The 61,424-nt window shown below is 40.4% G+C and overlaps 3 protein-coding genes and 1 pseudogene across 6 annotated transcripts; 3 read left to right on the forward strand and 1 right to left on the reverse strand.

Annotated features, from left to right (window-relative positions):
- Positions 1-40,758: 40,758 nt before the first annotated feature.
- LOC110225313 lies at positions 40,759-43,291 on the forward strand (annotated as a pseudogene).
- A 497-nt stretch (positions 43,292-43,788) lies between these two features.
- LOC110225314 lies at positions 43,789-44,534 on the forward strand. Of its 3 annotated transcripts, XM_021014739.1 has the most exons (3): positions 43,858-44,041; positions 44,111-44,165; positions 44,406-44,534. In XM_021014739.1, exons 1-3 carry the CDS (start codon positions 43,892-43,894, stop codon positions 44,492-44,494), a joined length of 294 nt encoding a protein of 97 aa, XP_020870398.1. In that variant the 5' UTR covers positions 43,858-43,891; the 3' UTR covers positions 44,495-44,534. The 3 variants fall into 3 exon arrangements, with proteins under 3 accessions (XP_020870400.1, XP_020870398.1, XP_020870397.1); XM_021014741.1 differs by having other exon boundaries at positions 43,789-44,041; positions 44,111-44,534; XM_021014738.1 differs by having other exon boundaries at positions 44,150-44,534.
- An 8,994-nt stretch (positions 44,535-53,528) lies between these two features.
- On the reverse strand, positions 53,529-54,625 carry LOC110224483 (protein FAR1-RELATED SEQUENCE 5-like). Its single transcript, XM_021010580.1, has 2 exons — positions 54,371-54,625; positions 53,529-54,176 (listed from the first exon to the last, which is right to left on the reverse strand). Exons 1-2 carry the CDS (start codon positions 54,623-54,625, stop codon positions 53,529-53,531), a joined length of 903 nt encoding a protein of 300 aa, XP_020866239.1.
- A 1,950-nt stretch (positions 54,626-56,575) lies between these two features.
- Positions 56,576-59,472, forward strand: LOC9330643. Of its 2 annotated transcripts, XM_021012304.1 has the most exons (5): positions 56,576-57,224; positions 57,320-57,384; positions 57,497-58,049; positions 58,143-58,820; positions 59,034-59,472. In XM_021012304.1, exons 1-5 carry the CDS (start codon positions 56,675-56,677, stop codon positions 59,156-59,158), a joined length of 1,971 nt encoding a protein of 656 aa, XP_020867963.1. In that variant the 5' UTR covers positions 56,576-56,674; the 3' UTR covers positions 59,159-59,472. The 2 variants fall into 2 exon arrangements, with proteins under 2 accessions (XP_020867963.1, XP_020867962.1); XM_021012303.1 differs by having other exon boundaries at positions 56,577-57,224; positions 57,497-58,820.
- Positions 59,473-61,424: the final 1,952 nt, after the last annotated feature.

Genomic DNA, 61,424 nt, shown 5'->3' on the forward strand with positions numbered 1-61,424 from the left:
CGGGCGTTGGTCGAGTGGTATGGAGTGAACTCGAGTGGTCTGTTCGAGTAGTGAAGTGGTGGATCGATTGGTCGCACAGAGGATGCGTAAAGCCTCTGATATACCGTCTGAACCTTCTCTGGATATGACACACCAAAGAAAGAACAGGATTTCTCCAGGATATTACACACCTAAGAGAGATGATCTAACTTAAAAGGTTTTTGATTGAAAAGATAGATGAAATGTCTCAGAGAGATACAAAGAGTTTAAGTAGAGAAAGAAGGGGAAAAGATCAGAAGAGAAACACAAGTTACAATGCAATCTCGAAAATGAAAAGAGAATAAGTGAAGGTTTGAATTCGAAAATGAGGCTCCTCCTCTTGGTTTGGACGTGGTCTTGAGACATAAGAGGAGTTGGGCCTCGAATTCAACATATGGGCCATGATGCAGTGACACAATTGCCTCATTAAAAACCTTGTTGAGAAAACCCATTGGGACAAAACTCAACAAGGGAAAAAGAGTACAATTGAGTCACTCTCCCATTGTTGAACTCAATTGACATAGCTCTTTCTCCAATCCAAGGTGGTTTGATAAGCTTCTACAAGAGAACATTCGCAGCTACAAGCTCATCCTCGGGTTCATGCTGCTCCTCTGGTTCAAGCTGATTCCTTGCTTCGTGCTGCTCTACGGGTTCAAGCTCATTTCTACATTCCATGTCCTTGGTGCTTTCCAGGATCACATCATCCTCTCCCACTTGAAAAGGATTTGACCTCAAATCCGATTTTTCTGCATTTGAAAGAACCAAGTCAGAAATTTCAAAACTTGAACTCAAATTTTGCTTACCTTGGAGATCAATTGGATAATCTTGGTTTTGGATAAGTCTGAATGCTTTGAAAGGTCTATGCATCGTTGGCTTCAGCTTTGACTTGAATATTTCATTTGGCGGTCCTTCGTTGATCAGTATGAAGCTGCTGATGTCTTGATGTTGAACTTGGTCTAAATCAGGGGGCTTAAACCGATTGTCTTTCTCTCTCCTTTCAATACTTCTCATGTGCTCCAAGGCTGCTTTAAAACCTACATTTGACTCTTTTGACAAAGACAAGCGAATCATATCTGTGTGATCTGGATTAAAAGCATTTTTCAGAACATAGGCACTTACCTTGGGAATGCTCCTCTGCTTAGGTAATGCATCTGGTGGGTTCTCCTTGATTTGAATAGAACACATGAGTCTTTCTCCAACTTCAAAGATCATCTTATTGGCTCTGGACCAAGTCATAAGACTTGTTTGTATGATCAATGCTTCATCCGGTCCAAGCTCGAGCTCCTTTTCCAAGTTGATTCTATGTGTAGTACCAAGCTCGATCGACTTGAATGGTGTGTGGTCGAGCTCATTTTCAAGTTCTTCTTTTGCTCCTTGCTCGTGCTTGATCATATCATCCCCCTCCACCTGAAAGGGATTTGACCTCAAATCCAAGTCTCCTACATCAAAAGGAAATTGTGTAGACACAAAGAACAGGGTAGAACAAAAGTAAGCATTAGCAAAGTAATATTTTAGAGTAGAGCATCCTTTTGCAATGACAGTTGTTTTCCTTAGGTACTTCTAGTTCCAAACTCCAAAGAGATCAGTCCTTGCTTTTCTCTCTTTGCTTGCTTTCATTTTTGACCAAGGTGGATCCAAGTACTCCTTTGATCCATAACCAAATGGATTAGCAAAAGCATAACTCTTCCTAGTGTTTGAAGGGGCATCCTTAACCTGTTTTTCATGAGCTTATGAGCTTTCACAAACACTAGAGAAAACACATCAAATGTGCGTGAAGAATCAAATAGCTCTTTATGATGATGCTTAAACACATTTTTGCAGCCTAAAACGTTTAATTCAGATTCCAAATAATTTCTACTCTTAGTAAACGACTTATGCAACATAGGTTCAATTCTAGCTCTAATCAGCTCAGGTATGTCACTAAACTTAGAAACATTCAGAGAAGAATGTATTTCATGCCATTGCTCAATTGAAAGACTTTTTGGTTTTAAAAACGTTTCAGGTGTAAGTCTTTCAAAACTATTAAGCATGCTGCTAAGAAAAGAATCTGAAACTCTAAATTCTTTCACTTTTTCTAAACCAAAACGTTTTTCTTCTTCAGCAGAAACCAACACAAATAAATTAGGTTCTTTTCTCACTAAACCAATTTTCTTACAGTGCTTTCTTGAGTAGTAAGAAGGAATAGGCATAAGGACTGGTTCTGGTACAAAGTCAGGCAGCTGCTCCATATCATTAGCCACTTGCAAACTCCATTGTTCTTCTCTTGTTGAATTTTCTTCAAGGATCTGTGAAAAAGAAACAATACTACTCGGCTGCACCGGTTCTAATTGGGTTAGTTTTTCACAAGCCTGTTTATTTTCAGACATAAGAGAAGATTTAATAATAGAAAAAGCAAAGTTAGCTTCCAATGACTCCCTGGGAAAGGTAGGATGTTTCACAGTTTCGTTCTTAGATTGCTCTTGAACTAATGTGTCTGGTTGAGTTTGCACATCCTCTCTAACGTTGTTCTCAGCTTTTTCTTTCAGCACCTTTGGTTCTTCGCAGACTGGTAAAGGTTGAGCTGATTCTGGCTCTTCAATAGCTAATTCCTCCTCAGGACAACTTGGTCTCTTCTTCGTTTCTTCAGTACCAATAGGTTGGCGATTAACTGGACTCTTCTTTTGGCCATTTGTAAAGGCATTAAGTGTTTCGAGCATCTCCTCTTCCAACTCCTCAATACGCCTTTGTCTTTGTAACTTGTCCTGAAGATGCTTAGTTTGCTTGGGCTTGTTGTAAGCATTGAGAATCTCCAAGAGTTCTTCCTTCAAAGTTTCTTCAACTATGAGGTTGTTTTTAACAGTGTCCTTCTGATCCTTGGGAGCTTTCTTTTGCCTTGGCTTCACAGCTTTTTCTTCTTTCAGGTCATGACGTTGTTGTCTAGGTTGCTCAAAACGTTTCTGTTCACCACGACCATAATACTCAGACTTTGATTCATCTTTGGCTGTTCTGCTTCTCCAATTAGGCTTCTCATCAGGCCTCCTTGGTTTTGCCTCTTTTGGACGCGAAATCTGCTTATGCTGCTCTTTGTTTTTCCTTGGAGACCTTGACACCTGATGAAGATCATTGAAGAAAGCATTCAGTTTGGTGTCCATCAGCTCTGTCATAGCTTCCATCAAAATCTTGTTGTTTTGTTGATTCGACATGTTCCTGCAATTTAAAAAAAAAAACACAACAGTATTAAATTCCTTTTAAACAGATCAAAACAGACCCTAAAACATAGAAAACATGAACCCTAGAATCTGAAAAGTTCAAACAGGTCTAAGAAGATGAAAATTTCACGTTTTCCAAATCGCACGATTAAGTACAAAATCTTATAGTTCAGAAAGCGATTAAAACGATTTAACAAGTTTCGTTATGATCCGATAAGTATTCAAGCGTGAATCGACGAACGAATTTTGACGAACAGAGGATACCAAGAGTTTAGAATAACACAACCTGATACAAAGTTGCTCTGATACCACGTGATACGATCTTGGGTGAGAAGATCCAGTCCCTTGAAGTCTCTTTGTATGGATTGTGATAGGTGAAGTGAATGATGCTCGAGTAGTGATCTCAGATGGTCGTACCGGGTTCTGTTCGAGTGACCTACTCGAGTAGGGATCTGAGACAGTCGAGTGAAGTGAATCGGTGGAACGGATGGTGCTCGGGCGTTGGTCGAGTGATGAATCCGAGCTGGTCGAGTGGTATGGAGTGAACTCGAGTGGTCTGTTCGAGTAGTGAAGTGGTGGATCGATTGGTCGCACAGAGGATGCGGAAAGCCTCTGATATACCGTCTGAACCTTCTCTGGATATGACACACCAAAGAAAGAACAGGATTTCTCCAGGATATTACACACCTAAGAGAGATGATCTAACTTAAAAGTTTTTTGATTGAAAAGATAGATGAAATGTCTCAGAGAGATACAGAGAGTTTAAGTAGAGAAAGAAGGGGAAAAGATCAGAAGAGAAACACAAGTTACAATGCAATCTCGAAAATGAAAAGAGAATAAGTGAAGGTTTGAATTCGAAAATGAGGCTCCTCCTCTTGGTTTGGACGTGGGCTTGAGACATAAGAGGAGTTATAGTAAGATTTCGTCTCTCTAACAAGTATCAATCCCTAATACATATGCCATTGTAGTATATTAGGTTATCAATCCAATCTCAGTGTGACTGCAAGCATTCAAGATATGAAACAGAAAGCGAGTAAGTCAAGCCAATTATGAAACGGTTTTGTGTGTTTCTACTGATCCTAAGCAACCAATTTAACATGCAATTACCGAATTTAAAAGCATAAAAAGAGAACTAAACAGCAAGTAAACAAGAACAAGAAGTAAACTAAAGACCAAAAACTATCATGCAAAAGCTTTGGAAAAGAAACTAACAACCTAACAATGCAGAGAAACGCTCTAGGCCTAACAGGTCGAGATGGTCACAAAAGCTAACAGAAACGAGATTTAAACAATCAATAGAGATAAAAGGTCCTGAGGAATGGGGTAATCGATTATGGCAGTCTCCTTAGTCTACCTAGGTGGTTAACAAACTCAATCAAGCTATCCCTAGACAATAGATTCGAATACAAATCAATCCACTCTCATGACAGAGATTCTCAAGCTAAATCACTTTCATACTCAATTCTCATTGAAAAAATATAACCTAGCAGGCATTAAGATTCAATCTAATAAAGTCAATAAGCATTCTAAACATCCAATCTCTTGGGCTAGAGTATGCAAATCTCTGCAATAGTTGGTTCAGACATTTCATCAAACACCTTTTGGGTGTGGAAATATCTGAGATCAACTTCCAATTGATCAGAGAGGAAATAGCATTAAGATCTACTAAACCAGAAGGGAAATCAAGCAATTCTACACTTAACCACCTAAATATACTAAGGATTCCACACCTAATCTATCCCATCCTCAAGAACCCTAATCCACTACTCAAGAACACTGAAGAACATCATGCAAAAAAACCCAGAAAACGTTTCAAACCCAGAAATCATTGAAAAGCAAGTATGTTATAGATAAGAGACAGATCTACAACTTTGATGAAGAAAAGAAATGCAAAAACTCAAAGGATCAACAGGAAAAACGATTACAAAAACTAGGGTTTATGAGAGAACAAAGGAATATCTGCTGGGTAAAAGGAATATCCCCTGGGTAATAGCATGTACCCCTATTTATAGGAAATACTAGGTTGCCCTAATTGGCTACAAGACAAAATAGAGAGTCGGTGGAGACCAACTCGATGTGACGTCGAGCCTGCCACGTCGAGACCATGTGATTCTCAAAGGTGGCGCCTTGATGTCCATCTCGACGTGACGTCGAGCCTGCGTGGTCGAGTCTGCTCCCAGTCGGCTTCCTGGCGGCCTACTCGACGTGACGTCGAGCCTGCGTGGTCGAGTCTGCTCCCAGTCGGCTTCCTGGCGTCCAACTCGACGTGTCATCGAGCCATGACGTCGAGTCTGCTCCTGGGTGATCTTGAACGACTTCATTCCTCTCCAATTCGATCCCAAGTCTAGCTCCAAGGTCGTGTTGGTTTCTCCTTGCTCCATTAAGTCCTAAATAAGCTCCAAAGTACCTGAAACTCATCCAATATGCAACATGCTATGCTATGCAATGCAAATCGTACTAAGTGATGAAAATCTTATGAAAAAGGACTATTAATGCAATGAAACAGAGAGGAAACTAAGCTAAATGTATAAGAAATGTGTGCTAAAAAGAGGTAAAATACAGAGATATCAACTCCCCCAAACTTAGCTCTTGCTTGCCCTCAAGCAAACAAATAGAACCAAGCTGGAGAAGAGGTTTGAAAGTGGAGACTCAGAACCAAAACATGCATATAGAGTAAGTGAATTCAATGTCCAGGTTGCTAATTCTAGAATGCAAGGTTGACTGATCCCTACTTAAAAACATTAGCCATCTCCTTCGCATCTCAACCTAACCTCTGCCTTAATCAAAACAAGCATTCAAATCTGCACATTCCCTTTAACATTTATTAAGTAGGAACCGTGAATCATACTATGCAATGGATATGAACACATTTGGCTAAAGGGTAAAGGTTTTAGAGACAAAGATGGTCCCTTAAAGATCTGGTTTAAATCACAACAAGGGATCTCTCAAGAATGATTGAGCTTTAGTAGAATGCTAAAGGTGAGTATCAAGTTATGCATACAAGGATAAGACCCCATCTACCCAGAATGTAACCAATATCAACCCATATGGAGGTCCTATTTCTAATCCCAGAATCATGAACTTAACTCTACCCTTTTGCACTCAAAGCATTTACAGACTTTTACTCACACCATTCCTTTCTTTTCTTTGCTTTTCTATCCTAGGAGAAGCTTTCTTACTTTGCTCTGTCTAGCGGATTAGGATTCTTTAACAACTAGGGTTCCCTTTTCTTTCTTCTTATAAACACAAGGCTTTTGCCCAATCTCTTTAAGCTATTTACAGAACCCTTTTTCCTTTACTTTAGCACACCCAAATCCTTTACTAGACTTCTCTTACTTTAGCTACTTCTCCTTAGGACTCTTTTCCCTTTTCTTTTCTTTCAATGATGAACACAACCTTTTCTTTCTTTTAAACACAACCCAAACCCAGAATTAAGCACCCACCTAGTCCTATCTGGTCCAGATAACGTGAACCAGAACTACATGAGATACTATCCTTGTCGTTACAAACCTAACACTTTCTACCAAGCTCAATCGGAATAAGGCCTCACATTCACACACAAATGATAAATGGCTTGAAAGAAGGTTAAGGCTAAGGGTGGGGAATAACTGCTCCAAAGATGGGAGTCAGCTACTTGGACTAGCAAGAGTGATCAAAAGGTAAAAGAAAGTCCAAGTATTTTAAGGTATCCATGAGTTCATAGCACAATGCACAGCATGATAATTATAAGTCAAAATTCAAGTTCAAATAGATAGGGAATGGCATCAGATCAAAGCGAGATTCGACTAAAAACAAGAAAGTCAAGCGTTGAATTCAAAAGATGGTGCAGTCTTACTTCAAGTTCAGTCGATTGTGCATTAGAGAACTAACAACCAGGACACTGAGTTCTACTTAGTGAATAGGCATATTTACAAGGTTATAATCATCATAATCTCCGATGCAAATGCATGATGCAACAGCCCTAAGTGAAAGCATACTAAAACAATCCTAAAATGACAATGCAAGCTATATGAACACTCTGTTTTTGTGAAATCATTTTCGAAAAATTTTAAATTTTTATGGTTTTTCTATGCCTTAGATGCAATGATGCAAAATTTGAAATAAGAAAACAAAACGCAATGTCAAATACTCCCTGAGCCCTCCCCCAAACTTAAATTACACAGTCCTCTGTGTAACAAGCATTTGGAAGAGAGTACTCAGGGCAAACCAACAGAGAAACAAAATGAAATATCGTATATACAATGGTGAATTGGAGTTGTTACCGCATGGATGGGTGAAGAAGGAGGTGATTGACCTGGTACTGGTGGGCTTCATGGGCTAACTCGACGTCTCATCGAGCAGGTACGTCGAGTAGGCTTCATTTTTCTGCTTGGAGTCATTCCGTTGGGCTAGCTCGACTTGTAGTCGAGTAGGGCACATCGAGTCTGCTCCTTCTCTATTCCTCTGACTCCAATTCGATTAATTCCTGAAAATCACAGACACTACAAAAACACATTAAAAATAACAAGAGATAAAGAGCTATTTACAAAGATAAACATGGGAATTCCTCCCAAGTGAGCTTGTTTAAAGTCACTAAGCTTGACTTTACTACTCTTTTAGGCGAGTTGAGGTTCCTGAAGATGAACCGTAGATCCTTCAGGAATGACGCTATCTGTGAGATACTTCTTAAGCCGCTGACCATTCACCTTAAACTCTGACCCGTCCTTAGTAAATAGCGATACCGCACCAAATGGTAGAACTTCTTTGATAGTGAAAGGACCAGACCACCTTGATTTGAGCTTTCCCGGAAATAGCTTGAGTCTGGAGTTGAATAGTAACACTTGGTCTCCAGCCTTGAAGTCCTTTGGTGAAATCTTCTTGTCATGGAAAGCTTTTGTTCTTTCCTTGTACACCTTTGAACTCTCATAAGCTTCAAGCCTTATTTCCTCAAGTTCGTGCAAGTCAACAGATCTCTTCTCTTGAGCTTCTTTGATATCCAAGTTCAGCAACTTAGTAGCCCAGATTGCTTTGTACTCTACCTCAACTGGAAGATGACATGACTTCCCATACAGCATCTGAAATGGCGTCCTTCCTATCGGCGTCTTGTATGCAGTCCGGTATGCCCAAAGTGTATCATCTAACTTGGTAGACCAGTCTCTCTTTGAAACACCAACAACTCTAGCAAGTATGGCTTTGATCTGTCGGTTGGATACTTCTACTTGCCCGCTAGTCTGAGGGTGATAAGGAGTAGCTACCTTGTGCTTCACACCGTGCTTTTTTAACAGACTCTCAAAGACCTTGTTGATGAAATGAGAACCTCCATCACTGATCACAGCCTTAGGGATACCAAATCTGGGGAATATGATGCTCTTGAACAGCTTTAAAACCACCTTATGATCATTAGTTGGAGATGCAATGGCTTCAACCCATTTGGAGACGTAGTCCACAGCAACAAGGATGTACTTATTACCATAGGAAGCAGGATTGAATGGTCCCATGAAATCAATTCCCCAAACGTCAAAGACTTCTACTTCCAGGATCGGGGTCTGTGGCATTTCGTTCCTCCTAGTTATGTTCCCCATTCTCTGGCAGGGATCACATTTAGCAATGAATCCATGTGCATCTTTAAACATGGAAGGCCACCAAAGGCCGGCTTGGAGAACCTTCTGTACTGTCTTGAAGGTAGCAAAGTGACCGCCATAAGCAGAACCATGACAGTGTTCCAGTACTCCTTGAACTTCCTCTTCAGCAATACACCTTCTAAATAGGCCATCAGTACCCTTCTTATACAAATAAGGTTCATCCCAGTAGTAGTGGTTGATGTCTCTAAAGAACTTCTTCTTCTGGTAAGCATCAAGGTATTTGGGGATTTCCCCACAGATCAAGTAGTTTACAAAGTCAGCATACCATGGAAATTTCTCTTCTTCTACAGCCAATGCTTCATCGAATTCCTTCTTGTTGTACACCATTTTATAGCATTTGACGGCTAACAGCTGTTCTTCAGGCATTGAATCGTTTATAGGGATTTCATCTTCAATCCGCATTCTGGACAAGTGATCAGCTACTCCATTCTCTATACCCTTCTTATCAACAATCTCCATATCAAACTCTTGAAGTAACAAAATCCATCTCAGCAGTCTAGGCTTGGTGTCCTTCTTAGCATAGATGTGCCTCAAAGCTGCATGGTCTGTATAGACAGTAACCTTGGATCCAACCAAATAGCTTCTAAACTTCTCAAATGCAAAGACTACAGCCAGCAACTCTTTCTCTGTTGTAGCATATCTCACTTGAGCATCATCCAAGGTTCTGCTTGCATAATAGATAACATGGAGCTTCTTATCTATCTTCTGACCCAGCACAGCCCCAACCGCGTAGTCTGAAGCATCACACATGATTTCAAAAGGATGATCCCAGTTTGGTGCTTGGACGATTGGAGAAGACACTAGAGCTTCTTTAATCAGGTTGAAAGCTCTCACACACTCTTCATCAAAGATAAATTCGGTCTCCTTACAGAGAAGTCGAGTAAGTGGTCTAGCAAACCTTGAGAAATCCTTGATGAATCTCCTGTAGAAGCCGGCATGACCCAGAAAACTTCTGATATCCTTCACGCTTTTTGGAGGCTGCAACTGCACCATGACGTCTATCTTGGCCTTATCAACCTCAATCCCTTTCTCTGATATCTTGTGTCCCAATACTATACCCTCTCTGACCATGAAGTGACACTTCTCCCAGTTCAGCACTAGATTGGTCTTCTCACACCTTGTTAGAACTGCATAGATTTAACAAACAAGAGGAGAAAGAGGAGCCATAGACAGAGAAATCGTCCATAAAGACTTCCACTGTCTCCTCAATTAAATCCGAGAATATTGAAGTCATACACCTCTGAAAAGTAGCAGGTGCATTACACAATCCGAAAGGCATTCTTCTATAGGCGAAGGTTCCATAAGGGCAAGTAAAAGTGGTTTTCTCTTGATCATTAGGGTGAATTGGTATTTGAAAGAAACCACTATATCCATCAAGAAAGCAGTAGTACTGTGATTCGCTAACCTTTCAAGCATTTGATCAATGAATGGTAAAGGAAAATGATCTTTTCTAGATGCAGCATTCAGCTTTCGATAATCAATGCACATTCTATGTCCTGTTATAGTTCGTGTAGGGATTAATTCATCTTTATCATTCTTTATAACAGTCATACCTCCTTTCTTAGGCACATAATGAACCGGAGATACCCAAGTGCTATCTGAAATAGGGTAGATTACACCCGCTTCCAATAGTTTAAGTATCTCCTTTTTAACTACTTCTTTCAGATTAGGATTCAATCTCCTTTGAGGTTCAATGCTAGAATGAGATTCATTTTCGAGATGGATCCTATGCATGCACAAACTAGGTTAGATTTCCTTTATATCAGACAATGAATAACCTATTGCTCTTCTATACTTTTTAAGTTCGGACAAAAGCAGGTTCACTTCATCATCATTCAATGCAGCATTAATGATCACAGGGTAAGTAGAGTTTGTTCCTAGAAATGCGTACCTTAGCCCTTGCGGAAGTGGTTTGAGGTCTACCTTAGGTGCGTTGAGCTCAGACCAGTCATCTGAGGTAGGAGAAGGCCATCTCGACGTGTCGTCGAGCTTGCAGGTCGAGTCTGCTTCCTTGACTTCTTCAGGAATTGGACTGGGAAGGCCTACTCGACGTGTGGACGAGTAGGTAGGTCGAGTCTGTTCTGAAACGTCTTCTTCCACTGTACTGACTTCTGCTACTGGCACCTCTAACTTCTCAAAGTATTTTGATGATTCTTCTTCCTTATGGGAGTCTAGCAGCTTCTTGTACCCCAATGTCTCTAAGTGTAAGAACCCTTCTTCCCCGTCTTTGGTAAGAGCACTCTGTAGGTAGTCTTCTTCAGTAAGCTCTTCAAGTAATTCGTCAGCTAAACGATCCATTTCTTCTATGTAGAACACTTGTCCATCAATGGTCGGTTTCTTCATCGTCTTAGTGATGTCAAATGTCATCTTGAAATCTTCACCGAGGTTTAAGTCGATCTTACCTCTTCTGACATCAATGAGAGCTCCAGCAGTAGCTAAAAAAGGTCTCCCTAGTATGAGAGGGTCCTTTGGCTCTTCATCCATTTCTAAAACAACAAAGTCTGTAGGAATCTCTACCTTTCCTATTCTGACTGGTAGATCCTCTAACATACCATGAGGGACTCGTACGGATCTGTCGGCTAAGATTAGTTGGATTTGGCAGGACTTGTACTTGATGAAACCGAGTCTTCTTGCTACTGAGAGTGGCATCAAACTGACTGATGCACCTAGATCACATAGGCATTTGTCGAAGAACAAAGGGCCTAGTGAACAGGGTAGAGTAAATGAGCCGGGATCCCCAAGCTTCTTTGGTATGATCTTTTTCTGTATGATAGCACTGCATTCATGGCTCAACACTACCATTCCTTGTACTTCCTGAATTCTCTCCATTATCATGTCCTTCAAGTACTTGTGAGAATCTGGAATCAGCATGAAAGCATCAATGAGAGGCATCCTTAATTCAATCTCCTTGATGTGTTTAGCAAACATGGCTCTGTACTTCTCAATGATATCCCTCTTGAATCTTCCTGGGAATGGTATTTTGGGCTTGTAGGGTGGTGGAATGAAAGCTTTCTTCTTACTCTTATCAACAACAGGTTCTTTGATCTGGGGGCTCTGGACTTGATCACGAGGTACAGCATCTTGGTCGAGCTTAGTGGTATCTTCTACTTGAGTTTCATTCTGAATAGAATCCTCCCCTTCTTGAACCTCACTGTCCTCAGTGACAGGAGCTTGGTTAGGTCGAGCACGCAGCTCCCGACCACTCCGGAGTTGAATAGCATGAGCATACTCCTTCGCATTCTGAATAGCTTTCCCTGGTAGTTGTCCGGGGTATGTAGGTGCAGAAGTAGAAGCAGCTTGGCTTTCCATGTACTTCACCTTGGAGTTTAGAGCCTCAATCTTGTTTTGAATATCAGCCATCTTCTTATCACCAGCTAGTTGGCCGTGTAGAATCTGCTGAAGCATTTGCTTCATGTCTTGATCATGAGCAGGTGGAGCAGGCTGGGGTTGCTGTGCAAAACCGGGTGGTGGATTATATTGTTGATAACCGCCACTAAACTGCTGCTTTGGGACAAAGCCTGGATTGTACGGTATGAATGGCTTGGACTGGTTCTGTTGTTGCTGAGGGTAAACCTGATCTTGAGGGTTTGCAACATTCGTGCTCCGGTAAGATAGATTAGGATGAGCAGGCTTGTAGGGGTTGTAGCCCTTGTTGTAGCCACCTTGGTTCTAAACGTAGTTGACTTCTGCAGCCTGAGTGTTCTCCCCCTCTTGGATTTGATAGTGCTCTTCTTCAGTGATATAGTGGACTGGTTTCTGGTTAGTAAGCAAAAATTGATCCAGCTTGTCGTTGAGAGCCTTTACCATCTCTTTAGTATGCTTTGCATCCGGATCTCCAATGCCTCTGTTGGAGCGATCAAAATCCTCGTTATAGTTACCATCAGATAGAGCTAAGTTCTCTATCAATTTCCAGCCTTCCTCAACATCCTTATTCAAGAAATTCCCATTAGAGGCAGTGTCTAGCAACATTCTGATCTTGGGCAAAACTCCCCTGTAGAGTGTGCTGAGTAGTGAAGCTTTCTTGAAACCATGGTGTGGACACTGTATAGTGTAGCTTTTGAATCTCTCACAGGCCTCACAAATGGATTCAGACTGCTTTTGAGTAAAACTGGAGATTTCATTTCGTAGACGTGCAGTTCTTGAATTGGAGAAGAACTTTGTTAAGAATGCCTTCTTGCAATCATCCCAAGATGTGATGGAGCCAGCAGGTAGTGTCTTCTCCCAGTGGTGTGCTTTGTCTCCCAGCAAGAAGGGAAACAGACGCAGCTTGAAGCTGTCTTCACTAACACCATTGATCTTGGTGAGGCTGCAGAGCCTATCAAAATTATCCAAGTGATCCAAGGGGTCTTCCAGAGGCAACCCATGAAACTTATTACCTTGAATCATTGAGATCAATCCACTCTTGATCTCGAAATTGTTGTTCTGGACAGGAGGTGGAACGATGCCCTGTCTCTGTTGATGGTTGCGTGGTGCATCACCATCACCAATGTTCCGTGGTATACCAACTCCTTGATTATCTTGATCTTGTGGTTCCATGGCTACTGGATTGTGCGGTTCACAGTTGTCTCTGGCTCTACCTTCTCTTAACTCACGAGCTAACTGGTTGATGTTGTCTTTGTAGCTGATGAGGTTGCTGGAGCCTTTAGATCGAGTTTGCATGCAGAGTGGTCAGACTCGATGTGTCAGTCTCGACGTGAGGTCGAGATGGTACCTAACAATGCAGAGTAGTGAGACTCGATGTGGCAGTCTCGACGTGAGGTCGAGATGGTACCTGGAGCACAAAAAAAAGCAGATGAAATGAAGAGTTAGTAACCAAGGTAAAGAAAGAACTTGATCTTAAACGTTTCTGAAATCTTAAATGGAACAATGCAACACAAGACTGGCAACGGCGCCAAATTGATAGTAAGATTTTTACTCTCTAACAAGTATCAATCCCTAATACACATGCCATTGTAGTATATTAGGTTATCAATCCAATCTCAGTGTGACTACAAGCATTCAAGATATGAAACAGAAAGCGAGTAAGTCAAGCCAATTATGAAACGGTTTTGTGTGTTTCTACTGATCCTAAGCAACCAATTTAACATGCAATTACCGAATTTAAAAGCATAAAAAGAGAACTAAACAGCAAGTAAACAAGAACAAGAAGTAAACTAAAGACCAAAAACTATCATGCAAAAGCTTTGGAAAAGAAACTAACAACCTAACAATGCAGAGAAACGCTCTAGGCCTAACAGGTCGAGATGGTCACAAAAGCTAACAGAAACGAGATTTAAACAATCAATAGAGATAAAAGGTCCTAAGGAATGGGGTAATCGATTATGGCAGTCTCCTTAGTCTACCTAGGTGGTTAACAAACTCAATCAAGCTATCCCTAGACAATAGATTCGAATACAAATCAATCCACTCTCGTGACAGAGATTCTCAAGCTAAATCACTTTCATACTCAATTCTCATTGAAGAAATATAACCTAGCAGGCATTAAGATTTAATCTAATAAAGTCAATAAGCATTCTAAACATCCAATCTCTTGGGCTAGAGTATGCAAATCTCTGGAATAGTTGGTTCAGACATTTCATCAAACACCTTTTGGGTGTGGAAATGTCTGAGATCAACTTCCAATTGATTAGAGAGGAAATAGCATTAAGATCTACTAAACCAGAAGGGAAATCAAGCAATTCTACACTTAACCACCTAAATATACTAAGGATTTCACACCTAATCTATCCCATCCTCAAGAACCCTAATCCACTACTCAAGAACACTGAAGAACATCATGCATAAAAACCCAGAAAACGTTTCAAACCCAGAAATCATTGAAAAGCAAGTATGTTATAGATAAGAGACAGATCTACAACTTTGATGAAGAAAAGAAATGCAAAAACTCAAAGGATCAACAGGAAAAACGATTACAAAAACTAGGGTTTATGAGAGAACAAAGGAATATCTGCTGGGTAAAAGGAATATCCCCTGGGTAATAGCATGTACCCCTATTTATAGGAAATACTAGGTTGCCCTAATTGGCTACAAGACAAAATAGAGAGTCGGTGGAGACCAACTCGACGTGACGTCGAGCCTGCCACGTCGAGACCATGTGATTCTCAAAGGTGGCGCCTTGATGTCCATCTCGACGTGATGTCGAGCCTGCGTGGTCGAGTCTGCTCCCAGTCGGCTTCCTGGCGTCCTACTCGACGTGACGTCGAGCCTGCGTGGTCGAGTCTGCTCCCAGTCGGCTTCCTGGCGTCCTACTCGACGTGTCATCGAGCCATGACGTCGAGTCTGCTCCTGGGTGATCTTGAACGACTTCATTCCTCTCCAATTCGATCCCAAGTCTAGCTCCAAGGTCGTGTTGGTTTCTCCTTGCTCCATTAAGTCCTAAATAAGCTCCAAAGTACCTGAAACTCATCCAATATGCAACATGCTATGCTATGCAATGCAAATCGTACTAAGTGATGAAAATCTTATGAAAAAGGACTATTAATGCAATGAAACAGAGAGGAAACTAAGCTAAATGTATAAGAAATGTGTGCTAAAAAGAGGTAAAATACAGAGATATCAAGGAGTTGGGCCTCGAATTCAACAGATGGGCCATGATGGAGTGACACAATTGCCTCATTAAAAACCTTGTTGAGAAAACCCATTGGGACAAAACTCAACAAGGGAAAAAGAGTACAATTGAGTCACTCTCCCATTGTTGAACTCAATTGACATAGCTCTTTCTCCAATCCAAGGTGGTTTGATAAGCTTCTTCAAGAGAACATCCGCAGCTACAAGCTCATCCTCGGGTTCATGCTGCTCCTCTGGTTCAAGCTGATTCCTTGCTTCGTGCTGCTCTACGGGTTCAAGCTCATTTCTACATTCCATGTCCTTGGTGCTTTCCAGGATCACATCATGAAGTTCACCCTTGAGCATGCTTTTAGAGAGCTTCAGCATGATAAGAAATGGTGTGCATATTCATCTACTAAAGGTACTAGAATGTCAAAATTAAGAAAGTTTGAAGAGGTTCTGCATAGACTTCAAGCTCTCACCCACTTAACCATGGAGAGGTGAGAGGATGAAGCAATGGCTTAGCCTCCTGGTGTTAAGGCATCAATGGCCAAAACTAAAAGGAGTCTGACCAATACAGCCACTAACAAAATGTCATCTTCTTATGATGGCATATGGTTGTGCGGCTGATGCGGTTGATGAATACCTCCGGGTAGGTGAAAGCACTGCGATTTCATGTTTGTAATATTTTGTTGAAGGAATCATATATTTCTTTGGAGATGAATTCCTAAGAAGACCCACACTAGAAGATCTTCAACGACTATTCAATTTTGGACAAATACGCGGATTTCCTAAGATAATATGAAGCATCGATTGTATGCACTAGGAGTGGAAAATTCCCCCTTCGCTTTGAACGGGCAATATACACGTAGATCTGGAAAACTAACAATCGTTTTTGAGACTCTAGCTTCACAAGATCTCTGGATATGGTACGCGTTTTTTGGACCACCAAGTACCTTAAACGATATCAATATTCTTGATCGCTCAACAATTTTTGATGATATATTACTATCTCACAAATGATATTTATCCTAAATGGTCAACTTTTATCCAATATATTCTGATTCCACAAGGTCCGAAAACATCCTTATTTGCAACATATTAAGAAGATGTCCGTAAAGATATCGAGCATGCTTTTAGAGTCTTGCAAGCTTGATTTGCTATTATAAAAAACTGGCTCTTATTTGGGATATGGTCAAAATATGAAATAATATGAGAGCATGTATCATAGTGCACAATATGATAGTAAAAGACAAATTAAACGAGATGGATACACTCAGTTTGATGTATCAAAATTCACACAAGCAGAAGAAAAAAGAAATTCACAAGTGGAGTTGACGTATTCTAAATAGAATAATTTTTGGGTTCACCCTGAGGGATAAACCTCTCTTATTCACCCCTCTTAATTAAGAGTAAATTTGGAAAATACCGCCTTTCTGAGTTTTCCTTTAACCTTTTTCTTTTTTAAAAATTTTTTTTCTATTATATAAAATTACTAAAATAGCCTCACTCAAAATTTGTTATTTATAAAGAATTGATACTTAAAACAAAAAATCCATTAATGAAAAAGAATTACAAAATTTTGTGGTTGATCGACAATGGATAACTTGCACGTGTTGTTTGTTTGATATTGAGAAGATCCCTTGCAAAAACGATGATGCATTCAACGGTGCATCATGGTGGAAACAAGAGTGGCAAGTCTAATGTATGGGCTAACACTAATTTGGCAAAGCCAGTAGCAGCTTTAGATGAGTTAAAATTTAGATTCCCATATCATCAGACGGGTTAACAACTGTGTCAAACAAATGGTGGAGAAGGCCAAAGAATGTTGGACGATGTTGCAGGTATCTCAAGTATGTATCCGGTTTAATCAATTTGGTTCACCTATCCGGTTTAATTACCTTATTTTGCAATTCAAGTCACTGGTTTGTTTAAACCATTGAAACTATCGTTGGTCTGTAGAATTGGAAAAGCATTCACGTGTTACAAAGATACCAAAAGCAACATTTCTCTTCTACGTCTAACAAAGAACTCTCATGGGCTACCTCTAACAAAGAACATAAGAAAGTATCATAGAGTAACATGTATCGTAACGTAACATATATCGCAACGTAAAGTAAAGAAAGTTCCTAAATAGAAGATTAATGTGGAGAAAAAATCCAATATAAAATAAACGCACACCTAAATAGTTCGCCATGATCTTGCGTTATAGGCACACCGGATTCATCTCCGACGTCTCTTTTCTCTTCTCTAAGGCAGATCACTTCCCGGTGCTTCACCGGAGATCCTTTCACCATCTCCGCCTCTCCCCACCTTACAACTGTGTCACCCGCAACCTCTGCAAGTCTTGTGGCCCTGCCTCCATCTCCGTCATAGCCTTTCCATCAACCGTCTTTATGGCCTACTTTACTGAAGCATCCTCTTCGCCTTTTGATGCAGCTGCTTCTCCATCGTCTCTGTGTAAGATTCCGGCAGGATCTATGCTTGGTGAGATCTCTTGGTTTGTCGGTGACTTAGATCTGTTTTTCAAGACCTTTAATTTGGTTGCCACACCGTTTCTCGTGGTGGTGAAACCTCCAGCTTTTCCAGCGTCTCAATCCGACAATTATTCTGATGTTGTCGCTCGACCGGCCGGTCCCTCCGCATTCTTCTCTGATTTTGGCCTACCGCATCCCCGACCCCTTGTTGCTTTGTCACGCTTGTCCGATGCTAGCTACCGTTAAAGCTGCTGCTGTGCTCTCATTCACAAGCTCCATCAACGTCTTCTCACTTGCAAGCATCCAACCTTCCGATCTGTTCACTTTCTTTGTGGACATGAGCTTTGGTTATGACTTTTATTTAATGGGCAGTACAAGCCCAGTAAAAGTTGTTTGTCCTAGCCCAGCTGTTTCAAAGCCTTTTGTGATCAGCTTTTTATTCATGTTGCGAACTTGTCGAGGCTTTGAACAGCTTAATCTTTAACATGCTCCACTAATGTGAGATCAATGTTCCAAAATTCCTCCTTGTTGGAGAGATCGCTTTCTACACCATCCTCCGCTTTGGAGAGAACATGCCCACCAATCTGCTCCTTTACGGAGATTATCTTTAAACACTCGGCCGTGATGGAACATCGAGCTATCATCTTTATTCAATTTCCTTTGTTGCCTGAAGAACTAGCTCCTTCATAGGAGATCCCGGTTATGTTTTTTGAATGTTAACCCTATCTTTTAGTTTACTTGCCTTGTTGTTCTTGTTTGCTTCAAGCTTGGACTCCTTAACTTCGAGTTTCCACTTTGTTCGTGATGAATTCCCGTTCTAATTTTATTAAAAGTTTTGTGTTCAAACAAAAAGAATTAATTGTAGGGACTACTATTGTCATTCACGTCTCTCGCTTTAGTTTCCTTCATCTTATTTTTTTTGTAAATATTGTCTTTCTTCCTTTTTAGTGGAAAAATAACAAAAAAAAAAAAAAGTAAAACTTTAACTAAAATAAATAATAGTAGAGTTTCAGCACTTCCATATGTTTTCCGCCTCTATATTCAAAATAATAAAATTTTACAATAAATCACCATAACTCTTGTCAAATTCCTACAAAATATAAGATTTCAAATCATGAAACATTGGATAGAAAACTCAAATATAAATAATAAGAATGAATTATTTACATGTAGCACTTGTGAGGAAAATGGTTCTGTCAGTAAAGTTGAATTGGTGGTAGCAACAGATAACTGGATGTCGGGAGTAAAAGTTGTATCCTAAAGAATTTATCGATTTGATCTTGTAATTAAGATACATACATATATTGACGAAGTCACATTTTGGTGGAAATTGGATATAAGCGAAAAAGAAGAATTATTTATCAAATACCTGAAACGATAATTTTCTCTTTGATATACCACGTTTTTCTTCATAGATTGCCTCGTCTCATAGTTAAGAAATAGTAGTATCCTGTCTAACACTAATCCAAGAAAGTCAGCCAGAATCCATCTTCTAATTAGGGAAGAAAGGTGGATTTATAAGTTAAGTTATTGAAAATTTGCCTTTTTTTTTATTTAAGAAAATGATTGTTCAGAGGATAATCCGTATCTCTTCATCACATGTCAAAATAAAATATCTTGGGTGTATGTCAACTTGCTGAATACATGTATAAATCAAATGAATTTCGTTCGATTTCGATGCGGTAAGCAATTTCAAAAAAAAATTCATTGCATGGATATTTTTCAAATCCAATATTAAAAAAAAAACAAAAATACCCCGTTAAGTAATTTTGAAGTTCAAATTCTCATTTCTAGTTCCGAAATGAGCTACTAACCACTATGTGTCTATTGTATATATATTTAATATATATATAGATAGATTTTATTTAGCTACCGACTCAGTCATGAATTAAACCAAGACAGCCCTTTTAACTCAGTGGTAGAGTAACGACATGGTAAGGCGTAAGTCATCAGTTCAAATCCGATAAGGGGCTTTTACGTTCTTTACTTTCTAATAGTCAAAATTTCATTCGAAAGTGTATAATTTAATTTCTAATTTTGTTAATTTCATTCTAATAAATTTCATTCTAATAATAACTAATAATAAAGTTAGCGAGTAATTTAAAAACTAAAATTGAACATTTTTATATTATAATACAATGAATAATGATAAGTCGTCTCTTGGATCGCCAAATATATATTCTTTTTTTTTATTTGTCGATAGATTAGAAATCGACAAATCAAAAAGAATTTATTGAAAATTTTGTGTTCAAACAAAAAGAATTAATTGTAGGGACTACTATGATCTCATTCACGTCTCTCGCACTTCCATATGTCTCTCGCACTTCCACATGTTTTTTATTTTTGTAGATATTGTCTTTCTTCCTTTTTAGTGGAAAAATAACAAAAAAGGTAAAACTTTAACTAAAATAAATAATATTAGAGTTTCAGCACTTCCATATGTTTTCCGCCTCTATATTCAAAATAATAAAATTTTACAATAAATCACCATAACTCTTGTCAAATTTCTACAAAATATAAGATTTCAAATCATGAAACATTTGATAGAAAACTCAAATATAAATAATAAAAATGAATCATTTACATGTAGCACTTGTGAGGAAAATGGCTTTGTCGGTAAAGTTGAATTAGTGGTAGCAACAGATAACTGGATGTCGGGAGTAAAAGTTAAACCCTAAAGAATTTATCGATTTGATCTTGTAATTAAGATACATACATATATTGATGAAATCACATTTTGGTGGAAATTGGACATAAACGAAAAAGAAGAATTATTTATAAGATACCTGAAACGATAATTTTCACTTTGATGTACCACGTATTTTCGTTTCAAGAACATTCAAATATCGACCATGGGGTCCAACGATTTTGTTCTTTTGGTCGTCCAATAGTAGCTTTTTTTTCTCATTCCACGTGCATTTAGAACTTCCTCGTCTTCTTATTCACTTTCTACATGTTCAACATATGAAGTTGGGAGCATCCATGCATTAGCTTTCACAAGTTTTTTTCTTTTCTTTCAATTTTATAAGCAACTAACATGGAACTTCATTCTCAAACATCGTCAATTCTACATGTTCAGCAGCAGATGCAATCTCATAGAAATTGCGCCATAAATGGCTATAACGCTTTCCAATCAATTGCATTACTGTTCCATTAGATGTTTCTGAAAAAAAAGAAGCTATGTTTCGTGATTGTGCCTCTTTACTCCATCGAGTGAAGATGTAGCTAGATGGAATTCTTCTAACATCTTTCTTATCCAATACTTTCAATGCATGAGGACATAAGATCCCATCAAAAGAATACTTCATGCAACTACATTATATGTTTGGTTTGTAGTATCATAATCAACCAAATGCTCTCGCGGTCCATCATGATAAGATTCTTTTTGATATAAGCCTTGTTGAACCCGGACGCCCCATGGTTGGTAACATCATGTAAAAGATGGGACAAAGTTCTCATAAGACAAACATGATATCTCTGTATTTTACCTCTTTTTAGCACACATTTCTTATGCATTTAGCTTAGTTTCCTCTCTGTTTCACTGCATTAATAGTCCTTTTTCATAAGATTTTCATCACTTAATACGATTTGCATTGCATAGCATAGCATGTTGCATATTGGATGAGTTTCAGGTACTTTGGAGCTTATTTAGGACTTAATGGAGCAAGGAGAAACCAACACGACCTTGGAGCTAGACTTGGGATCGAATTGGAGAGGAATGAAGTCGTTCAAGATCACCCAGGAGCAGACTCGACGTCATGGCTCGATGACACGTCGAGTAGGACGCCAAGAAACCGCCTGGGAGCAGGCTCGACCAGACAGGCTCGACGTCACGTCGAGATGGACGCCAAGAAGCAGCCTGGGAGCAGACTCGACCAGACAGGCTCGACGTCACGTCGAGATGGACATCAAGGCGCCACCTTTGAGAATCACATGGTCTCGACGTGGCAGGCTCGACGACACGTCGAGTTGGCCTCCACCGACTCTCTATTTTGTCCTGTAGCCAATTAGGGCAACCTAGTATTTCCTATAAATAGGGGTACATGCTATTGTCCAGCGGATATTCCTATTACCCAGCAGATATTCTTCTTTTCTCTCATAAACCCTAGTTTTTGTAATCGTTTTTCCTGTTGATCCTTTGAGTTTTTGGATTTCGTTTCTTCATCAAAGTTGTAGATCTGCCTCTTATCTATAACATACTTGCTTTTTAATGATTTCTGGGTTTGAAACGTTTTCTGGGTTTTTATGCATGATGTTCTTCAGTGTTCTTGAGTAGTGGATTAGGGTTCTTGAGGATGGGATAGATTAGGTGTGGAATCCTTAGTATATTTAGGTGGTTAAGTGTAGAATTGCTTGATTTCCCTTCTGGTTTAGTAGATCTTAATGCTATTTCCTCTCTGATCAATTGGAAGTTGATCTCAGACATTTCCACACCCAAAAGGTGTTTGATGAAATGTCTGAACCAACTATTCCAGAGATTTGCATACTCTAGCCCAAGAGATTGGATGTTTAGAATGCTTATTGACTTTATTAGATTGAATCATAATGCCTGCTAGGTTATATTTCTTCAATGAGAATTGAGTATGAAAGTGATTTAGCTTGAGAATCTCTGTCACGAGAGTGGATTGATTTGTATTCGAATCTATTGTCTAGGGATAGCTTGATTGAGTTTGTTAACCACCTAGGTAGACTAAGGAGACTGCTATAATCGATTACCCCATTCCTCAGGACCCTTTATCTCTATTGATTGTTTAAATCTTGTTTCTGTTAGTCTCTGTTGCTTAGCTCGACCTGTTAGGCCTAGATCGTTTCTCTGCATTGTTAGGTTGCTAGTTTCTTTTCCAAAGCTTATGCATGATAGTTTCTGGTCTTTAGTTTACTTCTTGTTCTTGTTTACTTGCTGTTTAGTTCTGTTTTTATGCTTTTAAATCCGGTATTTGCATGTTAAATTGGTTGCTTAGGATCAATAGAAACACACAAAACCCTTTCACAATTGGCTTGACTTATTTGCTTTCTGTTTCATATCTTGAATGCTTGCAGTCACACTGAGATTGGATTGATAACCTAATATACTACAATGGCATGTGTATTAGGGATTGATACTTGTTAGAGATAGACAAAATCCTATTATCAATTTGGCGCCGTTGCCAGTCTTGTGTTGCATTGTTCCATTTAAGATTTCAGAAACGTTTAAGATCAAGTTCTTTCTTTACCTTGGTTACTAACTCTTCATTTCATCTGCTTGTTTTTGTGCTCCAGGTACCATCTCGACGACACGTCGAGACTGCCACATCGAGTCTGCCACTCTGCATTGTTAGGGACCATCTCGACCTCACGTCGAGACTGCCACATCGAGTCTGATCACTCTGCATGCAAACTCGATCTAAAGGCTCCAACAACCTCATCAACTACAAAGACAACATCAACCAGTTAGCTCGTGAGTTAAGAGAAGGTAGAGCCCGAGACTACTGTGAACCGCACAATCCAGTCGCCATGGAACCACAAGATCACGATAATCAAGGAGTTGGTATACCACGGAACATTGGTGATGGTGATGCACCACGCAACCATCAACAGAGACAGGGCATCGTTCCACCTCCTGTCCAGAACAACAATTTCGAGATCAAGAGTGGATTGATCTCAATGATTCAAGGTAACAAGTTCCACGGGTTGCCTCTGGAAGACCCCTTGGATCACTTGGATAATTTTGATAGGCTCTGCAGCCTCACCAAGATCAATGGTGTTAGTGAAGACAGCTTCAAGCTACGTCTGTTTCCCTTCTCGCTGGGAGACAAAGCACACCACTGGGAGAAGACACTACCTGCTGGCTCCATCACATCTTGGGATGATTGCAAGAAGGCATTCTTAACAAAGTTCTTCTCCAATTCAAGAACTGCACGTCTACGAAATGAAATCTCCAGTTTTACTCAAAAGCAGTCTGAATCAATTTGTGAGGCCTGGGAGAGATTCAAAGGCTACACTATACAGTGTCCACACCATGGTTTCAAGAAGGCTTCACTACTCAGCACACTCTACAGGGGAGTTTTGCCCAAGATCAGAATGTTGCTAGACACTGCCTCTAATGGGAATTTCTTGAATAAGGATGTTGAGGAAGGCTGGGAGTTGATAGAGAACTTAGCTCTATCTGATGGTAACTATAACGAGGATTTTGACCGCTCCAACAGAAGCATTGGAGATCCGGATGCAAAGCATACTAAAGAGATGGTAAAGGCTCTCAATGACAAGCTGGATCAATTTCTGCTTACTAACCAGAAACCAGTCCACTATATCACTGAAGAAGAGTACTATCAAATCCAAGAGGGGGAGAACACTCAGGCTACAGAAGTCAGCTACGTTCATAACCAAGGTGGCTACAACAAGGGCTACAACCCCTACAAGCCTGCTCATCCTAATCTATCTTACCGGAGCACGAATGTTGCAAATCCTCAAGATAAGGTTTACCCTCAGCAACAACAGAACCAGTCCAAACCATTCATACCGTACAATCAAGGCTTTGTCCCAAAGCAGCAGTTTAGTAGCGGTTATCAACAATATAATCCACCACCCGGTTTTGCACAGCAACCCCAGCCAGCTCCACCTACTCCAGATCAAGACATGAAGCAAATGCTTCAGCAGATTCTACACGGCCAACTAGCTGGTGATAAGAAGATGGCTGAGATTCAAATCAAGATTGAGGCTCTAAACTCCAAGGTGAAGTACATGGAAAGCCAAGCTGCTTCTACTTCTGCACCTACACACCCCGGACAACTACCAGGGAAAGCTATTCAGAATCCGAAAGAGTATGCTCATGCTATTCAACTCCGCAGTGGTCGAGAGCTGCGTGCTCGACCTAACCAAGCTCCTGTCACTGAGGACAGTGAGATCCAAGAAGGGGAGGATTCTATTCAGAATGAGACTCAAGTAGAAGACACCACTAAGCTTGACCAAGATGCTGTACCTAGGGATCAAGCTAAGAGTCCCCAAATCGAAAAACCTACTGTTGATAAGGGTAAGAAGAAAGCTTTCATTCCTCCACCCTACAAGCCCAAAATACCATTCCCAGGAAGATTTAAGAGGGATATCATTGAGAAGTACAGAGCCATGTTTGCTAAACACATCAAGGAGATTGAATTGAGGATGCCTCTCATTGATGCTTTCATGCTGATTTCGGATTCTCACAAGTACTTGAAGGACATGATAAAGGAGAGAATTCAGGAGGTACAAGGAATGGTAGTGTTGAGCCATGAATGCAGTGCTATCATACAGAAGAAGATCATACCAAAGAAGCTTGGGGATCCCGGCTCGTTTACTCTACCCTGTTCACTAGGCCCTTTGTTCTTCGACAAATGCCTATGTGATTTAGGTGCATCAGTCAGTTTGATGCCACTCTCAGTAGCAAGAAGACTCGGTTTCATCAAGTACAAGTCCTGCCAAATCCAACTAATCTTAGCCGACAGATCCGTACGAGTCCCTCATGGTATGTTAGAGGATCTACCAGTCAGAATAGGAAAGGTAGAGATTCCTACAGACTTCGTTGTTTTAGAAATGGATGAAGAGCCAAAGGACCCTCTCATACTAGGGAGACCTTTCTTAGCTACTGCTGGAGCTCTCATTGATGTCAGAAGAGGTAAGATCGACTTGAACCTCGGTGAAGATTTCAAGATGACATTCGACATCACTAAGACGATGAAGAAACCTACTATTGACGGACAAGTGTTCTACATAGAAGAAATGGATCGTTTAGCTGACGAACTACTTGAAGAGCTTACTGAAGAAGACTACCTACAGAGTGCTCTTACCAAAGACGGGGAAGAGGGGTTCTTACACTTAGAGACATTGGGGTATAAGAAGCTGCTAGACTCCCATAAGGAAGAGGAATCATCAGAATACTTTGAGAAGTTAGAGGTGCCAGTAGCAGAAGTCAGTACAGTGGAAGAAGTCGTTTCAGAACAGACTCGACCTACCTGCTCGACCACACGTCGAGTAGGCCTTCCCAGCCCAATTCCTGAAGAAGTCAAGGAAGCAGACTCGACCTGCAAGCTCGACGACACGTCGAGATGGCCTTCTCCTACCTCAGATGACTGGTCTGAGCTCAACGCACCTAAGGTAGACCTCAAACCACTTCCGCAAGGGCTAAGGTACGCATTTCTAGGAACAAACTCTACTTACCCTGTGATCATTAATGCTGCATTGAATGATGATGAAGTGAATTTGCTGTTGTCTGAACTTAAAAAGTATAGAAGAGCAATTGGTTATTCATTGTCTGATATAAAGGGAATCTCACCTAGTTTGTGCATGCATAGGATCCATCTCGAAAATGAATCTCATTCTAGCATTGAACCTCAAAGGAGATTGAATCCTAATCTGAAAGAAGTAGTTAAAAAGGAGATACTTAAACTATTGGAAGCGGGTGTAATCTACCCTATTTCAGATAGCACTTGGGTATCTCCGGTTCATTGTGTGCCTAAGAAAGGAGGTATGACTGTTATAAAGAATGATAAAGATGAATTAATCCCTACAAGAACTATAACAGGACATAGAATGTGCATTGATTATCGAAAGCTGAATGCTGCATCTAGAAAAGATCATTTTCCTTTACCATTCATTGATCAAATGCTTGAAAGGTTAGCTAATCACCAGTACTACTGCTTTCTTGATGGATATAGTGGTTTCTTTCAAATACCAATTCACCCTAATGATCAAGAGAAAACCACTTTTACTTGCCCTTATGGAACCTTTGCTTATAGAAGAATGCCTTTCGGATTGTGTAATGCACCTGCTACTTTTCAGAGGTGTATGACTTCAATATTCTCGGATTTAATTGAGGAGACGGTGGAAGTCTTTATGGACGATTTCTCTGTCTATGGCTCCTCTTTCTCCTCTTGTTTGTTAAATCTATGCAGGGTTCTAACAAGGTGTGAGGAGACCAATCTAGTGCTGAACTGGGAGAAGTGTCACTTCATGGTCAGAGAGGGTATAGTATTAGGACACAAGATATCAGAGAAAGGGATTGAAGTTGATAAGGCCAAGATAGACGTCATGGTGCAGTTGCAGCCTCCAAAAAGCGTGAAGGATATCAGAAGTTTTCTGGGTCATGCCGGCTTTTACAGGAGATTCATCAAGGATTTCTCAAAGTTTGCTAGACCACTTACTCGACTTCTCTGTAAGGAGACCGAATTCATCTTTGATGAAGAGTGTATGAGAGCTTTCAACTTGATTAAAGAAGCTCTAGTGTCTGCTCCAATCGTCCAAGCACCAAACTGGGATCATCCTTTTGAAATCATGTGTGATGCTTCAGACTACGCGGTTGGGGCTGTGCTGGGTCAGAAGATAGATAAGAAGCTCCATGTTATCTATTATGCAAGCAGAACCTTGAATGATGCTCAAGTGAGATATGCTACAACAGAGAAAGAGTTGCTGGCTGTGGTCTTTGCATTTGAGAAGTTTAGAAGCTATTTGGTTGGATCCAAAGTTACTGTCTATAAAGACCATGCAGCTTTGAGGCACATCTATGCTAAGAAGGACACCAAGCCTAGACTGCTGAGATGGATTTTGTTACTTCAAGAGTTTGATATGGAGATTGTCGATAAGAAGGGTATAGAGAACGGAGTAGCTGATCACTTGTCCAGAATGCGGATTGAAGATGAAATCCCTATAAACGATTCAATGCCTGAAGAGCAGCTGTTAGCCGTCAAATTCTATAAAATGGTGTACAACAAGAAGGAATTCGATGAAGCATTGGCTGTAGAAGAAGAAAAATTTCCATGGTATGCTGACTTTGTGAACTACTTGATCTGCGGAGAAATCCCCAAATACCTTGATGCTTACCAGAAGAAGAAGTTCTTTAGAGACATCAACCACTACTACTGGGATGAACCTTATTTGTATAAGAAAGGTACTGATGGCCTATTTAGAAGGTGTATTGCTGAAGAGGAAGTTCAGGGAGTGCTGGAACACTGTCATGGTTCTGCTTATGGCGGTCACTTTGCTACCTTCAAGACAGTACAGAAGGTTCTCCAGGCCGGCCTTTGGTGACCTTCCATGTTTAAAGATGCACATGGATTCATTGCTAAATGTGATCCCTGCCAAAGAATGGGGAACATAACTAGGAGGAACGAAATGCCACAGACCCCGATCCTGGAAGTTGAAGTCTTTAACGTTTGGGGAATTGATTTCATGGGACCATTCAATCCTGCTTCCTATGGTAATAAGTACATCCTTGTTGCTGTGGACTACGTCTCCAAATGGGTTGAAGCCATTGCATCTCCAACTAATGATCATAAAGTGGTCTTAAAGCTGTTCAAGAGCATCATATTCCCCAGATTTGGTATCCCTAAGGCTGTGATCAGTGATGGAGGTTCTCATTTCATCAACAAGGTCTTTGAGAGTCTGTTAAAGAAGCACGGTGTGAAGCACAAGGTAGCTACTCCTTATCACCCTCAGACTAGCGGGCAAGTAGAAGTATCCAACCGACAGATCAAAGCCATACTTGCTAGAGTTGTCGGTGTTTCAAAGAGAGACTGGTCTACCAAGTTAGATGATACACTTTGGGCATACCGGACTACATACAAGACGCCGATAGGAAGGACGCCATTTCAGATGCTGTATGGGAAGTCATGTCATCTTCCAGTTGAGGTAGAGTACAAAGCAATCTGGGCTACTAAGTTGCTGAACTTGGATATCAAAGAAGCTCAAGAGAAGAGATCTGTTGACTTGCACGAACTTGAGGAAATAAGGCTTGAAGCTTATGAGAGTTCAAGGGTGTACAAGGAAAGAACAAAAGCTTTCCATGACAAGCAGATTTCACCAAAGGACTTCAAGGCTGGAGACCAAGTGTTACTATTCAACTCCAGACTCAAGCTATTTCCCGGAAAGCTCAAGTCTAGGTGGTCAGGTCCTTTCACTATCAAAGAGGTTCTACCATTTGGTGCGGTATCGCTATTTACTAAGGACGGGTCAGAGTTTAAGGTGAATGGTCAGCGGCTTAAGAAGTATCTCGCAGATAGCGTCATTCCTGAAGGATCTACGGTTCATCTTCAGGAACCTCAACTCGCCTAAAAGAGTAGTAAAGTCAAGCTAAAGACTTTAAACAAGCTCACTTGGGAGGAATTCCCATGTTTATCTTTGTAAATAGCTCTTTATCTCTTGTTATTTTTAATGTGTTCTTTTTTAGTGTCTGTGATTTTCAAGAATTATTCGAATTGGAGTCAGAGGAATAGAAACAAGCCAGACTCGACGTGCCCTACTCGACCACACGTCGAGCTAGCCCAATGGACCAACTCCAAGCCTTAAACGAAGCCCAACTCGATGCTAAGCAAAGCCCAACACCACCAAGCCTTTTAAATCGAGTCAAACTTCCAACAAGTCAACCTTGGAGCCAAAATTCAAATTCAAATCCGGTCAATAAGTCAACTCGACCCCACGTCGAGCCCACCACCTCGAGATCGCGCAAGGAATCTTCCAAAATTCAAATTCAAACTCGCCGCGTCCTACTCGACCCCACACGTCGAGCCCACACGTCGAGATCACGCCCAAACCATTCAAATTTCGAATTTGAATTCTAGATCCAACATTTGCTGCCCCCACACGCTCCACCCTTGCTTTTGGTCTCCTTGGGCGTCTTTAAAAGGGAAGAAGCACTCCTCATCCCTCTCACTCTCTCATTTCTTCAAATTCTCTCATTTTTTTTTCACCTAAAGCTCTAGTTCTCTCATTTCTCCTTTGCATTTGCGTTTTAAAGCTTTTAAAGTTCTCAAACTTTGGTTTTAAAACTCGATTTCAAAGTTTAAAACTCAGTTCTCTTCTTTTAAAAACTCTATTCTCTGCTCATTTGATCTACTCTGCTCGTTGTGTTCTTCTTTTGAAGGAAACACCATGGATAGTGACCAAGAAAGAAAGAAAATTGCTGCAAGAAACGCTGCACGTGGTTTTGCTATTATCAACAAGAGGATTCCAGCCTCTGCTTGGACCGGTCATGCCAATTTCGTGAGAGAAGATAGACCAGAACATGAAGGAAGCGAAATGGCGCTGAGTCAGGCGGGTTATGAGCCTACTCGACGTCACGTCGAGGAGGGGCGTCGAGGAGGCTCCTCGAGCTCAAGAAATGACGATGCTGAACGTCTTGCTAGGAAGAGAAGAGAGATAAGCCGTGGTAAGAGGATTAAGGAAGCAGATTTCGAAGCCACACCTGAAGAAGAGGCTGTTGAAATGGAGGAAGAAGAGGCTGTTGAAATGGAGGAAGAAGAGGCTGTTGAAATGGAAGAAGAGATCACACCTGCAAAGCCCGCCAAAAGGGATAGAACGAAGAGGAAGCCTCCTACTCCTGAGGAGTACTATGCCTACCTAAAGTCACTGGATTTTGAAGGCACAAGACATCCTCACCGAGAAACGATGGCTGCTTTGGGAATTGCTGAAGATGTGGACTACCTTGCTGAGATGTGCGGTTTAAAAACCTTCCTGGGGTATAGTTTTGAGGGTTATCAAGTGGAGACCTGCCAGCTCCTAGCTACTCTCAACGTACACTTCTACGCGGATGATCAAGAAGAAGAGAATGGGAGAGGTTTTGGATACATCACTTTCTCTGTCAAGGGAAGAGACTACTCGCTAACGATTAGGGAGCTCAATCTCCTGTATGGGTTCCCGAGCAAAGAGGGATTGGTGCAAGATTTCGATAAATGCGAACTTCAAGCCTTGTGGAAGACGATAGCTGGACCTGGAGATTACAAACCTTCGAAAAGCAAGAGTTCCTCTATTAGAAGCCCAGTGGTGAGGTATCTACATCAATCCATTGCTAGCATGTTCTTTGCAAAGAAGATAACCGGTACCGTAAGCGAAGGTGAGCTGCAGCTTCTGGACTTAGCTCTCCTATTCACCTTAAGAAACACTAGAGATGGAGCAGAAATGGTGGGAGATAGAGGAAACGCTCCTCTAATCGCTGTGTTCTTGGATCATTTATTGGGATACAAGGATTATGCTGCAACAATGCATAGGTCAGGGCGCAAGGGAAGCTTGACCATTGGCGGAATCCTGACACCGATTCTGGTAGCTGCGGGTATAGACGTGGGAACAGGAGACGCTTCCCCAAATTGGATCGATATGGCATACTTAAGGAAGAAGGGCTACCTTGATAAAACAGCTCCTGAAGGCGTGTTGCTCTATGTGTTCAACCACCCTGAAGAAGGGGATTCTAGGCTGCTTCTACCATGCACGAATCACACCACGATTAGGGCTGGTGAGAACATCGACTTCGGGCCACCATCCTTCATTCTCTACGATTCACAAGTCGCCCCTGCCTCTCCACCGCCTCAAGCAATACACGAGGACGACCAGGAACACACCCAAGACGCTCCTGATGATTATGCACCAGAGCGGTTCTTTTTCGAAGAATACAAAGCCCCTAGGCAGACCAAGAGCGAGAGAGAAGCTCACAAGCGCATAGGACTCCTGCAAGGGTTGGGAAAGTTTCAAGGGAAGGCAATGCGTGGATTGTCAAAGAAGGTAGATTCCTTAACCACAATGGTGAAGAAGATGGCGATTCAGATCACGGAGCTGCAAAAGAAGTCCAAGCACTCGCCACCATCATCAGAAGAGAGAGGTACTTTGAGAAGAAGCGGTTCCACAAGCATGGCTCCAAGACACCCGGTAAAGGTTGATCCTCCCAGATATTCATCCTTTGAACCACGCCAGAGGGGAAGCCAAGAGGAGTCTACACAACTCCCTAGACATTCGCAAAGGCATCGCAATAAGCGGAAGGTTCGGCGGCCAAGTCTAGAGGCAGACTCGACCATGGAGCTCGATGACACGTCGAGTCTGCACGTCGAGCAGCCTGCTCCAGAGCCAACCAATCCTTCTCAGACGCAGACGGGCTTTGACAACGAGCAGGAACCTCCAGAGTCAAGCACAGCTCCTTCTTACACGCAGGAGAGCATGGATGAGTTCCTCGACCATTACTTCGCCTAAACCCAAAGTATCACTCATCCCTAAACCATTGTATTATTTCATTGCATTAGTGTGTTTTTCTGTTTAGCTGTTTGTTTCTCTTGAGCTCTCTTCTGAATTTTTATTACACAAGGGACTGTGTAATTTAAGTTTGGGGGAGAGTCCAAGAAGTATTTGATGTTGTGTTCTGTTTTCTTATTGCATAATCATCTAAGGCATAGAAAAACCAAAAAAATTTGAAAAATTTCGAAAATTGTAATACAAAAAAAGAGTGTTCATGTAGTTCGCATTGCCATTTTAAGACTGTTTTAGTATGCTTTCACTTAGGGCTGTTGCATCATGCATTTGCATTGGAGATTATGATGATTATAACCTTGTAAATATGCTTATTCACTAAGTAGAACTCAGTGCCCTGGTTGTTAGTTCTCTAATGCATAATCGACTGAACTTGAAGTAAGACCGCACCATCTTTTGAATTCAACGCTTGACTTTCTTGTTTTTAGTCGAATCTCGCTTTGATCTGATGCCATTCCCTATCTATTTGAACTTGAATTTTGACTTATAATTATCATGCTGTGCATTGTGCTATGAACTCATGGATACCTTAAAATACTTGGACTTTCTTTTACCTTTTGATCACTCTTGCTAGTCCAAGTAGCTGACTCCCATCTTTGGAGCAGTTATTCCCCACCCTTAGCCTTAACCTTCTTTCAAGCCATTTATCATTTGTGTGTGAATGTGAGGCCTTATTCCGATTGAGCTTGGTAGAAAGTGTTAGGTCTGTAACGACAAGGATAGTATCTCATGTAGTTCTGGTTCACGTTATCTGGACCAGATAGGACTAGGTGGGTGCTTAATTCTGGGTTTGGGTTGTGTTTAAAAGAAAGAAAAGGTTGTGTTCATCATTGAAAGAAAAGAAAAGGGAAAAGAGTCCTAAGGAGAAGTAGCTAAAGTAAGAGAAGTCTAGTAAAGGATTTGGGTGTGCTAAAGTAAAGGAAAAAGGGTTCTGTAAATAGCTTAAAGAGTTTGGGCAAAAGCCTTGTGTTTATAAGAAAAAAGAAAAGGGAACCCTAGTTGTTAAAAAAACCTGATCCGCTAGACAGAGCAGTAAGAAAGCTTCTCCTAGGATAGAAAGCAAAGAAAAGAAAAGGGATGATTTGAGTAAAGTCTGTAAATGCTTTGAATGCAAAAGGGTAGAGTTAAGTTCATGATTCTGGGATTAGAAATAGGACCTCTATTTGGGTTGATATTGATTACATTCTGGGTAGATGGGGTCTTATCCTTGTATGCATAACTTGATACTCACCTTTAGCATTCTACTAAAGCTCAATCATTCTTGAGAAATCCCCTGTTGCGATTTAAGCCAGATCTTTAAGGGACCATCTTTGTCTCTAAACCTTTACCCTTAAACCAAATGTGTTCTTATCCAATGCATAGTATGATTCACGGTTCCTACTTAATAAATGTTAAAGGGAATGTGCAGATTTGAATGCTTGATTTGATTAAGGCAGAGGTTAGGTTGAGATGTGAAGGAGATGGCTAATGTTTTTAAGTAGGGATCAGTCAACCTTGCATTCTAGAATTAGCAACCTGGACATTGAATTCACTTACTCTATATGCATGTTTTGGTTCTGAGTCTCCACTTTCAAACCTCTTCTCCAGCTTGGTTCTATTTGTTTGCTCGAGGGCAAGCAAGAGCTAAGTTTGGGGGAGTTGATATCTCTGTATTTTACCTCTTTTTAGCACACATTTCTTATGCATTTAGCTTAGTTTCCTCTCTGTTTCACTGCATTAATAGTCCTTTTTCATAAGATTTTCATCACTTAGTACGATTTGCATTGCATGGCATAGCATGTTGCATATTGGATGAGTTTTAGGTACTTTGGAGCTTATTTGGGACTTAATGGAGCAAGGAGGAACTAACACGACCTTGGGGCTAGACTTGGGATCGAATTGGAGAGGATTGAAGTCGTTCAAGATGACCTGGGAGCAGACTCGACGTCATGGCTCGATGACACGTCGAGTAGGACGCCAAGAAGCCGCCTGGGAGCAGGCTCGACCAGACAGGCTCGACGTCACGTCGAGATGGACGCCAAGAAGCAGCCTGGGAGCAGACTCGACCAGACAGGCTCGACGTCACGTCGAGATGGACATCAAGGCGCCACCTTTGAGAATCACATGGTCTCGACGTGGCAGGCTCGACGACACGTCGAGTTGGCCTCCACCGACTCTCTATTTTGTCCTGTAGCCAATTAGGGCAACCTAGTATTTCCTATAAATAGGAGTACATGCTATTGTCCAGCGGATATTCCTATTACCCAGCAGATATTCTTCTTTTCTCTCATAAACCCTAGTTTTTGTAATCGTTTTTCCTGTTGATCCTTTGAGTTTTTGGATTTTGTTTCTTCATCAAAGTTGTAGATCTGCCTCTTATCTATAACATACTTGCTTTTTAATGATTTCTGGGTTTGAAACGTTTTCTGGGTTTTTATGCATGATGTTCTTCAGTGTTCTTGAGTAGTGGATTAGGGTTCTTGAGGATGGGATAGATTAGGTGTGGAATCCTTAGTATATTTAGGTGGTTAAGTGTAGAATTGCTTGATTTCCCTTCTGGTTTAGTAGATCTTAATGCTATTTCCTCTCTGATCAATTGGAAGTTGATCTCAGACATTTCCACACCCAAAAGGTGTTTGATGAAATGTCTGAACCAACTATTCCAGAGATTTGCATACTCTAGCCCAAGAGATTGGATGTTTAGAATGCTTATTGACTTTATTAGATTGAATCATAATGCCTGCTAGGTTATATTTCTTCAATGAGAATTGAGTATGAAAGTGATTTAGCTTGAGAATCTCTGTCACGAGAGTGGATTGATTTGTATTCGAATCTATTGTCTAGGGATAGCTTGATTGAGTTTGTTAACCACCTAGGTAGACTAAGGAGACTGCCATAATCGATTACCCCATTCCTCAGGACCCTTTATCTCTATTGATTGTTTAAATCTTGTTTTTGTTAGTCTCTGTTGCTTAGCTCGACCTGTTAGGCCTAGATCGTTTCTCTGCATTGTTAGGTTGCTAGTTTTTTTTCCAAAGCTTATGCATGATAGTTTCTGGTCTTTAGTTTACTTCTTGTTCTTGTTTACTTGCTGTTTAGTTCTGTTTTTATGCTTTTAAATCCGGTATTTGCATGTTAAATTGGTTGCTTAGGATCAATAGAAACACACAAAACCCTTTCACAATTGGCTTGACTTATTTGCTTTCTGTTTCATATCTTGAATGCTTGCAGTCACACTGAGATTGGATTGATAACCTAATATACTACAATGGCATGTGTATTAGGGATTGATACTTGTTAGATAAAGCAAAATCTTACTATCAAAACACAAAGATGGGTTGAATAGGTCGTATAAATTTGTGGAGAAAATAATATAGATTTTGTTATAGCTGGACTCGAGAGACGAGCTGCTTACGTACCCGAAGCGGGATCAAGCCAAAACGTAGTTCGATTACAACAAAGAGAATGTATTTCGTCATTATTAGGAATGACATTGTTTGTATCTAAATAATTAATGGTGAGAAATGTAGATGATGAATCTTGTGTAGAAGAATATGAGTCCCCCTTTCTTGGAGTCTTCACTTCTCTTTTATAGCCTCTTCCTTCCTTCTAGGGTGTCTTTACTTGGCCATTAATTTCAAAATTAACTCCACAAAATAACTCCAATTTTTGGCAATTAACTCCTAATCTTAAATGACAAACTTTATTCCTTTGACAATGGCAATTAATTCATGAATTTAATCACAAATTAATGTCAAAGTTTGACCACCCCCTTTTGCAAGATAGGGTTCCTTGGATTTTGTAAAGTGATGGTTCTCCAACATGTAAAATGGACCCCTTGCCGGATCCGGTACCAACATTAGCCCCCAATTCTTCGAGTAAGAAGATTTTGCTCGGAGAACTAATATTCTTGACAATCCTGCGGCAATAACTTTGATTAGTAGATTAGGCATGCAAACTTTGTTGTAAGATGCGAGGTGAACTAGTTTTTGTCCAAAGACTTATTCGCGTAAATGCGAGCATTGAGCTCGGCTTTTTGAACATAGTTTAGCGTGAGACGGGCTCGGCTTTTTTCCTTTTTTTTTAAATGTCGTTTGGTGCGAGATGAGATCTCGGCTTTATATGCGAGATGAGATCTCGGCTTAGATGCGAGATGAGATCTCGGCTTTATATGCGAGATGAGATCTCGGCTTTATATGCGAGATGAGATCTCGGCTTTATATGCGAGATGAGATCTCGGCTTTATATGCGAGATGAGATCTCGGCTTAGATACGAGATGTGATCTCGGCTTTATATGCGAGATAAGATCTCGGCTTAGATGCGAGATGAGATCTCGGCTTTATATGCGAGATAAGATCTCGGCTTTATATGCGAGATGAGATCTCGGCTTAGATACGAGATGAGATCTCGGCTTTATATGCGAGATGAGATCTCGGCTTAGATGCGAGATTATATCTTGGCTTTATATGCAAGATGAGATCTCGGCTTTATATGCGAGATGAGATCTCGGCTTAGATGCGAGATGAGATCTCGGCTTTATATGCGAGATGAGATCTCGGCTTTATATGCGAGATGAGATCTCGGCTTAGATGCAAGATGAGATCTCGGCTTTATATGCGAGATGAGATCTCGGCTTAGATGCAAGATGAGATCTCGGCTTTATATGCGAGATGAGATCTCGGCTTTATATGAGAGATGAGATCTCGGCTTAGATGCGAGATGAGATCTCGGCATTATATGCGAGATGAGATCTCGACTTTATATGCGAGATGAGATTTTGGCTTAGATGCGAGATGAGATCTCGGCTTTATATGCGAGATGAGATCTCGACTTAGATGCGAGATGAGATCTCGGCTTTATATGCGAGATGAGATCTCGGCTTTAGATGCGAGATGAGATCTCGGCTTAGATGCGAGATGAGATCTCGGCTTTATATGCGAGATGAGATCTCGGCTTAGATGCGAGATGAGATCTCGGCTTTATATGCGAGATGAGATCTCGGCTTAGATGCGAGATGAGATCTCGGCTTTGTATGCGAGATGAGATCTCGGCTTTATATGCGAGATGAGATCTCGGCTTAGATGCGAGATGAGATCTCGGCTTTATATGCGAGATGAGATCTCAGCTTTATATGCGAGATGAGATCTCGGCTTAGATGCGAGATGAGATCTCGGCTTTATATGCGAGATGAGATCTCGGCTTAGATGCGAGATGATATCTCAGCTTTATATGCGAGATGAGATCTCGGCTTTATATGCGATCATTGTTGTAACGTCGTGGACGTTATGTCTTTGACCTGATCATCCCGACTGTTACGACTGAGACCGTCATCGCTACAACTTTGATCTATTTCGGATCAACACCTTTACGTGTCGGTCTCCAAATCATCATTTTTACGACCTTGTTTTGCTTCGGATTGACATCGGTACGACGTTGATTTCTATCTCAGTATTGATTGTTCTTCACCTCGAATTAGTGTCTTAGAAGTAAGAAAGCTTTCGGTCCCCACAGGCGGTGCCAAATGTTGAACCCGAACTCCCCAGGGTTGGTAACATCATGTAAAAGATGGGACAAAGTTCTCATAAGACAAACACAAAGATGGGTTGAATAGGTCGTATAAATTTGTGGAGAAAATAATATAGATTTTGTTATAGCTGGACTCGAGAGACGAGCTGCCTACGTACCCGAAGCGGGATCAAGCCAAAACGTAGTTCAATTACAACAAAGAGAATGTATTTCGTCATTATTAGGAATGACATTGTTTGTGTCTAAATAATGGTGAGAAATGTAGATGATGAATCTTGTGTAGAAGAATATGAGTCCCCATTTCTTGGAGTCTTCACTTCTCTTTTATAGCCTCTTCCTTCCTTCTAGGGTGTCTTTACTTGGCCATTAATTTCAGAATTAACTCCACAAAATAACTCCAATTTTTTGCAATTAACTCCTAATCTTAAATGACAAACTTTATTCCTTTGACAATGGCAATTAATTCATGAATTTAATCACAAATTAATGTGAAAGTTTGACAACCCCCTTTTGCAAGATAGGGCTCCTTGGATTTTGTAAAGTGATGATTCTCCAACATGTAAAATGGACCCCTTGCGGGATCCGGTACCAACAAGCCTCAATGGGTGAAGCTTCGAGATCGGCCAAGAACATTTCCTAGAAGGCTGAAAGCTCTCTCTACCAACCAATGCATTTGATGGAGTGAAGGTTTGATATGTCGATGGCTGAAAGCTCTTTCAACAGATCAAGAGATCGATGGAATGATAGTGTAGTGAAGTCGTACCACATGGCTGGGGTGAATCTCCGTGATAAAACAACGATTTCTCTTGCTTTTGGAGACGGCGCGGCTCGACAAGAACAAGAGGGAAGCGATTTTTCCTTAAGAAAATAGTATATTTTTATTTCATCAAGCGTGGAAAATACATAAGGTTTTTGTGGTGGTTTTATAAGCATTCCACGGCCACATCAACCTCTTACAAATCACAAAAGAACAAAAAAAGGAAACAAAAAGACAATCAAAATACAATATTTGTTTGTAAATTAAAAAAAAAAACTCTCCTAAACCAAAAATAAGAAGAAACATGCACGAACAAATGGTTAGAAATCAACTAAATTGATTGAAACACTTACTTGGCTTAGAATAATTCTTAGGTTCACCCCTAGGGGTGAACCCAATTCATCCACCCCCTTTTTAATTACCAATCAAAATTTGACATATCATCTATCTAAACAAAATAATTAAATTAAATCATTAAAAACTCAAAATTAAATTAATTGTAGACCCAGTAGTATCTCTCCCACTCTCCCACATCTCTCTCTCTTTAGTTATTTTTTTTTTCAAATTTCTTCTTCTCTAATAAAAAATGTAAAAAAAAAAACTTTTAACCAAAATAATTAATATTAAAGCTTTAGCACTTCCATGTGTTTTCCGTCTTTGTATTCAAAATGATCGAGCTTTACAATAAATCTCCGTAACTTTAATCGAATTCCTACAAAATATAAGATTTCAAATCATGAAAAATTTGACCGAAACGTCAAATATAAATAGTAAGAGTAAATTATTTACCTGAAACACTTGTGAAGAAAAAGACCCCGTCTGTACAGTCGGATTGCTTGTAGCTACATATTAGTGGATATCGGTAGCAAAAGTTAAATCTTGAAGCATTTATCGATTTTATCTTGTAATTAATATACATACATCTATTGACGAAGTCACCGAAAAATCAAATATAAATAGTAAGAATGAATAGTTTACTTGTAGCACTTGTGAGTAAAATGGCTCTGTCTGTAATGTCGGTTTGCTGGTAGCAAAAGTTGAATCCTGAAATATTTATTGATTTTATCTTGTAATTAATATACATACATATATTGACGAAGTCACGTTTTGGTGGAAATTGGACATAAACAGAAAAGAAGAATTATTTATCAAATACCTGAAACGATAATTTTCTCTTTGATGTACCCCGTTTTTTTTTATTTCAAAAGCATTCAAATATCGACCGTGGGGTCCGACTTTTTTTTTCTTTGGTCGTCCAACATGATCTTCTCTTTTAATTCCACGTACATTTAGAACTTCCTCGTCTTCTTCCTCTCTTTCCACATGTTCAACATTTGAAGTTGGGAGCATCCATGCATTAGCTTTCACAAGTTATGTTTTTTTTTCATCCAATTTTTTAAGCAACTCACATGCATCTTCATTCGCACACATCGTCAATTCTACATGTTCAGCAGCAACCGATGCAATCTCACGGAAATTGTGACATAAATGGCTATAACTCTTTCCAATCGATTGCGTTACCGTTCCATTAAATGTCTCTGAACGATAAGAAGATATGTTTCGTGATTTTGCCTCTTTACTCCATCCATTCAAGATGTAGCTAGATGGAATTCTCCTAACATCCTTCTTATCCAATACTTTCAATGCATGACAACGTAAGATCCCAGCAAAAGAATACTTCATGCAACTACACTGTATCGTTTGGTTTATAGCATCCTAATTAACCAAATGCTCTCGCGGTCCCACACGATAAGATACTTTGTATTCATACACTATCTCAAACTTACTGTGGAAGTCGGATTCACACACTCAAGTATTTTTATTAAGTAGGAAAGATTACTCTTGAGGGACAAAAAATAAATGTGTAAAAAACTTATGGATTGCTACAAAAATTGCTATAGTATTTCTTCTTCTTCTTCGAGAGAGATCCCCTTTACATGGCCATTTGCCCTCATATTTATACATAGAAAAACAACACTTAAATGGCTAATTAAGTACAATTATTCTCTCTTAAATACGTCCGTTTTGATCTTCGAGATTTAATGCTTAACGTTCAAATTTGAATTAACTCTGATCCTCGTAGGCTTCGCCCTTTACCTCGGGGTTAAACCACTCCGATCCCTTTTCGTGGTATAACCACCTCGACTAAGTTCTTGGGCTTATAAGTCTAACGGGCCTTGTCCTTTATGGGCTCCTGTCCTGCCTATGTGGCAATCTTTGGTTGGTCCCGAGCTACCCGTGCGGGATCCGACACCAACAATTAGCCCCCCAAGTCTTCCGAAGTGCTACCTCAATTCGGAAGATTTTAATGCTGAAATGACCAAAGATTGCGCTTGAGAATCTTCTGATTTCCCGCTGAAAATCCCATCACTCCTTTAATTTCTGTACTAGCCATTTTTTAACCGAGTGACATCTGTCATCATTATGACCGTATATTAATTAATTACTATTAAAATGGGAAAAAACCTTCCCACTTCCCACACAACTTCCGAGGCGGTTCCATCATTTAGCTTGTGTAACTTCTTTTCATCATCATTTTCTACTTTTACTTTTGCGCTTTAATCAAAACTTCTCTCTACTCTTCTTCGCCGAACCCTTCTTCGCCGGATCTTGAATTTTTCATTTTTCTCCGATGACTTCGGATTCCGAGAGACCTGAGTCACCGTCTTACGACGAGAGACGTTCTAGCAACGACGAATGCACTCCTCCTAACGATATTGCTGGTCCGCATTACAAATCCACTTGTACTCTTCAATCCCTCGAGCGATTAAAGGGGCTTTGCTAGATTCCTCCTGGAATTATAGCAGAAGCGCAGATAGCCGACCCTACGGAATCCCCGGAGAATCACCGTGACAGCTACTTTTGTGTTTATGAAATCTACTTCAAAGGTTGCGGATTAACCTTCCCCCTTCCCGAAGCCCTAGTTCGATACCTGGCGGCTCTTGAGATTGCTTTACCTCAACTAACCCCCAATCTCCTCCGAACCATCCTCGGGATCATAACTGTTGCAGCAGAGGCTGGCTACGTTATTGGAGTCCCCGAGCTGAATGAACTCCTAAGCGTGAGAAGTTCATCAAAGAAAACAAGGTACTTCTCGGCGTACCCAAATGCCAACAGGAACATCATTTCGCACCTCCCGAACAAGGATGAAAACTGGCACCATCCTTGGTTCATGATTAAGAAAACTCCTGCTTCGATTGGAAATCTTTCCGATGTACTCCCATCGAAGTGGTCTGCGAAGCCTGGTAGAAATTAGGTCGTATATTACTTTCCTGGTTGTTTTATTTTTGCTGACCGAACTCGTTGTTTCACTTCGCAGCTTTCATCGCTTCGACTCTTCCGACTGAAGAATTCATCAAGTTCTTCAAAACAATCCTTGAAGGGGAAACCCTTTGGAATTCTTTCACCCTCGACCGGTTCGTTGAAGCCAACCGGAAACTCAGGATGAGTCCCCCCAATCAACTTCATCGTCTTCCGCCTCCTCCCTCAACTCAGGGAATGTCAGCTCGGGCCCTCGCGGCCCAGCGTAAGAAACTCTCCAAGCCGATAGCAGAGGCTTGTGATGAAAACAATGCGTTCCTTGCGGCCGCCATTGACAAAAAAGACTATAGCAGGACCCTGCTGGTTGATGACAACAGCACCAAGGGAGCCAGATCCGTTGCTGCTTTCAGATTAACACCTCGTCGCGAACGTCGTGACGAACGTTCTCCTCGGAGGGACCGATCTCCTCGTCGTGATTCTCCTCGTCCTCCCCGAGATGATTTTAGCAATGAACCACTTAAGAACTTGGTTCGCAGGAAGAGAGACAAGTCATCTCGTAGTGATTCTTCTCTGCGAAGAGAGAAGTCAAGGACCCGGACAGACCGTTCACCTCGATCGTCCCCTCCTACTGAACCAATGGGTCCTCCTCGACCTGTCTATATGTCTTCCTCTTCCCAGCCTGATATCGAGAAGACTGCCCGGAGCGCATCCCCTAAAAAGGGAGATTCTGAGTCTCGAGATGCTTCCTCAAAGTTAAAGCCTGCTCTTATCCCACAAGTCAAATCGCTTTCAGGTTTGGCGATTTATATTTACTTAAAAGTTTTTATCTTTGTTCAGATTCCAATTTTTACAACTCTTCTTCCTTCACAGCTATGGAGAAAGAAGGCAGCGTTTTCCGATGCTTCAAGACCCGATCGGGTGCGATCTTGCTAGATTTCAACAAATGGCGGCCTGCGATTCGTGAACGCTACTTGCTTCACGCTCATCATTCATCTCGGGTTAGTTCCGCTTTATTTTTATGGCTGTGCTGCCATTCTTCGAACTGACTCGCCATCCCGGTTTGATGCATAATGTCAGGCTAACGGCGAACTTAATGACATGATTGATCATTACGAGGGGCTGGTCATTGGTCGGGAAAAGGAGATTGACTCGTGGAAGAAAAAACTTTCTGCTCTTGAGGCCGACCTTCACTCCTCTTCCAGCTCTAGGCAAGAACTGGAAGACCGAGTCGATAATCTCACATCCGAACTCGCAAAAGTGAAAGGCGAGTTGCAAGACCAATATGACCGGAATAATCAACTTCAAGATGAATTTACCGGCGTTCAAGGTAGACTCTGTGAATCCAAATCGACTGCTTACACCTTGCATAAACAACTTGCCGAACTTGATGCGAAGTACAAGGCGATAACCAAGCTGCGAGATTCCGAGTTGGCAAGGTCGGCTTCGAAGGCCAGAAAAGAGGTCAAGGGACGTGGAATAGAGTTGATTCAAGGGGCCATCCACTTCATTCAAACCGAGAAAGCTAGGTCAGATTTGGAATCAGATATCAAGGAGCACGAGAGTAACCTGATTCTATTGGATCAAATCCATGATGAAGATTTCTCTGAAGTGCAAGAAAGGACCGAACTGTCGGCTAATCTATCTGAAAAGCGGAGTCGCTTGGCGGCTCTTCCTACTTCGACCTTCAACCCTCACCACTTCGAGGAATTTTTCACAGAATCACCTCCCATAAGTGAATCGTCCCACCCGAAGTTCCTGCGGCACCGGAGGTCACCCCGGAGGATGGTTGTACCGTGGAGAGCGGACCAGGAGCTTCATCTGACCAAGCACCAGTCAAGGAGGTGAATGAAACTTTGACAGCCGATTGGGGATTGACAGTCAAGGAGGTGGCTGTTAACCCGTAGTGGCTGTGTCCACTTTAAATTGGGGATTGTCCCATTTATTTTAAAACTTAAATTTGAACATGTATTTGCCTAAGGAGGCTTTATTGTTGTTTTTTTTTTTTTTGAACAAGATATTTGCCTGAGGAGGCTTTTAAACCTTTTTAGGTCATGATCCCAAGAGGGTTTGGTTAAAACTGTGTGCGGGTTTGCAAAGTCCGCGTTTAACCTTTTGTGGCCTTGTGGTTATGCCTTCGAGATTCTTTTAGGCTGATCAGACCTTTCTCTTTAGAATGCGAGAACTGAGCTCGGTTTAACGCGAGTTACCCACTTTGGGTTTAGTCAACTCGGTAAATTTGTTGGGCCTGTGCCTTAAAAACTTTTGTAGTTAATGCGACGGTTGCTTTTTCCCTTCTCATTTCTTGAAAGTAGGAAAAGCGGCTCGCCTCTAAGGCAATAACTGCCTTTTCTCGATTTCCAAAAATGGTTTAAGTTATTAGGGCACGCCACCATTAATGATTTTTCGTTTCCAAGACAAACCTTATTCCTATTATAAATAGGAGATTGTTTGCTTTTGATCTCTCCTCAAGAAACTTCATAATTCATTCGATAAGCACCATATCAATGGAAAACGAAAAAGTAGTCCCCATTGATCCCGGCAGCCCGCTTTTTCTGTCCGGCGATCGATTCGAGCCGACAGGTGTTCTCTTCCCGCACGCCGTGTTTCACTTCCCCTCAAAGGAAAAGAAAGAGGCTTGCGATTTCCTGGATAAGGTTTAGTACTTATCTCCTTTGATCAAAACTTTCCGCTTTCTTCTTTCTACTTACTTATCTTTATTCTAGGTTGTTGACAAGCACCGTCGCTTGTGTGACGAGAGGCAGCGGCTAGGTCTCAAAAGGCAAACACTAGAGGCTCGCATCGCTCGTGTGGAGAGGAAGATAAGAGCTCTGGAAAGTGATCCCTTTCAATGGGAATGGCGGAACTTTGATTCTGTTGTTGAGATCCCGAAGATGCTCCGGATGTATCTCCGTGCTAAGGGAGTTCTGGGGCCCGTGAATACCCCGGTCTATACCGCTCCATCTGATAGCGAAGAAGAAGACGAGGAGGATGCCAGCACCCGTCGGAAACGCGTTCGGGATCGTCCCGAAGTGGATGCCAAGAACAAGGCGTCCACTTCGGAATTTAAACCAGCGATGAAGGAGCCTGTTCCTGAGCCTCTTCCTTAAATGTTCCCTAACTCTGCTCCCATTTTGAACTCGTAATGGGCTTTGGCCCCTTTTTTTATTTATGGGAACATTTGCATTTTTCCTTATTCTTTAAAATATTCTCGGAGATACGTCTTTTAATGCAGGATTGGTTTAAGAGCATAAATCTCGCCGCGAATCACTCCAAGGGATATGACGTTCTTATAAATTATGGTCTCAATTTCCCTTTACTCTTCACCACTCTTTTTCATTTTAGCAGGTATGGAGTTCAACCTTCGATGTTCAGAATCTATGCCCGACTTCTCCAGGATCGGAATGATAAACGAAGATGTTTCAAATGAGCCAATCAGGCAGCCTCTTCCTCCTCGCGGCTTCTTTAGATCTCAGATCCGAGCTCCGTGTGCTTTGATCAGGGTCTCCCAATCAGAGACCAAGGAACAGCGATGGCATTCATAGAGGCAATTGCGCTTCAATATCGGAAGCTTACATTGGAAAAGAGGAGACTTCGAAAGAGGATTAACCGGATGCAACGTAGGCTTACTACGGTATCAAGAGATCTTCACATCCTTGGCTCTCACCCCGGAGAATGGATCGAGCTTAGAATCTCTGACTTCGCTCAAATTCCGGACTGCATGATGCCAATCCTCGATCTTGCTGGTCAAGGAGTTGAAGTCTTCTGCTCGTCAACAAGATTTCCCTAATCCGAAGTGTACGATGGGGGACATTCCGTCTTATTTGTTTGAATAAACGCTCTATTTCCAATCTCCTGTATGTTCGCATAGCCGAACCTTTATTTTCTTCACTTATTCGCTCAGTCGAACCTTTTCCTTTAATAAAGAAATAAAACAAATTTTTATTAATAGCTGAACTCGTTTCCGAGCTGCCTACGTACCCATTTCGGGATCAAGCCACACCGTAGTTCATGTACATAAAAAATGCATGTAGCTTTAAACATAAAACTTCTTTAGGTTGATCACATTCCAAGGTCGCTTGACTGGCCTGTCTTCTAAGTCTTTCAGCCTATAAACACCGTTCCGAACCACTTCGGTAACAATGTAAGGTCCTTCCCAATTAATATCGAGTTTACCGGCACCATCTTCTTTTTTATTGTCAAAGACGCGCCTTAACACATAATCTCCCACGAAGAACGGCCTACTTTTAACTTTAGAGTTGTAATATCGGGCTGCTGTCTGCTGGTAATTCTGAATCCGAATCAAAGCCTGATCACGCCTTTCATTTATGGTATCTAGTGAATCATTAAGCATTTCTGAATTTTCTTCCTCATTTAATGGTGCTTCTGTTCGGCGAAGTCCGGGCACGTTGAGTTCAGCCGGTACTACTGCCTCCATGCCATAAACCAAATAGAATGGAGTTTCTCCGGTAGGTCGCCTAGGGGTTGTACGATAGGCCCATAGGACGGGTTGGAGTTCCTCATACCATCCTCCCTTTAGATGATTTAAGCGTTTCTTGAGATTGCTCAATATCGTCTTGTTCGCGGCTTCAGCTTGACCGTTTCCTTGCGGATATCGTGGAGTAGAATAACTGACTTTGATTCCCCAGTCCGCGCAAAAGGCATCGAACTCGTGTGAAATGAATTGTGGTCCGTTATCAGTGACTATTTCATACGAAACTCCATGTCGACATATAATGTTTTTCCAAATGAAAGTCTTCACCGCCGAATCCTTGATACCAACATATGCCTCAGCTTCAATCCATTTCGAAAAGTAGTCCGTCAAGACCAAAAGGTATTGTACACCTCGAGTTGATCTGTGCAATGGTCCAATGATGTCCATTGACCACCTCATAAACGGGTATGGGACGGAAATGGAGGAGAATAATTCCGAAGGTTGATGGATCAATGGTGCATGGAGTTGGCAGCGCTTACATCTTTGGGCGAACTTAACACAATCCGTAATCATAGTGGGCCAATAGTATCCCATTCTTTTAACTTTAAAAGCCATAGCCCTTCCTGATGAATGACTCCCACATAATCCTTCATGCACTTCGCTCATAACGATTTCGACTTCGGGCCCAAAAATGCATAATAGGTAAGGATCACTAACACCTCGTCTATAATGCGTCCTTTGATAGACAAAATTTCGCGCTAACGATTTTCATTTTCCTGGCCTGCCACTTATTTTTTGGGAGCTCGTCTGTCATGATGTAGCGTTTTATTGGCTCCCTCTAGTCAGCCCCCCAGTCTTTAGCCGGAATTTGGTCGACCCTGTGAAATACTCGTGGCTCTGGTTTGGGATGCTCGTTTGGTTCAAGAGTATCCTCCTCGATTAATGGCTCGGTCTCTAATATTGTTTCTGGAATCGCATCTTCTGCTAAGACAACGGGTTTCTTGCTAGATGTGTTTGATCCCTTTGATTTCCTCCGTTTGATGGGCGGAGTTTCAACCTCTGGTTCGCCACGGTCACGTGCCGCTGCTCGAGATCTTGTAACGACGAGGGTTTCTTTGTTGTCTTGAATGCTTCGCTCCGAAATGCATTCCACTGGAATAACTCTTTTCAACTCAGGATCTGATGTTGACGCCAACGCGGCAAGTGCGTCCGCAGTTGTATTCTCTCCTCGAGGTATGCGAATTAATTCGAATTTCGAGAAATTTTTAGACAGATCCTTCACCACTTCGAGGTATGCTTCCATTCTTGAGTCTTTGGCTTCATAGACTCCTTGTGCCAATCGAAGTCCGGCAATCAGGGCTTCGTATTCTGCTTCATTGTTGGAAGCATTAAATAACAATCGGAATGATTGTTCTAGAATTTTTGATGTTGGAGATTCCAACTTGATTCCCACTCCGGATCCTTGTTTTGATGAAGATCCATCTACATGTAATTTCCAAGTTTGGTTCTCCGGTTGTTCTATCGTTCAAGATATTGGTAGCTCGGTCAGGAAATCTGCTAAAACCTGAGCTTTCATACTGATCCGGCTTTTGAATTCTATGTCGTACTCGCTCAATTCCACCGCCCATTTCGCCAGACGTCCGGACTGACTTGGACTATGAAGTATTGTTCGGAGTGGCTGGTTGGTTAATACTTCAACCGGATGGGATTGAAAATACGAGCGCAGCTTCCGAGCCGAAGTCACCACCACGAGTGCAAGTTTTTCCATCATTGTATATCTGGTTTCCGGGTCCGTCATTGATTTACTTATGTAGTAAATCGGCTTCTGCTCCCCGCGGTTTTCCCGAACCAAGACTCCACTAACCGCATGGTTTGAAACTGATACGTATAAATAAAGCTTTTCATCCACCTCTGGTTTGGACAATATAGGTGGAGTGGTTAAGTATGCCTTAAGCTGCCCAAAAGCTTCTTTACACTTTTCGTCCCAAAGGAATCCTTTGTTTCCTTTTAGAATTTGGTAGAAAGGTAAAGACTTATCTGTTGATCTCGAGATAAAACGATTCAAAGCCGCAATCCGCCCAGTCAACCGTTGTACTTCCTTGAAGTTTCTTGGAGATGGCATGTTTAGAAAGACGTTGATTTGATTTTGATTGGCCTCAATCCCTCTTTCTGTCACTATATAGCCAAGAAATTCTCCGGATGGGACTTCGAATGTGCACTTTGCCGGGTTCAGCTTCATTTGATATTTATTGAGAATATCGAAACATTCCTCTAAATGCTTAACGTGATCCTCCTTCTTTAACGATTTAACCAACATATCATCTATGTAGACTTCCATTGTCTTTCCGAGATGATTGTGGAACATTTTGTTGACCAACCGTTGATAAGTTGCTCCTGCATTTTTCAAACCAAAAGGTATTACTTTGTAACAATAGATACCTCTATCTGTGACAAATGACGTTTTCTCTTGGTCTTCGGGGTTCATCATTATTTGGTTATAACCCGAAAAAGCATCCATGAAAGTTAACAGCTCATTGCCAGCGGTGGATTCTACAAGTCGATCTATATGCGGGAGCGGGAAACTGTCCTTGGGACATGCTTTATTGAGGTCTGTGAAGTCGATACAAACCCTATCTTTTCCATTCTTCTTTTTGACAACGACAGTGTTTGCTACCCATTCCGGGTATTGCACTTCCCTTATGGATCCTATCTTTAAGAGTTTGTCCACTTCGTCATTTACTATTCTTGCTCGCTCCACTCCGAGCTTTCTTCTTTTTTGTTTTACCGGCTTGAAGCTTGGATCCACGTTTAATTCATGACAAATTATGCTTGGATCTATGCCGGGCATATCCGCCGCTGACCATGCAAATGATGTTATGTTTTTCCTCAAGAGTTCGATCAAAGCTTCTTTTATTTGGCCAGTCAAAGTTGCCCCAATTCGAATTTTCCGGTCCGGTTTGTCTTCTTCCAACACCACTTCGACTACTACATTATCTTTTTTCTGCCCGCTAGGAAATTTTGGCCTTAGTCCCTCTTTTGCGGGCTTCGTTAATTGCTATTGAATCTTCATACGAAGGCTAGCTAGATAACACGTCCGTGAAGCTTCTTGATCTCCCCGAATTGTTTCTACTTCACTTGATGTTGGAAATTTGATACATTGATGATATGTAGAGGGGACCGCTTTCATTTGATAAATCCAGGGAGTCCCGAGGATGATGTTGTAATCTGCAGGCTTATCGAAGACAACAAAATCCACAATCTTTGACACCCGTTTGGCAAGGACTGGTAGCTTGATTGTTCCGAGGGACATGGCTGATTCACTTGTGAATGCCACTAACGGAGATGGAGGCCCTATTATGTCTGCCCGACTAATTTCCATTCTTTCTAAAGTACTTAAAAAGATTAGATCAACCGAACTGCCCGTATCGATAAGAATCCTTGATACTTCGAAGTTGGCAACGTCCAAGGTAATGACTAATGCATCATCATGAGGTCTCTCGAGGTGCCGCGTTTCTTCTTCGTCAAATGATATTGATGCACCTTGAAAATCGACTTCTTCACTCAAACTTGCTTTGAGTAAAACATTTCGCCTATTTTTCTTGATGGAACTTATCGAATCTTGGCAAAATTTAGAACCTCCTAGAATCACATTGATCTTACCCTTCGAACTCCTTGGCTCTTCCTCATTGGATAACTTTGGTCTTTTAGAATTTTGATCTTTGGAGTTATCCTTTGATTTGTGGTATTCCTTTACGAAATCTTTTATATCGAATTTGGAAAGATCTCCATTGGCCCAAAGCTCTGCGAGATGCCTCTTAAGGACACTACAATCCTTGGTTAAATGTCCGGTTACGTTATGAATATCGCAATATAAACTTTCATCACGGACCCAAGTGTTTGACCTTTCTTTCCCTTGGAATTGCTTTCCCACAATACCGTTGAAGGGTTGAGACCCAAATTTTCTTGGTCCTTTGCTCTCCCTAGACTCGAACTTCTTGATAGGGACGGTGATTGCCGGCTTCTCTTGTTTATTTCTTTTGGCAAAATTTTCTTTTTCGTCCTCTACTTCCATCCAGTTGTTTGCGCGGAAGAGTGCGTCCTGAATTGTGTCTGGTTTATGAAGTATTAAATCCTCTTTAAACCTTGAATCATGTCGAAATCCTTTTCGTAGGGCAGATAAAGCTGATTGCTGCGAGATTCTTGGGAGTTTTGGCAGCACTCCTTTGAACTTGGTGATGAAAACTCGAAGTGACTCATTTGATCCTTGTGATAGGTTCTAAAGATCGGCATCCGAAACACTTTTGTCCATAAGGATGGAATATTGTTTTAAGAACACAGCTGATAGTTCGTCGAAATTGCTGATCGAACCCGGTTCTAATTGGGTGAACCACATTAGAGCTTGGCCACATAGATTTTCCGAAAAGAGCTTACAGTACCCTGCATCCTCATCAGCTTCATCCAATTCGACTCTTCCGGCAGCTATCAGGAAAGCTGAGAGATAGCTCTTTGGATCCTCCAATCCGCTGTAAGGGTCCAACTTGAGCTTCCGAGAATCTTTGATTCTTAAACTTGCGATTCGCGGAATGAAAGGTGTTCGCCTAGCTTCTTCAATGACTCGATTGATATCCGGCTCCGAACTCGTAGCCTGATGGAACTTTGACTTCATTTCTTTTAGTTCCTGGCTAACCTTCCTCATAGTCTCGAACTGGACGAGATTTTCCTGTTCGTATTGATCTGCAAGTTGAACTTCATCTTCGAGCTGTGTCTCTCCCTCCAATGGCTGAACTACATTATTAGTAGCACCAGGAGTTGTTTGTCCGCTAGTTTCATTTCGCGCAACGGAACTTGGCGAGTTGAATATCCTTCTTCGGATTCCCACAGGGTTTCCTGCACTTAAAGAGCGAACACGAGTTTGTATAGTACTGAATTTGACTAAGAGATACCTGGGATGTTTGTAACGTGTCGACAGCCTTTTCCACATTCGAGAACTTCTGCGACATTTCTGACATGGTTTGTTGCATGGCTTTGAGGGTTTCGGCCAATGATAATTCAGCAGCGTCTCCTCCGGACATTGTTGCTTATCTCGGAAATGTAGTAAAGAAAAATCTGACCACTCAAGAATCCTCTTTCCCCACAGACGGCGCCAAAATGTGGAAGTCGGATTCACACACTCAAGTATTTTTATTAAGTAGGAAAGATTACTCTTGAGGGACAAAAAATAAATGTGTAAAAAACTTATGGATTGCTACAAAAATTGCTATAGTATTTCTTCTTCTTCTTCGAGAGAGATCCCCTTTACATGGCCATTTGCCCTCATATTTATACATAGAAAAACAACACTTAAATGGCTAATTAAGTACAATTATTCTCTCTTAAATACGTCCGTTTTGATCTTCGAGATTTAATGCTTAACGTTCAAATTTGAATTAACTCTGATCCTCGTAGGCTTCGCCCTTTACCTCGGGGTTAAACCACTCCGATCCCTTTTCGTGGTATAACCACCTCGACTAAGTTCTTGGGCTTATAAGTCTAACGGGCCTTGTCCTTTATGGGCTCCTGTCCTGCCTATGTGGCAATCTTTGGTTGGTCCCGAGCTACCCGTGCGGGATCCGACACCAACACTTACTAATTTTTTTAGCAACATAATCACCGATAACTGTATATTACTTCTGAAACAACTTAAAAACTTTGGGTGTATACACCTCCTCTGCATGTTGCAACATCTCTCCAGTAGCAGATAATACCGAAGAGGTATGCATCATTTTGAAGTCAGCATTTCCCGTTGTATCGCCGATCATCCAACACTCTCTCATAGTGATCAAAGAAGGACAACAAGTCATAACTACTCTTCAAGTATCTTTTCAAAATATTATTCATACTTTCACTACGTTGTGTGCTCACCATATCTGCTGTAAAAGTATGACGACCATATACCTTTGCCCATTTTTATCTCACCTCAAACATATTCTTTAACCATTTATTCTCTGTCAAATTATGCTTATTGAGCATATTACTCCATGCCAATAACCAGTCTTCTTCTTCCTCATAGTCATATACACAGCTTCCAAAGTCTGTGGCAAACTGTCCAGGCCCATGAAATATATGACTCAACTTTTTTGCACCATTTTGGTAAATATGCCAAACATATAACCTATGTTTTTTTTCAGGAAAAATCTTCACTATTGCATTCGCCATTGTTGCAGATTGGCCAGTAAGAATAGTTTTTGGTTGTTTTTGATAACATGGGATTTTCGCCCATATTTGTTATTGTTTTCTTATGTTTTAGGGAGCATTTGGAGTGATTTCAGAGCTAATAAGGAGTTATTCAAGTATTTATGGAGCCAAGAAGGTTCTAAGAGTTTTTGAGCTTTAAATACAAGAAAGGCGATCAAAAATTCGTTTCAAGATAGTTTCTGTACGTCAGAAGTATGGCAACCGTTCGAGGTCTTCCCGATTACCAAATCAAGAGATCTTAGTGGCTGTGGAAAGCTAGAAGAGTCAAGCTTTGCCTCGAAGTAGAATCAGAGCTTTTCATGGAGCTGTTCAGAAGTTTTGACCAGAAGAGTGAAGACATGTCCAGACCGGCCAGAAGCTGTGCGACCGTTCCGGAGCTTCTAAACCACACCGGCCACTTGGGCCGAGCCCGGGCTGCCTCCTACACTCTATCCCGGTCACTAAAGCCTCTACCCTATCCAGAGACGTGAGTTGCACGTAACCTAATCTAAGGGAAAAGACACTTTTGCCCCTTGACCTAATCCTTGGTTCCCGAAACCTATAAATACATGTTGAGAGCCCTAACCCTAAAGAGTGCTTTTTCGCCGTGCCTCTCAAGTCCTCTCTGCCCTCGTCGTGAGCTGCAGCCGTTGCCCTTTGAAGCTTTGAAGAATCACCAAATCTCTCTTTTCTCTGGTTTACTCTAAGATCTATTAAGGTGAAGTCTTACCTCTTGTATTCTACATTCAAAGAAGTAATCTCTAAACCCTATTCAGTTCTTATTCTTCTCTTTCTTATGAGTTTATCAAACCTAACTTTTATGATCTCTTTAACCATGCTAGAGTAGTTTTCTAGTTGGGTTTAAAGGGTTAATCAAAGGGGGGAATATGGCCGATCGTTTAGGTGGCAATATTTAGGATTTTGTTTGATCGTTTACACTGTTCTTTCTAAGTAAGTTGTTTCTTAATGCATGTAGTTAGATTCATGTCCTAACTCGTGATCCCAAGTGTTTAAATTGCTCACAAGGTTGTTTAATACGCTATACCTAGCTTACGAATGTGTATCGTGTTATAACAAGCACACACCACTTAGTTATAGGGCTTTATGGACTAGAATCAAACTTGATCTTATTGCTTTGATATATGCATCGTTTCATGCGTTAGTTGAGTAACGGAGTATAAGGATTTTAGCCGACTTATCCTATAACCTAGTATAAGCTGAATCTTAGTGTTTCGTATGTCCGAGACTTGGAAGTAAACAAACTTAATTATAGTATTACTTAGATAGCGATCATTGAACCCCCTGCGATACCCTTGATTCCCAACGTTTGTCTCTCATAGTTTTCTTACGTTATTTACTTGCTTTTTACTTTGCTTTCTTATTGCTTTCTTTTACTTTCATTTGCAACTGTGACAAACTTGCTTGTTCTAGCTTTGCTTTGTCTTAATAAACTTGTCCGAACTACTTCTCTCTCTGTGGATTCGATACCCTAAGTACTACGATTGATTGCTGTGCACTTGCAGCTTATTAATTGTGTTATTTGGGATTTTTAAAACCTGATCGTCATCCCGACACACATCAAGTTTTCCAGAAATTGCTCCAAGAAAAGTCTCGAAAAGCCACTTATATGACTCAGTGGTTTCATCATATAAGAGAGCAGCACCAAACACTACAGTTTGCTTATGATGATTGACCCCGATAAATGGAGCAAATGGTCTATTATATTCATTGGTCTTGTAAGTTGTGTCAAAACAGACGACATCTCTAAAAAGATTATAATCACTTATAGACCGATCATCTGCCCAGAAGATATTCGTGATCATATCGTCTTCATCAAGTTGCATTGAATAAAAAATAGATGAATTATCCTCTTTCTTTCTTTGAAAGTATTCCAAAACTGCTCTAGCATCTCTTTTTACCATTTTTTCCATTCGCTTTCGATAAATGTAATTACGATAGTCTTTCTCCAAAAACCCCAGAATTTCTCGCCCTCCAACTTCTCTAGTCATCATTTCAACAGTTGATTTTGCTGAAACTCCTGACATTTCGGCATCATCAGCATGTTGTATTTGAGCGACAGAGAACATCCGGTTTCCCTTCAGCAAATGCTTTATAGGCGTCTTCACTAAATCATGGTTATGATTCTGGTTGAAAGACACAATATTATATCTTCACGTCCTCTCAAGGTAGCAAGTCATATGAACTTTACAACCACACCGTGTAATTGGCTGTGAATAACATGTCTTGATCTTAGGTTCCTTCCTAAATGCTTCTTTTGAGCAAACATAGAGAAGCCTTACTACTTTATTATTTTTTTCTTTCTCCGTTGCTTCCTTACATTGAAACCATGTTCGCCTGCAAACTTTTTATAAGCTTTATGTGCAGTTTCATCAGAACTAAACTCCATTCCAATACTCAGTTCATCTTTCTTCTCTTCAGTTTTAACGTAGTTCTCTTTGTTGACTATATCATCTTTTTCTTCTTCGTATTCACTGACTAAAGCTTCGTCTTCACTGACTGAAGCTTCGTTTTCACTGACTGAAGCTTCGTCTTCACTTACTGAATCATATTTTTCCTCATCACTACTTTCCATTGCAATTTGCACTAATCAATATATATATATATATATATATATATATATATATATATATATATATATATATATATATATATTTCTATTATGTTATATAAATCTTGCCAATAAAACAAAAAAAATAGCACGGTACGATCTTACGACCAAAAAAAAAATATGAGGAAGAAGAACAATTCTTTTTGTGGTGCAACAAAAAAAAATTGACATTTGAAAACCAAGTTAACAAAAATAGAATACAAATAAAACCATACCAAACAAAAAGAATAATTCACGTACTAACATGCTTAGAAAACACAAACAACGCCCTACTTATGTGATATTCAATACATGAACCTAATAGATAGAAAATCTTCAATTGACTAATTTTCAAACTAAGAACCTTTGATGTAAATATAAAAATTATTTTGACTTACGTTTAAATTGTGTAGAAACGTGAAACTCTTTCCTTTGATAAACTAATCTCTTTTGATGTTATGTGAGAAGAAGAATAGAAAAAAATTATGAATAAGGTTAGGAGTAATGACTTTATATAACATTGAGATTTAGGTTTTTTTATTGACTTATTAAGTTTTTTTTTTCCTATTAGATTTAGGAGTCTTACGTGAATGAGAGAGTTAATAGCCTCCACAATTAATGAAATTTTGATTTTTAATGATTAAATCTGATTATTGTTTTTGATAATATTTATTATTTTAATTTATTTAATTAGATTAAATGATAAGTTTTGATTGGTCAATAAAAAGTCGGTGACGGAGAGGGGTTCGTTAAAGTGGTAATGGAACAGCCGGCTTGAGCTATGAACATAGGCCATGGTTCATGGTGTGATGAAAACAGATGGTCTTGATGGTCTCTTGCCTCAGCTTGGTGATTTTCTTCCAAGTTGTTGACTTGTTGTTGGTGTTCATCACTTGTAAAGCTTGCTTCTTCCACTGATACAAGTAGCTTGCCTTGACCATCTTCTATCTTGTTTGGAAAGTCAGTCTTGGTGTCGAGCTGTAGACAATAAGTCGTTTGTTGCATGATACATAACGTCAAGTAGTTTCTCGATGAAGGCATTGAACTTGTTATGTAGGAATTGAATCCTTTACTAGGTCATTGGTAGGTTTGGTACGAACGGTACGTTAGCTGTTTCATGAGCTGTTGGTTTGGTGGCCGGAGGTAGTTCGATGTTCTCATCACTTTGTATTCATACACTATCTTAGAATTTTTTTTTCAACATTATCACTGATAAATGTATATTGCTTCTATAACAACTTAAAAACTTCGGGTGTATATATACACCTCTTTGCATGTTGCAACATCTATACATTAGCAGATAATACCGAAGAGGTTTACATCATTTTGAAGTCATCATTTAACTCGTTATATCGCTGATCATCTATCACTCTCTCATAGTGTTCAAAGAAGGACAACAAGTGATAACTACTCTTCAAGTATCTTTTCAAAATATTATTCATTCTTTCAATAAGTTGTGATGCTCACCATATATGCTGTAAAAGTATGACATCTATATATACCATTGTCCATTTTTTTCTCATCTCAAACATATTATTTAACCATTTATTCTCTGCCAAATTATGCTTATTGAGCATATTACTCCATGCCAATAACCAGTCTTCTTCTTCCTCATGGTCTTTTTTTTTGTCATCTTCTTCCTCATGGTCATATACAAAATTTCCGAAGTCTGTGGCAAACTGTCCTAGCCCATGAAATATATGACTCAACTTCTTTGCGGAATTTAATTAGGTAAATATGCCAAACACATAACCTATGTTTTGTTTCAGGGAATACCTTCACTACTACATTTGCTATTGCTGTAGATTCACAAGTAAGAATAATTTTTGGTTTTTTTCATATTTTGCTCCAAGAAAAGTCTTCAGAACCCACTTATATGACTCAATGGCTTCATCATATGAATATAAAAAAATACAATTTATTTCTATAACTAACAAAAATTTAAGGTATATGAAATGCATATAATTAATAAAATAATAGATTTTGTCGAAGACGGCGACTCAAATGGTGACTCTAGGGTTTTGAAACCCAACCATGAGCAGGTGTTTTTCGGTTGATTGGGGCTTTAGAAATGGTTTATTTCGGGTGATTTTTGGCTTGGAGAAAGGATTCGTGGTGATTGTCTTTCTACGGGATTTGGATTGGCTCTGTTCTAGGCAAGTGAAGATTTCTTTTCATTTGGTATTCAGAGGGTTGGAATCTCGGATTAATCAGTTGAGGATTTCACAGATCTATCGATTTGGCGAGTTAAAGTGGATTTGTTTCAAGGATTCGTCATATCTCTTGATTACGGATGGTAATTCGGAAATCTTTAGGTGGAGTTTTGGAAAACTTATTTTCAAAATCTCGATTGATGGATTTTCCTCTGCTAAAAGTGGTTATGGCGAGACATTGGTTGGTGCCAGATTGGACCAGTTGGAAGAATCTATGTCTGATCTCGTTTTGATTCAGATGCGAAGGCGGTTAGGAGGCTGTTATTTGGGGATCAGTATGAGGATAGCTGTGATCAAGGTTTTGAATATTGGAAACTTTAAATCAAGCAAGATCATAGAGATTGTATGGTTGGTAGTGGGCTCCAAAAATGGTAAGAGTATAGATTCTTATCAATCTCGATCTCTTCTCTTATTCCTTTTAATGGTTATGATTTGGTACAATGTTTTGATTTCATTGGAAATTAAGGAACTATTGAGGATTCGCGTTTTATGGTGTATGATCTGTGGAGATTCAAAAATAATTCTTTCGTGGTACCTCTATAAAAAGACTTGTATTATTCACTCGTCTATTATCACTTTGTTTTATCAATTTACAGCAGATAAAGAAACTGAATTTCTGTCTTCACGTCTCTTTTTGTCTCAGTTTCTCAATTTGGTTCATATGGCTCAACTAGCGTTGAACAAAGGCAAGGCTGCGATGGTACGCACAGAAGTGGTGAAGATTTTGGGTTCTATTTTGTCTCAAAGGATCCAACAATTTTCTCTTACTCTTATTGGGAGGTTAATGAATCCGAGTGTCCAAAGGATGGATTCTCTGGTGGCGAATATGCCAAAAATCTGGAAACTTGAAGATAAGGTGACTGGGGCTGACTTAGGGAAAGGTATATTTCAGTTTAATTTTCAAGCTGAAGAGGACTTGAATGGTGTCTTGCAGAATGTTCCATATCACTTTAATGGATGGATGGTTGCTTTGGTTAGGTGGGAACCTATAATCTCAGCTACGTATCCGTCGGCCATAAACTTTTGGGTAAAAGTTTCTGGCCTCCCAATGCACCTGTGGGAGGAAGCAACACTAAAGGCTATCGGGAAAAAAATAGGAATAATCCGAGATCTTGACGTGGATTCAGGAAGCATCTACGTCACAGTAAATGGCTTCAATCCTCTTGTGTTTCAAATGGTGGTACCCTTTGATACAGGTGATGAGGTGGTGGTCTCTCTGGATTATGAGAAATTGGTAAATTTCTGTCAACATTGTTCTCGCTTAACGCATGATATGGTAGTATGTCCAGAATTGCAGAAGAAAGCAGGGAATAGGTTATATGAGGAATATGGTGATCGCAGAGGTGGTCAAAGACAGCATAATAATGCTAAACTAGTGTCTCAAGGACAAGATGGTGGCTGGGAAAAACCAAGGAAACCAGCTGCGAAAAGGGCTCTGGAATTTTCTGGTGAGGAAATGAATGGAGGATTCCGCTATCATTCGGAGATGGGTGATAGTAATAAACAAAGCCATCAGAAAATTGAGAAGAATCAAGGCCCCATTTGGGGACAGAAAAAGAGTTTTCCGGGAACTTGGGCTGAAAGTAGTGAAACCTTAGAGAAGGTTGTAGCTAGGGATAGCTTTAAAGAAGCTCATTCTCAATCACAGGGAACAAGTTATGGAAGGAAAGGAGCAGGTCCTGCTTGGCCAAAACCCTTGTACCAGCCCAAAACAGTCTCTAAGGAAACGCAGGAGACTAAAAACTCGGAGCAAGGGGATGATCTTGGCGATTTGGCAATGGAGGATGTTCCAGAGATGGAAGATAAGGATATCAATGCAGGCATACAGATTTCGGAAAGTGCTGATGACTTACTAGAGGATGGAGAGTGTCAAGTAGATGAGGAAACTGACAATCAAGAGACAATGGAGGAAATAACTGATGCTGACGGACAGATTATCCCAGAGGGGGAAAAAATTGGTCCTCAAGGTATTTTTTCAGTCCCTAAAGATTTGTCAAATGATATTGATTATGTTAGCCAGGGAATGAATGGTATGGAATTGGATAGTACTAAGGTTCAGAGAAATAAAGGATCTACTTTTCTTGGGGCTAAAGGAATTAAGGGTAGAAATAATTATTCAAAGTTAGTGGCTTCACCGGGGAAAAGATTATTGGCTAATGTGATGTCTCATAAAATTGCAGATGATGTGAGCAAACAAAGAGCTGCGGGTAAGAACAAACCCAAGGAGGGAGCAAAATCTGGAGGTATAAATCGAATGTCTAAGAAAGGGATGGTGGCTCTTCCGAAACCACCGGCTCATACGTGAAGATATTGAGCTGGAACTGTCAGGGAGTAGGGGCTGATCTGACAGAGAATTACTTAAGGGATTTATGGAGACAGCACAAGCCGGACATTTTATTTTTATCAGAAACTAAAAAATGTTTTTCTTATTTACAGAAATTTCAGTCTCAGTTTGGTTTTAATAATTTGTATTCAGTCGACCCTAGCGGTGCTAGTGGAGGCTTAGCTTTATTTTACAATAATGAAATAAAGTTAGAGATTCTTTATGAAAGCAATCGGATTATTGATGTTAAAGCATTTTTCGGGAAACAAATAGTATTTATGTCGTTTGTTTATGGTGACCCTGTTGCCTCAAAACGTGATATTGTTTGGGAAAAAATATCCCGGTTGGGTCTTAATCGGAAAAAACCATGGCTAATGATTGGTGATTTTAATGAGTTGACGGGAAACCATGAAAAGACAGGTGGTAACTTAAGATCCGCTGCTTCTTTTGTTTCTTTTAACCTAATGATTCAACATAACGGTATGTTAGAGTTCCCATGCTATGGTGAACAACTATCATGGAGAGGTAATAGAAACCAACAAATTGTGAGATGTAGACTTGATCGGGCTTTGGGAAATGAGGATTGGCATAACTTTTTCCCATATTCAAAAGTGGATTATCTGGACATGATTGGTTCTGATCATAGACCAATTCTATTGAGTTGTGAAAAATCTTTGGCAAGAAAAAAAAAAAGACAATTTAGATTTGATAAGAGATGGGTTGGGAAGGATGGCCTTTCAGAGGCCATAGATTCAGGTTTGAATCGAACAAGAAATTTTAGAATTCCTGTTTTTGTGGATAAAATTAAAAATTGTCGAAACTCCATTTCATGGTGGAGGAAAAATAATTTCCCGACAGGCCAGACAAATATTTCTTCCCTTAAGTTGGCTTTGGAAGAAGCGAAGAATGACGATTCTATTCCGCAAGAGGAGATAAAAAGAATCGAAAATAAATTAAAAGAAGCCTACCATGAGGAGGAAATTTATTGGAAACAAAAAAGTAGGAATTTTTGGTTAAAAGTAGGCGATAAAAATACCAAATTCTTTCATGCCTCCACAAAAAAAGAAGGGCAAGGAATAAGATATCAGGTTTATATGGTCCTAATGATGTTTGGGAGGAATCAGAATCAGGAATGGTGGAGATAGCAACTAATTATTTTAAAGATCTCTTACGGTTTCCAATATAGATGGAATCGCTGAGATGGTACAAGAAGTGTCTCCGATTATTACGGAAAATATGAATAGGGAGCTAACCAAAGAGGTTACAGAAGCTGAAGTTAGGAAAGCTTTATTTTCTATGCACCCAGAAAAATCACCAGGCCCAGATGGTATGACGGCTTTGTTTTATCAAAGGTATTGGCAATCCTTAAAGGCAGATTTGGTTGGTTTGGTTAGAGATTTTCTCAGAACAGGTAGTTTTGATAAGAGAATTAATGAAACAAATATTTGTTTGATTCCAAAAACCGAAAGGCCTCAAAAGATGGCAGAGTTTAGGCCAATAAGTCTTTGCAATGTGAGTTATAAGATAATTTCGAAAATTCTATGTTTGCGGCTTAAAAAGATTTTACCACGGCTAGTTTCTGAAACACAATCGGCTTTCGTTTTAGGTAGACTTATTACAGATAATATTTTGCTTGCTCAGGAAATGTTTCATGGATTACGGACAAATAGAATGTGTAAAACGGATTTCTTGGCAATTAAAACAGATATGAGCAAAGCGTATGACAGGATCGAATGGGAGATTCTAGAAGCGGTTATGTCTCGTTTAGGATTCAATTCAAATTGGATCTCTTGGATTATGTGGAGTGTTAGTTCAGTTTCGTATCAGGTTTTATTAAATGGGGAACCTAGAGGACATATAATTCCCAACAGAGGTTTACGACAAGGCGATCCCCTATCCCCTTATTTGTTTATTTTATGTACAGAGGTCCTGATTGCTAATATTAAAAAAGCAGAACGAGAGAAGAGGTTGACCGGAATTAAAATAGCAAAAAGGAGTCCTCCTATTTCACATTTGCTTTTTGCGGATGATAGTCTATTTTTCTGTAAAGCAGATATGGAGCAATGTAAAACAGTGATGGATATTATTGGAAATTATGGTAAAGCTTCGGGGCAAGAGATAAATTTTAATAAATCTTCGATCGTGTTTGGTCATCGTGTACCAAACCAAAAAAAAGAGGAATTGACAAATTTCCTTGGATTTACAAAGGAAGGTGGAATGGGTACCTATTTGGGTATACCTTAGAGCC

Source organism: Arabidopsis lyrata (assembly GCF_000004255.2).
Source record: "Arabidopsis lyrata subsp. lyrata unplaced genomic scaffold ARALYscaffold_1, whole genome shotgun sequence".
NCBI classification, from domain to species: Eukaryota; Viridiplantae; Streptophyta; class Magnoliopsida; order Brassicales; family Brassicaceae; genus Arabidopsis; species Arabidopsis lyrata.

Excerpts from the sequence above, each read along its gene's own strand:
- LOC9330643 (XM_021012303.1), top strand. The coding sequence starts at position 56,675 with ATGAGCAGGTGTTTTTCGGTTGATTGGGGCTTTAGAAATGGTTTATTT. Across the intron at positions 57,225-57,319 it reads GGTAGTGGGCTCCAAAAATG|GAACTATTGAGGATTCGCGT; the intron begins GTAAGAGTATAG and ends TTGGAAATTAAG. Across the intron at positions 58,821-59,033 it reads GGAAAAAATTGGTCCTCAAG|ATGATGTGAGCAAACAAAGA; the intron begins GTATTTTTTCAG and ends ATAAAATTGCAG.
- LOC110225314 (XM_021014741.1), top strand. The coding sequence starts at position 43,892 with ATGGAAAACGAAAAAGTAGTCCCCATTGATCCCGGCAGCCCGCTTTTT. Across the intron at positions 44,042-44,110 it reads CTTGCGATTTCCTGGATAAG|GTTGTTGACAAGCACCGTCG; the intron begins GTTTAGTACTTA and ends TCTTTATTCTAG.
- LOC110224483 (XM_021010580.1), bottom strand. The coding sequence starts at position 54,625 with ATGGAAAGTAGTGATGAGGAAAAATATGATTCAGTAAGTGAAGACGAA. Across the intron at positions 54,177-54,370 it reads CAGGCGAACATGGTTTCAAT|AATCATAACCATGATTTAGT; the intron begins GTAAGGAAGCAA and ends TCTTTCAACCAG.